The following is a 72089-nucleotide window of genomic DNA, read 5'->3' as shown; positions in this document are numbered from 1 at the left end:
ACCTCAGCATTAGGTAATAATCAAAGATGGGGTGGCTTAAAACATAAGGAACCAATGTGCCTCAATCGTCAAATAGACATGACTGCAACTAAAAACAACGGCTTAATAACAACTTTAGCCGCATGATAAAAAAAAGTGGTGTAAATCAAATTACTAATACTTTTTTTGGCGGTAATGGAAATGCTGATACTTTACCGCACCACACAATTCACAGCTTGTAGTTAACCTGCAGTGCTGAATCCTATGCTTTAACTCAACAAATCAATAGATTCACCACGCAGATTTATCACTCATGATTAATCTGCCAAAAATCCCCGACTGCCAAAACTGTTGATTTACATATGCCACGCCATAGTTACACAGTAAGATCAGTATGAGGGTTGTAATGTGAACGAATTTTGTGGATTCATAGTTACCACGTCTGATGGAAGCACGTGACCTGTGAGAGGTACAGCTCATGTAATGGGGCCCTCACTTTGAGGTACACTCCTAGCAGATTAACACACTGGAATTTCACAGTGACTTTTTCGGAGAATGTAGTTTTGTACATACAAGATATAGCGATGTGCAAATGGGGTTCAGAGGAATTGTGGGGACACATAATGTGGCTGGTTTGTTACAGATATTTGGTTTGTTTATGTTTACATCTATATTACAGGGAGGGATTCAAGAATATGCTCAAACAAGTACCAAGTACACTACGGATCACAACGGGCATCCGTTTGACAGAAAACATTGGAGGTTCGTTTTTAAGGATATGCATTGGAATGTTTGGAAATCATTTTGTTTAATAATACTATTACAAAGTATCATTGCATATTGTTGGTACACAGAAGAAAATGTGTTGTTATCTCATGAATGACAGTGTAAATAATAAGCCCTGATGATAGATGGTGAATTCAAAACACATTGGCTACTTTTTTAAAATTGAATTCGAATTAAGATTGTTATCAATGAAAATATAATTGCACAGTTGATTTGACATACCTGATTTGAGATTTTTTATATGTAAACACACATTTACCGGTGCCCACACATTCAACATCACATTGTTAGTATATGATTTTAGCTCACAACTCTTGAATGAGATATAAAGTGTAAATTAACACTGATTATGTGGTAAATTGGTCACAATTGGGAGTGGTACTCTACTTTTGGAAATCTCTCTGTGTATGCAATTTACACTTACAAACAATAATGAATGTTTTGTATTTACACAAGCAAATGTATGTATGAGGTGTATTTGGCCCGAAAAGAGTGCACGGGTGTTACCTGTCGGTGACAACAGGGTAGGTTGGTTTACATTGCCCTATGACCACTTGTAACCCTGTACTAATGCAACAGAAGAGATCAGCAGTAACAGTAAATGAGTGGGACAGTATGTAAGAAGATGTTCTGATGATTTACACCCAAATTCATAATGAGATCCAATGTCTTGTAAGACAGCCAATCAAATCCAACCTGCTCCAGGGGTTTGACTTGAGGATATCCTAGTGAACCCAATACCAGATTTAAATCCCAAGGAGGAACAAACCTCCTTGGGATTAATGAGCAGGATTCATGAGCAGGATTGCTTGCATTAATCAAAGGTCCTACTCCTCATAATCTCCACACTGCCTCAGAGATGCCTACAATCTAAACACCAACCAATGTATCATAAGATTGGGGAAGTCTAGATTCCTATGGAAACCATCCTAGAGAAAATAAGGAAGATTTGAAGGGTTTTAATATAAAGGGCCATACACCACTACCGAAAGCTACACTTGTCGGCGTGCGCTTGTGTGTGTGTCGTCGTGCGCTTGTGTGTGTGTGTGTGTGTGTGTTTGAAATGTTTATGAGCATCTAGAGCCCCTCACCACTGTAGCAGCTAACCTGAGAGTCTTAGGTTTTGCAATACGTGTTGCTCAAATGTCATGCCAAGATCCTCAGGTGGACATTAACTGTGGAGGCCAAATGAGAGATGATGCCACTTTTAGAGTCCTGCTCATTGATGGCTGTGTAACATTCAGAAACCATTATCATCACTGCCAAAATGGCACACCAGGCACTGCTTCTGTTTTCTCTCTCTCAATTGTCTGCAACACATATGGAATAAATGAAAGGGAGGGAAAGTTTAGAGAAGATGAATGGGTCAAGGAATTGGCAGGGTGACTGCACCCCATGTCTGTAGATCTGAATGCCTGCTCTAAACTAAAGAGATCACTTGAATTTCACAGCTAGAAAATAATTTCTTCAGAGGGCCTCCAAACGGATTGCAAATCTGAAGAAATGTTGTCTTCAGGAGGCACATTTCTATTGAAGATTGGAACACCTGGCTCAGCCAAAATACAAGTATGTTAAAGTAGACTTTCTATAAAGAACTTCTATTGGTTTAGGCTAATTTTTAGGTTCACTTCTCCCCCAATAGACAATTATCTAAACCAGATCCGAACGTTGATGCACCCTGGCTCCACCCGGGTGGTTTAAAGTGCCCTTTGCCACAGTGTTGTTAGTGAGGAACATAATTGAATGCTTATGTAGTGGGTAGGAGAAAACTGTCAAAGCTTGATGGATAGTCGACAGCACTATCATTCAGAAGATCGTTGCTTGCCCCCAAAGACAATTTTTCTTTTGCAGAATTACCACAAATCATTGCTCCCCAGCTCTTCTGACTGACATCCTTTATTACAATCAGAGGTGATGGTGGGTCCATCGGTCTCCCCACATTCAGATGTGCAGTATTCAAGGAACATCTGAGTTTTCAAGGGATCTGAGCCGAGGCATAAATGAACATGTCCTACTTCTTCAGAAATGGGTCCCAATGTTTCAATATTTGTCGCACAAGGTACATCAGGTAAAAGTGATCCCAGAGTGCAATAACCCCATGACCCCTAACATGCAACCATTCTCTCTCAGTAGCGTGTTGATGTACCCGAAGATTGGCTTTATCGTAAGATTGGAGAAGTCTAGGTTCCTATGGAAACCATCGTAGAGAAAATAATGAAGATTTGAAGGGTTCCAATATAAAGGGCGATACACCACTATCGAAAGCTACACTTGTCAGCGTGTGCTTCTGCGTATGTGTGTGTTTTTGAAATGATGAGCATCCAGAGCCTCTCACCACTGTAGCAGCCAACCTGAGAGTCTTAGGTGTTGCAATATGAGTTGCTCAAATGTCATGCCAAGATCCTCAGCTGGACATTAACTGTGGAGGCCAAATGAGAGATGACGCCACTTTTACAGTCCTGCTCACTGATGGCTGTGTACCATTCAGAAACCATTATCATCACTGCCAAAATGGCACAACAGGCACTGCTTCTGTTTTCTCTCAACAGAAGAACGCTGTCAAACTTGATGGATAGTCGACAGCACTATCATTCAGAAGATCGGTTGCTTTCCCCCAAAGACAATTTTTCTTTTGCAAAATTACCACAAATCATTGCTCCCCAGCTCTTCTGACAGACATTCTGTTTTACAATCAGAGGTGATGGTGGGTCGATCTGTCTCCCACATTCAGATGTAATTCTTTATTTAAAATTTTAATAATTAGAACAAGAACAGGCAATAAATCACAAAGTCTCATAACACAGCATAAAGGATACAAACATGTAGGAACAGAAAAAGAAAGAAAAACAAAAGGAAGACATCAATATACAATTTTGAAGGTGAACTAGTACCTACTCATAAAAGCTCCCCAGACCTTCGCATTTAAACTCAATTTTCTCTGTTTTCTGTAAATAAATTTCTCAATATTCGCTAAGCAGCTCATTTCTGTAATCCAGTCCTCTGAAAATTGGTGAGTCACGAGATTTCCAGCTCCTCAAAATCATTTTTTTGCAAATAGAAGCACCTCTGAACAAAGATTTCTTTTACGATAGCAAAAGGTCTTCAAGCAAATCATCGCAGCCTAGCACAATTGTTTTAAAATCCAAGTCAATATTTTGGTTCAAAACCCTGAGACAAAGCATACAAACCTCATGCCAAAACCCACAAACCCTCACACAGTCCCACAGAAGATGTTCCATACTGCCTTTCTCACTCCAGCAACACCAACAAACATCAGAATCACACAAACCTCTATTTTTAAGCCTTTCCGGGCTCCAAAAAACTTGATTGAAAATTTTAATTTGTCTGGAACGGTCAGTCAAACTTATCAAGCAAAGCCTCATGTTCACACACATCACAAGCCATAGGTCAGAAGTGATTTCACAACCCAGTCTTCTGCTCCATTCATTAAGTAATTCGGTATTCTCTTTATAATTCGATACAATTCGATGATAAACCCTACTTGCCAGTGACTGACCAGTAGTGAAAAGTTCAACATTCGCATCCCCATCACAATGCACTTCACCAATACATCTCTTCAATTTCCTGAAGTCCGAGATAGAAACATTTTCAACAGTAAAAGTAGCACTTAGTTCAGTAAAGTCAATCCATTTCTCATTTTTAAAAACATCACTAATCCATTAAATTCCTCCGGGAAAGCACTCCGGCCAAAACAACACTTTGCCATTGTCCGTTATAGCTTTATTCAGCCAAATAGATGCCTCAGGCGACTTCAAAGCAACCAAGCCACACATCTCATAGATATTCTTCCAAACATCTCTAAGAAACTCAGTCAAGGGACATCTCCTACCGTGTTTTCCAACAGTCGTGAATATCGCTCTTGGGGCGATTGGGCCCATCACACTTCCCTCAGCCACAGCCCACTCACTAGGAGATTGCTTCAAAAAGGGAAGAAAAAATTGGCAAGAGAAGGCCAAATGATATGCCTTAAAATTCGGTACACCTAGCTCCCGCTTCTCGACCAGAAGCTGGAGTTTCCAAAGCTTCAGTCTTGGCGGTTTCACATCCCAAAGAAAGGACTGTAGAGTGCTATCAATCAACTTCCAATAATATTGACCAATTTTCATGGGAAGCATATAGAGAATATAATTAATTTTTGGCGTACAATTCATCTTAAGCACATTTACCTTACCCCAGAGAGATAGATGCAAAACCGATCATCTTTGGACGCTCAATTTCAGCTCCCTACAAACCATACCCATGTTCCCTTCAACCATACAACTTACACCCGGAGTCAACCAAACTCCCAACTACTTCAGTGAGGTATTCAATGAACATCTGAGTCTTCAAGGGATCCGAGCTGAGACATGAATCAACATGTCCTACTTCTTCAGAAATGAGTTCCAATGTCTCAATATTTGTTGCACAATGTACATCAGGTAAAAGTGATCCAAGTGTGCAATAACCCCATGACCCCTGGACATGCAACCATTCCCTCTCAATAAAATGTTGATGTACCCGAAGATTGGCTTTCTCTCACAATGTCATTGCCCTCTTTGGGGTTGCTAATAAGAGGGGCTTTTAAATGGATGTACCTACCAACTTTAGCTGCATGATAAATGGATGTACCTAAACAGTGCATATTCCTCAGTGATGTAGGAATTCTTTATGGTGATCATGAAACCAAGTGACCTGACCACCATGCCAACTATGTTTGTTCTAAATAAGGGTGTAATGGAAACATTATAAGTCAATTGTCCACTTTGGGGTACATTTATATGACCTCCAGGCATGGAACCCTGTCTACTGGAGCTGTGGCCATATACAAGGTTTTGGTAGCTGTCGGGATACCCAATGGTAGTTCATGTCCTGATATATATGTCTCAGAACAGAAAACTGGAGAAACCTCTGGTGATGAATCACCATTCATTGTGGTAATAGTGAAGGTCCAGTGAAGAAATAAATTCCCCTTGGTGAATAAGGGGCAGGCCTTTTTGTAAGGTCTCAATTGTGAACTTAAACAGGTGTAGCCATATAATCCATTTCTACAGGTTGAGTATCAGCCTGTAGTTACTGACATCTTGTTGAGCATGAAGACTCCAGACCAGTGGACTTTTTAGGACTGGGACCCCCTGAGCAAATGTGGGCAGGTCAGACCCCCCTCAACAAAATGCCACATGGACAGTAAGTCCAAATGGCTATGAACTATTGCGCACCATCACTGCACCCAACTCCCAGTATTGTCCCTGGGCTCCCCCACTTGCTCCCAGCTCAGATTCTGGGCTCCGTCATCCCACTCTTACCCAGTTCCTGGGTTCTCCCCACCCCATCACAGACACTGGGCTATCCCCACTCTAATCCCACCACTATCCCATGGCACTTGCCCATCCTGCTCCCACCACAGTCCCTGGGCTCCCCCACCCTGCCCCAAGCACAGTCCCAGGGCCAATCAAAAGGGGTTCGGGGGGATATACACCACTGAATATTTTTTTAAATAATTGATTGAAATGTTGAAATTTAGAGCATACTTTAAAATAAATTAGGTAAAAAGCCAAACAGTTTGCAACTGGCGCTGGGAGGACCAGGAGGAGGGCATGGTATTTTTGACTGGACATCTATGATAGATGTCCAGTAAAGAAATACCATCCCTTTCCCCTGGGCTCCACAGCACCTCAGAAGGAGAGCTGATTTTGGCAGGTGGGTAGGCATTTTTAAAGTGCCTTTGTTCTTCAACCCCACACCTCGCCAAAATCAGCTCCACAGACCAACACAAGCACACACACAACAATCACACTTCATTCACATGAGCACCCATCACCATAAACTCACTCATAACACAAGCATACACGCATCCTTGAACAGGAATCTGGAAGCAAGAGCTTTTTGGTTCCTGCACATGCGTGCGCAGGGGCCTGCTTATGCGCAGCAGCCTGCGTGGGCCTCCTTGTGGGTGCTGAAATGCTTGGGTGCTGAAAACCCCACTACAGGCTGCTCTGTCCGTATGTGCTAGGAGACACAGCAGGTGTCCAAAAGTGCAGGTAGGGGGAATGTAGTGTTACAGATACAGACCCAAGTGCCAAGTTTGCCAGGATGCAGTGCGGTTGTGCAACTGGGCGGGCAGGGACCGGGGCCCAAAATCAAAGGGTAGCCAGGTGACCAGTAGGTACTATTCAAACAGTTTTTCACTAAAGGAATGAATTACCATTTGCATCTGTGGGCTATTTTTTCATTGGTGCCCAAGACAGTTTTATGCTCAACTCTGACCCTGGGAGCTGCCCCAGCCAATTTCCTCGATTAAAAATAAAAAAAAATATATGTATATATATATTTTCTTTCAGGCTGGAAGAACTCTGTCCTAGAGTAACATCTCAATCCTCTCTCCAGAGGATACCAGTACAATCGGTTTCTCAAGACCTTTACTAATGCCACCTGGAGATGCAGATTCTTCAGATTATTTGTTAAAATGAGCTCTGATCTTGTGGTAGTCAAGTAGTATTCAATTGTGTAGCCACTTTCTAAAATCTGGCTGGCCAGGGAATCCTTTAACATGTTCTTCCATTTCTGAGAATAGTCCCAGAAACAACGTCTTACTGGAAGCTCTTATTTCTTGGTGTTGTGATGGTCAGAACTGCTGATAATTTAGTGGTTAGTTAGGGGCCCCTCAAGTGTTATCTTACCTGGTCTCATTTGAGCTCTCATTCTTGTCCATATCATCAAACTTCTGCCCAAAAATCTTGTTTCCGAGAAAAGGTATTTGACAAGATTGCCATCCATTTTCCAGTCATGAGAGTAAATATTTCTTCTGGCTCAAGTTTTGTCACATCTAATTAATGCAGCAGAAGAGATAGTGTCCATAGCCATGACTGAGACCAACTGGGTGTGGTCCTCAATATGCAGTAGAAAGTCAATGAAGTAGTCCTCTCTCCTAACTGTAAGTCTTTAAGCATAGAATGAGCTGTGTATGTCTGTTACACATATGTACAAAGTGGTACATTTTATCTAGCTTAGAACTTCTAGGAACCAGGTCCCCATTGTGATGAACCTGATCTCCTGAATCTATATCCTCAGCGGTTATCAAAGTCTTACCTAAGTGGTTAGAGAACAAGCAGTCTACATTACGTGGTCGGAGTGATCCACCTCCTTCCCTTGAACTGGATACTTCTTATGCAGAACCCTTTGCATGGTAAATTTCTCTTGGTCTTGCCATTTTTTTCAGGTTTTTCTGTGCTGTTTTGAAAAAGGAGACCAGAGTGATATTCTTCTTAATATAAATAGTACACAATCTTCCTCCTTCTCCTCCTCAATCAGAACCAGGAAGTCCAGGTTACTCAATACATGAGTCATTGATTTTTGGATGCTGCTCTTAGGCAGGTAATCAAACTTTTGCATTTGGATCTTTCAATATTATCATCCTCAGTTCAGGTGTGCTTGTTCTTTCAGCAGCTAGGGCATCAGAGATTGTCCTGACCATCATCTGCTAAAGTTCATTCTTAGATTCGAGTAAATCATCGGGATGGGTTCTGTACCTTTTGTCTCTTCTGTCAGTGAGCTTGTCTCTTGTGTGCCTTGATCTCTACCTTTTTTCATAATTTTAAGAGTGAGACATGACCTTTCTCCATTTTGGAAATGGGGCAAGGAGGAGAAATGGCATAGGTTGCCCCTGTTGGGGTTGCAAACAATTTTTATATTTTCACTGGAGCAGGACAGGGTTCTGTAGGGAAACTGGCAACACCACTCGGGCTTGCATATTAAATTACAAAGGATATCTCATTTAAGTGCAATACATCCAAGCTACTTACTTGTTGCCATGTTATGTTTTGTACTGTGGTCAGCGTCAGGGAAGAAGTGCCAGCATGATGTAATCTGACAATCACTGAGACCACTACACTGCACATCCGATTCCCCTGCAAGCCTCGCCCTCAAGTTCATCTTCAGTGCCTTCTCCCCTTAGTTCTAAAATGGGCCCATACTGTGCTCTGTCTCCTGTGTTTGGAGCTCATGCAACAGGAGCACACGGCGGGGCCTGCTTCAACCAGGGACCAAGGCCCTTCTACAGCACATGGTAGTCATTACATAGCTGTAAAAAAGTGATGCATGTGATACAGCTTCAATCTTTAAGGGCATACCAATTGTGATAAGCCTGTTTTCCCAGGACCATATCCTCAGCTGTTATTACAATCTTACCCAAGAGATTAGGGAAAATGGAATTTATGGTTGAAGAGGAAGTGCCAAGTATCAGTCGCACCCCAGCCACCCCCTTCGAATTGCCAGGAACTTTCACGCCAAAATATGTGACGTATGAAGAACAGATGAATCAGCAGAGAGCCGCAGTAGGGCTCTGCCCAGTGCCTATCAGAAGAACAGCACCTATTGAAGTACCGGCACCTAAGAAAACCTGGACAGCAAGGTACCCACTGAGAAATCCATACCTACAGACATGACAAAGGGACGTCAGAATGGAATACCTGAAGAAGCCAAGAAGATACTAAAAGAAGATGACTGGACTGATGATGTCACAAAAGATCGGTCTGACACACAGATGACACAAAAATGCTTATAAAGAGACGAAAAGCCGTGGATAAGTGACATCTTGGGCCTAAGGCGAAACAGGTGATTTCAAGATAAAGAAACATATGCCATTTCTACGATGAAGCCATTACGCCAGTTTAAATGTGTACATACGCAGGGTACCGCAAGAAGCAAAGAAATTGTTAAAGCTTGCTTATGATTAATAGAAAAATAGATTGTGGCAAGCACCAACTATACATACCTACCTCAAAAGCACTTTTCAGATGAGGGAAAATCCACTACGCACATGAGCAGAAACGAGGTTGCTAGAGGTCACAAGAGTAGAGGGCCTCAGCAAACAATTCAAGAATTAAAGACAGAGAGAAATCCTGCCGAAGGTAACTATGCAAGGAAGCCAAGGTCGTGTGAGACTGGAATGGACTAGCAATGCCTACGATTTAAGAGAAGAATAACAAGAGTCTCCTGTTCAGCAAGGTCGAGATAAGCCACAGAGGGGAAATGACTGACAGAGTAAATCAAATACATTAAATTGCACGAAGAAGAGGCCTATTTCACGGTGTCCTAGTCACGTGGCAAGGCAGGCCGAAAGGGATGAGACTTTCACACCTACGCATGGAGCCTTATCGTACCAATCCTCCTTAAGTTTCTGAGAGCAAGAGGCAGACTAAAGGCCAAACTACAAGGCAGTAATTGAGGTGACCATTAAGGTGATGAATGGGTGTAACATAAATTGGAGGGAAGCTGGGGTACACACTTACTCTCTGCACCTGGCCTCATTATTCTGCATGATGCTAAGCGCAAGGGGAAAAGTATGTGTGGGCTCAATGCCAACCCAATCATAGTGGACCATGTAATCTAGGGTACTATAGAGAGGAGAGCCAATAGAACATCGTACTTTTTGTTACGTTTACAGTGGGCAGTTTGAAGGAAGGCTTAGTTGCCCCACCTGACATTATTATCCAATCCCCTCTCCCCGTTACCATATACAGATATAGTACCTATATTAAAGTTACCTTCCTATAGCCAATTAAGTTGCATGTTAGGTTTTAAAGATGATACGTCAATGATGATGAGTTTTTGGTATATATGATGTTGTTTTCTGAAATTAGTTGGAGTTTAAGCGAGAAGGAAGATCGAGCGGTTGCTGATGTTCATTGAACTCCCTGTTTTCAGTACTTGTCATTAAACGAACTCCCTTTGCCAAACCATTGAGTTGTCATTATTATTTGATGTGAGAGTACGAGTCTGCATCCCCATCTTGAGGGGGCTGCTACTCATTTTAAGGGGCTGTTCGGAGACCCCCAGACTTATGAGCCGACTGGGGTCCATCCAGTTTACTTGGTAGCAGCAATGAGATGGTTAGATTAGATAAGACACCCATTGGCCGTCAACATAAGTAACTTCGGGTCATCAGCAATATCACAAGTCCTTTGCCATCCAGCTAATAGAACGAGAAGCTCCCCGTAAATAGTGGTTAGGGTAATCGTAAACCCTGCAGGTTAGGACTGAGTGAACCTTTGCTTTCCCCCAAGAATCTCTTTCCACTTCTATGAGCAGCTGATCGGACGAGCAGCAAGGAAAGGCAGTAACAAAGGCGGGATCCGAGCGTCCAGAGAGGAAGAAAATGCGAATGGTGAGTGAAAAAGACTGAATGCTTTGGCAAAAAGTAAAGGCAAGGTAACGGAGGGATTTGAGACAAAATAACGACAGAGTAAGAGTATAATGTATATATAAGGGAAAAATATTGACTCGAGGGTGGACGAGCAATAGAGAGAGATACCGGGAGTGATCGAGGTAGAAAAGAGTATATGCCCAGTTTCCTAGGTTTTAAAGAGCTTTCATTTAAAGTCCTGAATTGAAAGGATGACATAGATGACCAGAATTGATTAAAGATGATGTGAAAGAAATGAGGTTAAATTCCATGTTGGAATACAGTTAGGGGCAGAATGCATCTGAAGGAGCAGATGGCATGAGATTTGTGTAGCTGGCCGGAGTCTGTCTTGTCTCTTTCATGTTTTTGTCTGTAACGTTACAAGGTAAAAACTTTTAAAAGTAGCATGAGAATTGCATGATTATGGTAATATGATGTTGCATGGCATGTATTGATGGCTGTAGTTGACAAAATTAAAAGTGAAATTTGTTGTTGAAAAATCGAGATTGGAGCTTGCAACGATTGGTGCTCGCTCATATTGTTGATCTTGATTATGAAACATAAAGCATAATAAAGTGTTGAATTAAGGAGAAACTAAGCAGGTTAAGCATGGAAGACATTACCCCACTGGCGCACATGTGCAAACAGCTGCCGAAGCATGCACCTAAGCTTAAACAGTACAGTGCAGAATGGGTTAAAAGAACCGCAAACAATTAAGCCATGACCCCCAAGTGATACGCTATCTAAAACGGTCCTACAGCACATGACAACATATCTGCACGCCACATACACAGGCAAAAATTTAGACAAACGCCTAGCTAGCATGGAACATGTACCAACAAGAAAAGGAGGAAGAGCCACCGTTAGATTGGATACTGAATACATGATCAGAGGGCGGTATAGAGCCTTCTGTGCCACCCGCCCTGGCTGAAACAAAAAGCGAAGCTAGTAAAGACAAAGGATTACACCCGCTGAGGGAACTTAAAGCAGCCACAGGATATAGAAACCTGTCATATGAGTCACCTATGCAAAATAGTGGTGAAAGCCCACAGAAGGACAGAGACAGAGATATTACCTCCAAAGTCGTGAAAGACAAGGAGGGGCGCAAAAAGGGAAAAGGAGACCAGCACAAGCAAGTACATCTCTAGATATGGGAAGAGAGGAAAAGAGATGGAAGGGAGATGAGGATAGGACTGATGAGATGGCATTCGCACAGAACGAATGGATGGGAGTTCAGATTTTATTGAAACTCGATGGTACAGGCATTGAGGATATGAGACAAAACGGAGAACGGGATGAGTTTGAGAAAACGTAAAAGGAATACCGATCAAGAGACGGAGGGGCTAAGAAAAAGGATAGACAGAAACGAAAGCAGCTGTATCATGATGAACGGGTCAGAAAACAGGATTTTGGGAAAACCTAAAAAATAAGCTCCCAATGTTGACATTGGGAGCGGGAAAATGGATACATGAGTTCGAAAAATTGACAGGAAGGAACACTTTAGCTAAAGAGGATATTAAGAGTCCTTTAATTGCCATACTTGGTGATAGAGCTGACGATGTGTGGGCACAAGCAGGTTACCCAGGAGTGACTACAGTTAATACCTTGCATGACGGAGTGCTGTTTAACAATTGAAGAACCGGGGTACGGAAAGCGCTTCGAGTGCTATACCTGGATACTTCTGATATGGGAGCTTTAATGTCACGCAAGATGAAGGAGTCTGATGAACCTTTGATTTACATTCAGAATTTCCAAGACGCCTGGGTGCTGGAAACTCATGAATCTTGGGGGAAATCTATACCCGTATTTTACCCTATATTGTGCCATGGGCTGCCAGAACAGGTACAGAAGCAACTCAAGAAACTGGTAGGGATTGAGGCAAAGCCATGGTCTGAAATACAGTTGGCCATTGCGCACTATTACAGGCTGCTGCAAGAAAAGATTTGCAAAAAGGATGTTGCACGAAAAGGTGAAGAGGCTAAATTGGTTCAGAAATAATTATCAAAGAATGCATTGAGGGGGCAATGATAACTAATACAGATGGATCAAACATTCAGCGGGCCAATAGCCATAGACAGTTTGATCAAAGCAATAACGGGTTTTACCAAAGGGGAAGAGGCCTTGGCGGAAGAGGTAGGCAGAGTAATCAGGGAGGTTTTCAAAATATGCAAAATGGAAACCAGGGTATGCAAAATGGGCAAATGATCAGACCATCGCCAATATTTTGGACGTATGGATTGACAGGGCATCTAGCACGCACATGCACAAGTCAAGGCATGGTGCAAAACGAACAGCTCTCAAGAGGAGGGATGGTGAATCCATCTGCGTTCTCGCAGCTGGGTGTAACTGGAGTTGCACAGAATAAAACGGTGCAGCAGCAAGCGCCGGGAGTACAGCAAAGTTTGCCACCCTAGAATGTGACAAATATTCCATAGGGACAGTCTCAGCAGTCGCTGATGCAACTGTCGCAAACAACAGGTACAGGACAGATACTGAATTCAGGGATGAGAAATGCCACAAGTGACGGGGCAATCCGTTCACTCATGATGGGGCAAGATTATATATAGACTAGGACAGCTCATTGGGAGACCTGATGTGTTCTAGCCTATCAGTAGCACAGAACCCTCACCAGGAACCAAGGGTAGATGTCTGTATAAGGGATAAAGAATATTCTATCTTAGTTGACACAGGGGCGACACGCTTGTATATACATGAAGGCAAGTTTTCTTTGTCCCGCAATGCCATAAATACTCAGGGCTTCACAGGAGCAACAAGTCTTGTTCCTTTTACAAAATAACTTCCAGTCTTCATAAGAGAATGTGACAAGAATGTGCCACTGCTATATTCAAGGCAAGCCCCAGTGAATATATTGGGACGAGATCTAATGAGAAAGATAAACATAATTTCATTCAAGGAGAAGGGCATAGTATGTTCAACTCCAGGAATGCATTATTTGAACGTATGCAAACTGATTAGAACATACGGAGGACAAACGGCTATGAGAGCTATTCCAGTGGCCCCATAAATATTCACCTATGGAGAGTGCATACTAATGGCATGGTTACCTGGCCTTGCAGACAAAACTATGAGAACCCCATATGAGTTTTTATTCAGACCAAGAATACCTACACATGAGGAAAAGGGACGAGTGTTTCCCTTGACAGTACAAGCAGCCATAGTGTGAAGAGAAATGGCTCTGCTTGACGGTTATGATGATGAAGGCAGACAATAGTGTGCTGTAATCGCCATTGGGGAAGGTTACAGATTGACTGACGTCACTGATGATGATATGTATGAAGAACAAACAAGTGAAGATGAGATAACATTTGAGGTTAATCTCATTTATTTGGTAAAAATGATCAAACGAGAAGTGCCTCAAAGAATGATGCTGGCACAGAAACATCCTGAATATTTTGATGAAGACATGGCAAAGGTGCCTGTCTCATTATGGACTTCAGGCTCCTATGACGTAGGCTTATTGAAAGGAGTCGGAGAAGTGAAGATTAAATTGAAACCAGGAGTAATTTTGCCAAAAGCACACAGTATCCCATGTTTAGGGAAGCAGATGAAGGGATTTTTAAGACAATTTCTGCCATGATGGAGGAGGGTATCTTAGTGACCTCAGAGTCACCCTGAAGTCCATCAGTGTACCCTGTCAAGACATCAAAGTGAGGGTCTTGGCATTTAATCCAAGATTTACGACCATTGAACTAGATTGTCGAGGCCGCATTCCCTCTAGTCCCTAACCCATCCATGATCCTATGCAATATACCAGTTGAAGCAAGGTATTTCACGGTGATTGACTTGAAAAATGCAATTTTCTCAATCCCTTTGCACAAATACTCACAAGATTTAACATTGTTTACATTCAGGCAAGTTCGTCTGAAAAGCACAAGGCTGCCTCAAGGGTACTGTGAGTCCCCGTTGAGTTTAAACAGAGTCCTGCAGATGGACTTGAGCAATATCGCATTAGAGAGTGTTGTCTCACAATACATGGATGGCATCCTAATTTGCAGCACGACAGATGAAAAGTGCAGGCATGATTCTATTCAGCTATTGACTATACTGGCTGAGAAAGGATATAAAGTTGACAAGGAAAAGTTACAATATTGTCAACAAGAAGTGCTGTATATAGGCCAGCTAATCTCACATGAGGGTAAAAGGGTTACCCCTGAAAGAGCTGAAGCCATTTCAAAGACAGCCAAACCACACACGATAAAACAAATGCATAGTTTTCTCAGATTATGCAACTATGTCAGGGCATGGGTCTTTGACTGCAGTTCCTATACCAGCCCCTTGTTACAAGCCTTGAAGAAAGCACAGGCAACGAAAGAAAAAATTGTGTGGACCAAGAGTATGGAAGAAGGGTTTGTTGAACTAAAAAAGGCAATTCGTACGGCACCAGTTTTAGGGATTTCGGATTATGCAGAGGAATTCTACCTGCTTTCACACACGAATGGCAGTGTTATGACAGCAGTATTCACACAGAGAACCATGCTGGGGTACAAGCCCCTTGCATACTACAGTGGGAATATAGATCCAGTGATGAGGGGTCACTTCCCGTGCTAACAAAGTTTGGCGGCCTCAGCGTTCGCCATAGAGAAGGCGGATAATGCTATATGAGCCAAGGGAGACCACTTTTTTGTTAGGGGCTTGTGGGATGTGGTCTGCAATACAAGAGCAACACAGAGATGTCCCAGAAACAAGCTACCTATTGATGTCACAAGTATAGGCTGGAAATTTAGACTAACATGAGGCAACTGTGAATCAAAATCTTGTGTGGGAACATATATCACAAGATATGTGCGACGGCAGGTATTGCAAAAATATATTCAATTTTATTATTTGCTAAAAAGCAAGGACTACAGAGTCCAATTATTTAAAAAGACAATATATAACAACATACAACAACAATAAGTCGAGCACTGTATTCAAAGACATTCAAATATTAGCAATTGTCAAAGTTCAATCAAGCCCATTGCTAATTTCAAGTGGTGTTAGTGAAACAAAGTGACTCCCAGTAGCATGCATTTGTTTATAATTTCGCAGAGAGGCCCCTTTGGGGGAAGTGTCGACAGAAGTGACTCTGTTTCCAGCCTAAGATACGTAAACCGCAAGGTGATACGTGTTGACTTGTTGTAACATGGACGTCTAGTCGTTCAGTTAAGGCTTTCGTCAGGACACCCAGAAGACAAATGGTGTTAGATGTCGTGTTTTTCACAAGGAATGCTTTGTATTAGCCAGTGTATCTAAACAAAAGCCCAAACAAAATCTCTTAAAAAACTAGCTTCATCACGGATGATAATTTAAAATGCTGCCTCATTTTTCTTAATGTTTCCAACCCTTTAACACAATATTTAATGTGCATCATAGATATATCAATATTTAATAGTATATATACCACTTTATGTTGTTTGGACACAACTCGTTTGTCCTTGTACACTTTTCTTCTTTGGTTAGACTGATAGTGTTTCAATTATGTTCAAAAAATAATTTATTACATGCTCGAAATGTGGAGTATAGGAAAGTTTATCGAATCAACAGGAGACAATAAGTTATATATGTGTCTAATTATTAATAGTCTCTAGCAATAGTCGTACTTTCATGTTTTCTCTAGACAGACGCTCCGAAAGGTTTGGGGGCGATGTCTATTTTCAATGCATAGGATGTGCCCATATTGACAGAGGGATACATCATAGTTCAGCTGGATTGTTCGGAACCATATTGAGCTGCATTTAGAACAACATATAAAGGGACTAGTGACCATATGTATCAGTTAGAGCAGTTGCTATATAGAAATTCGAGTAGAGTGTAAATTTTCTCCTACCTTCATCTTTCTTCTAAGCCCGTATGACTGTGTTTCCCAGGTATATTTTTTCAGGTTGGCACATGAGAAATGCTTCCTATTGCGAGGTTAGTTTAAGAAGCTCTCTAGTCGGATGCTCTTGTAGTTCGAGTGTTCTGTGGGGATTAATTAAAATAAACACCATGTGTTAGAGCCGGAAATATTGTCCTATGTATGTTAAAAACTCACTACGTTGAGCAGTAATTGCCTATCAAGGATGAACTTACTTGTATTCCAACGGTGTTTCACAGTCCGTATGCAGATGCAAGGGATTCCTATTCGGTCACATGACCTGTCTCATATATCTAACAATTAGCGTGTTGATGTCATCGCGGCAGAGTATCTGCGGCGGACGCTTGTGGAATAACGTGGCGGCCATTATTGAGTGTCAGGAAAGTTAGTTGACGAGTATAGGTGTTTGAATATATTAGTGTATACATGTTATTGAACGGGGAGGAGGGCACACGTGATGTGTGTCAGTTACCGCCGAGGCATTATATACCCCTATGGTCTAGTTAGTCGGCCGTTCCTAGATATTTATTGTGTGCCATAAGTGTGAAAAATATGTGCACGTCGTATTACGGCCTGGTATGGCTGTCACATATCGCTGTTCGATAATAGATGTAAAACAGTATGTTTCATCTATATACGCCAAACCCACAGTGTATGGGCCAACACAGACAGCAGACAACCTCGATCATGATTATCTTCAAGGACAAATATTTTTAGAAACAGTGTTAAACTTCTAGTAGTACCCATAGCCCTCAAATGTAGCTGTGTATGTTCTGTATCCGGTATAGATGAGGTGAAGTGTGGGTGTTCCAAAGCGGACTGAATTAGGAGATGGAACAAGTTGCCTTACTGATGCCCTACAAGTATAGTGAATGGGGCTTATTTGTGGACAAAGAGATTCCACTCGATATATAAATTTAAACCGCATTTGACAGAATCCAATTTGTGGATCTATTTCTCTTCGAGCTTTTGCAGTTTTAGGTCCCTATCTCCCCCACGGGGGTGTGCATCCACATTTTGTAACACATACCATAATATATCATTGTAGGAATGTTTGATTTTTTGGTAGTGTTCCACTAGTGGTTTGTCTTTAAAGCCATTTTTTATACAAGAACGATGTTCTCCTATTCTGGTCTGAACGGTTCTTTTAGTTGTACCAATATATACAAGACCTTGGCAGGAGGAGAAATCGTCTTTGTTGATGGTTCATCGAGGATCGATCAAAATGATGGACAAAAATATACAGGCGCCACATTGATGAAACACACAGCAATTGGAGAATTTCAAATACTCATTAGTACACGATTACCCTCACACTATTCAGCACAAGCTGCAGAATAATTGGCATTGATACTCATGCTCAAGAATCACGCAGACCAAATTCTTGGTGAGGGAGGTGCTTCCCAGATGGGGAGTGTGTGAAGTCATGAGATCAGACAATGGACCTCATTTTGTTAATACAGTATTTGAGCAGATTAGCTTGTTGCTTCGTATAAAGCACTAGTTTTCCTCGCCGTATCATCCTCAAGGGAGCCGCATATGCGAGATGCTCAACGGCTTGTTAAAGGAAAAGATAGCCAAGTTGAAGCTTGCTCTGAAGAAGGGATGGCTACACTGTCTTCCACTGGCACTGTATGCACTCAGAAACCAGCCTGATTCTGACCATCATCTCACGCCACACGAAATCGTGAAGGGCAGGAGGATGCGCACGCCATTGACACCTCAAAATAGAGCTAGATGTGATGCCCAGCCAACAGAAGAAGTGTTAGGAATGGAAATGCAAAACTACTTGAACTGTATGATATCTTGTCTTACTGTAATTTCAGGACAGCTGCAGTGACGACAAGCAGGGTGCAGGGCAGCAAAGAACACAGACGGAGATACTACAACAGACCCATTTCCGAAATTTCATATACCTCCCATATTCCATGAGGACAGAGTCCTGGTGAGAAACCACACAAGAAAAAAGTGGGATGAGCCAAGACTCAACGGCCCCTTTCGAGTGAAGGACGTCACTCCCTCTGCAGTCAAACTGCAGGGAAGAAGATCTTGGATCTTTTTGGGCGACATCAAGCCATACATGGGAGAAGACCCTCTGCCCGCACCCCACCACGTAGAGACTATAGACGACGGGGAAGAACCACAGCATATGCAGATGAGATCCATGACGAGGAAGAAGGACGCTTGATCAGCAAAGCAAAGACAAGGAAAATTTTGTGACGTAGTTTTGGACACTTCCTTTGAGCAAAATAAAGGAAAAAAAGGACATAAAACCACGGACACTCTGTGCATCCTAGTTGCATGGTGAAGAAGAAGAATTGCACATATAAGCCACAAAAATAGCCTGTTGATTTTAGACTTTGGACTGAGGCACACTGAATCCTTGAAAAGAAAGGATATGCCAGATTCTGCCCGAGGACATGTAAATTGGAAAAGAATACAGTATCATGACTCTTTCAATAAAGAAGCCTTATTTGGACTTACTCATGGTGTCACGCAATAGTGACCTCACTAAAGACAGTCTGATCTATTTCAAGTTAGTATTGAGGTCATACCCATCGTTGGTGGGAAGAATCCCAAGCATAACAGAGTTTCTTCAAAATCCTGAAAACGAAAAGACAATAAGGAGGCTGCTCACAGTGATTGCAGAGCAGTTTCTTTTGCTTTCGGAATACAGCGAGAACAAGACAAATGTCTCTGTCGCGAGAAGATAGCAGTCTAGCGAGCAACATATTTTTTTTTCTTGATGAATTGAAGAATTTCCAAAACTGGTGGGGAGACATGCCAGTGTTGATGTCCTAACGTTCATTAGAGACCCAGCGAACACTGAGCAGATGAGCATGCTCCTGCATGGTATTATAATGCAGGTTGAACTTTATAATCAACAGCAGAATCACCTGAGAAGTTCGCAAAACGTTCCGTCGAGGGACAGATTTTGAAGGTGTTGCCAAGAACTTTGTTTTGTTTATGCTGACAAGGAACGACATGTCATCTGGAGCGAAACAGATAATAGACATTGATTGGGAACTGGTTTATTTTGAACACGCAAATTAAAAGACTTGCTGAACCTATTGCCTCATTTGGACCTTTCGTTTTAAGAAAAGAACTGTTTCCAGAGACAAGTGACAGTCTATTATTCAGACAAAAAGGATAAGCAGTTTAACATCTGTAATTTGCAAACAGAGAGAGTAGAATCCAGATAAAAAAGGCAAATGTTAGTATGTATTCAAAGTTAGTTTTGCTTCCTTAAATGACCGAGATGGGAAACCAGAACAGTAAAGTTGTCCTCCTTCATGAGGAAAGACGTCCATATTGGCCAAGGAAGAAATGCTGCAATCTTACTTATACATCCATTATTTACATGTGCATAGTATTCATTATCATATTACTGTCAATGACGATTAGGACTGCATTTTTCATTGGTGCACAGAGCACCCAGGTTCCCGTGCACCCACCTAATGATGTACACATGCAACCTCCAAAGGTACCCAGACCTTACATAGTCATTCCAGTTCCTAGAAAAGATGATCGAATGACTGAACTTGAGATGGATGTGATAAAAAATGAGACATGCACAAAACTTTTGTTAACAAATGAATTGCAGCGCCGGAGACAGGGTCAGCAAAGAAACCAGAGAAGGGGGTGAGGGAAGGTACACATACACAAATAACAAGCACATACATACCTGGTCTAGTGTCAAGAAGTTCATAATCACATTTCAGACAATGGGGAAAGCTCAGACAAACAACAGTGAGAAGTTCCACACCAAGAGAAGTTGAGAGACAGATGGAGAATGCTGAACTTTTAAAGAGACAAAAGACTTTAGAGAATGAACAAACAGAGACAGCACCGACAAGCACGCCTGACCCAATGATGAAGAGGTCAAGCTTAAATCCTGCAAGATGACCAAGTGATGAGATACTGGCAAAATCAATATGGACAATCATAAACAGAGCCAGAAAGAACCAGAGGGATAAAGACTTACCAGACTTTCTCCTACTCAAGTAATGCCGATGAACATTTCTGGATTCTTTGATGAAGATACCTGAGAATCATCAGACAAGAAGAAGATATACAGATGTGTTTAAGGATGTGGTTATAGCTAACTACAGGAAGACCTTAAGAATTATAAGAAGCACACAAGAAGACAATAATGAATTGAACGATTACTTGGACAGCACAGCACACTTGGGAAACAACATATGGTACCAACACATGAAGGAAGTTGGAAGACAAACTTCAGAGGGAGAATGCTTTGTGTGTGCACTCCTACCTTACAGCATGGGGAAGTCAAACCTCTTCGTAGCTGTTGAAGTAGATGTGCAGACAGCACACTGTCTGTCGCACATAGCAATGTGCAAGACCAGAGGTCAGTTCATGGGAAGGGATGCTTCACTCAAATGGGCAACTGAAGCGACCGATCCAGATGAAGATGATTATGTCCAGGACATAAAGACAAGGAACAACGGCAAAACAAAGAACATTGTGATAAGATATGAAAAGCCTGGAGTTAAAGGAGGGAAGATCAGAAGGGAAACAAACAAGAAACTGAACGTCCAAGGGAAATCTCAGGAAGAAACGCAAAGATGGAAGAACAGAGGCCAAATGCAAATCTGGGGAAGAGTGCTTTCACCAGACGGATGCGAGAAAGGAGTAGTGATCTGCAGAGCATGGATGATCATTGGACACTATAAGGAAACCATTGAAAATGCACAGAGGTTATGCAAACCATTTTGGCCGAGACTGGCCAGACTGCTAACATGGGTCGAAGATAGAGGAGGACCCCTTCAGATAGTGCCATTGGAGAATGCCAAACTGTGCTTCAGAAACAATGGTACAAGACAAATGGGAGAAAATCAGAACTGTGGACAAATCTTGATGCCACAGGAATGGCACATGGTACTGCAGTGATCATGGATCAGTATTGGGCATGTGGATCCAAAGCATACATTAGGTTGCCGAAGCATTGGGGAAGTATATAAACATTGGTGAATGTCCATGTTTCAGCATTGGTGATTCCAAAAGGTGACCTGAATATTGACAGTTTCCCGAAAGCAGATGCTCACATGAGGAAGAAGAGAGCTGTGGATCTGAGGAGCCGAAAACAGCGAGAGAATTACTTCTCTGCCAAATCAGAAGAAGCCTTTCATGCAATCCCATACAAACACAGGCTGTTCAGCTTGCCCTCATCAGTGTTCAAGACAATCCTGATGCCAGGAGTTCAGATTGGAGCAAATACTAAATGGTTTCAGATATCCAGATGGGAATTACTGCAGGCCATCAACACAACGATAAATTGATTCAACGCAATCAATGAAGAGTTAAGAGCAATTCGACTAATGACTCTCCAGAACAGATATGTCCTAGATATGATCACAGCTGTGGATGGCAGTGTTTGTGCAAAAATCGGAGAATCATGTTGCACATTGCACATTTTCACCATCTCACGATGACGAAAATGGAACCTTAACAGAAGCCATAGGTATGCTGACGAAACTACAGAATCAAATGATTGATGAAGCTGACGAAGTTGATGATGACAGTTGGTTTGGATCACTGTTTTCATGGGTTCCGCAATGGATGTCAGACGCATTCGAGATCCTAGGAGCCCTGTTAGTGATGATATTACTTGGATTCTGTGTTATCAAGATAATAATCTCTCAGTGCCAGAAAACAGCGAAAAAGGCCATAGGGATGAAAAAAAGATTCTTGTTGAGTCATGAGGGAAGCCCAAAGACCTGACTGATGAAGAAATAAGAGACTTTGTGAAGGCCAGCATTTATGCACCAGAAGGAACAAAGTTTTGGCATCTGAAGAAACATAGAATATATGCGGGAAAATGGATCTAGTGAAATCCAAGTGGAGAATGTCAACTTATGACATTGAACAAAGACGATCACGTAAGAACAGCTGGATGTTTAAAGGGACCTCATTACGAGGAATGCAGTAGGGGTTTAAAGGTAGAGACGCCGGCCCCGTTTAACCCCTACCGCCCCATTACAAGGTCTACCAGGATGCTTACAATGGGTCCGTCATTAACGGGCCCGTTGTTAGCATCATCCCCATTCCCATTGGTCCCTATGGGGGCTCACACGGGAATGGGGATGTACTGGGGTCGTCTTCCCTGAATGGGGAAATACCGGGCCCTCCAAGGTTGGAATGGCCCGTTAAGTCCCCATTCAGGGAACCCGGACCCGGTATCCGGAATGGGGGTAGCCCTGACGCAAATAGCAGCATGGCTACCTCCATTCTCGTAATGAGGCCCATGGACTCCAAAGGAACATTTCTGCATTTCTAGATGTCCAGATCCAGAGGATGACAGAGAAGTGAATCCAAGGAAAGAAGTAAGAGTGGTAGATGAATCGCCGAGAGGGGGGAGTGAAGAGGAAGTGCCAAGTATCAGTGCCAACCCCTTCGAAGTGCCAGGAACTTTCGCGCCAAAATATGTGACGTATGAAGAACAGATAAACCAGCAGAGAGCCGCAGTTGGGCTCCGCCCAGTGCATATTGGAAGAACAGCGCCTATTGAAGTACCGGCACCTAAGCAAACCTGGACAGCAAGGTACCCACTGAGAAATCTATACCTACAGACACGACAAAGGGACGTTTGTCTGAATGGAATACCCAAAGAAGCCAAGAAGATACTAAAAGAAGATGACTGGTGACACCATGAGAGATCGGACTTACACACAGAGAGGGTATATGATGACCCGAAAATGCTGATAAAAAAGACGAAAAGCCATGGATAAGTGACATCTTGGGCCTAAGGCGAAACAGGTGATTTCAAGATAAAGAAACTTATGCCATATGCACGATGAAGACATTAAGCCAGTTTAAATGTGTACATACGCAGGGTACCACAAAAAGCAAAGAAATAATGAAAGCTTGCTTATGCTTAATAATTAAATAGATTGCGGCAAGCGCCAACGATACATACCTACCTCAAAAGCACTTTTCAGATGAGCGAAAATTCACTACACACATGAGCAGTATCAAATCGAGGTTACTAGAGGTCTTACGAGGAGGGGGCCTCTGCTAACAATTCAAGAAGACAGAGAGAAATCCTGCTGAAGGTAACCATGCAAGGAAGCCAAGGGCATGTCAGACTGGAATGGACTAGCAATGCCTTGATTTAAGAGAAGAAGAACAAGAGTCCCCTGTTCAGTGAGGTCGAGTTAAGCCGCAGCTAGTAAATGACTGACAGAAGTAAATAAAGTACACAAAACTGCACAGAGAAGCGGCCTATTTCACGGTGTCCTAGTCACGTGGCAAGGCAGGCCGAAAGGGATGAGACTTACACACGTATGCATGGATTCTTATCGTACCCATCCTCCTTAACATTCTCAGACCAAGAGGCAGATTCAAGGCAAAACTACAAGGCAGTAATTGACACACGGCCACTAAGGTGATGAATGGCTGTAACATAAGTTGGAGGGAAGCTGGGGTACAGACTTACTCCATGCAACTGGCCTCATTATTCTGCATGCTGCTAAGCACAAGTGGAAAAGTATGTGTGGGCTCAATGCCAACCCAGTCATAGTGGACCATGTAATCTAGGGTCCTATAGAGAGTAGAGTCAATAGGACATTGTACATTTTGTGACATTTACAGTGGCGAGTTTGAAAGAAGGGCTTAGTTGCCCCACCTGACATTATTATCCAAACCCCTCACCCCGTTACCATATACAGATATAGTACCTATATTAAAGTTACCTTCCTATAACCAATCGAGTTGAATGTTAGGTTTTTAAGATTACACATCAATGATGATGAGTTTTTGGTATAAATGATGTTATTTTCTTAAATTAGTTGGAGTTTAAGTGAGAAGGAAGATTGAGCAGTTGCTGATGTTCATTGAATCCCCCATTGTCTATACTTGTCATTAAATGGACTCCCTTTGCCAAACTATTGAGTTGTCATTATTCTTTGATGCGAGAGTACAAATCTGCATCCCATTCTACCTCGAGGGTGCTGCTACTCATCTTAAAGGCCTGTTTGGAGACCCCCAGTCTTATGGGCCGGCTGGGGTCCATCCAGCTCATGGTGACATGGTCAGCAGTACCCACCTCCCCTCCTGAACCAGATGTTTCTTTGACAGAAACGTTGCCATGGTCATTTTCTCTGTGTCTTGCCATTCTATTTTTAAGATGATCTGGACTGTTTTTCAAAAGGAGAGCACAGTGTCATCTTCCTCCCTCTTCCCTTCCATCAGAACAGGGAAGTCCTTGTTACTCAATATATGCATCCAAGCCTGTCGACCTTTGAGTTCTGTAAATGGTTAGACTGATCAAAGGCCGACTGTTTAGACTAGGTAATGAGGCCTTGTACTGAGCATGAACTGTTGCCCCAGAATTGTTTGCGCTCACAAGTCTAATCCACAAATACACATTTAAGACAATCGAGTGCAAATGCCAAGCATGGACACAGGCCAAACTCAATTGTAACAGTTGTAAAAGACGCTTGTTGTAGGATTTGTGAACATACACTGTCATTGTATCACCGCGGAAATGCAAACTTATGTAATCCTTCTGCATATTATTGTATAAGCTGTATGTGAACTAGGCACGAACTCTAGACCGCAGATTATTAACATGTCGAGGGGCTGGACAATATTGCTGAAAATGTATAAAAGCACAAATATTTAGATATCCAGCACTCTCTCTCCTCTCTTTGACGGGCTGGTACTCATTGCGGGGTGTTGAGAGCCAGATAGCTATCTGTATCTATTTTTCTTTGTAAACTGCGCAGAATGAAAGATCTGTGAATCTTTATAGCCCGTGTTTGGTGTAGTTCCTTTTTGTGGTACTCAGCCTCAATATTTCCTTGTTTTCACTATATAATTGGTCATGTTTCTATGCGTAAAAAGCATTGCCCTTTCTTATTGGACACAAATGCTTCCTGAAATGCATCATTATTTCCTCCCCCAATTACCTCATATTTCTTCTGATCAGCATTTAACTTGTTGTTCCCATTTTTAAATTAATCATGAAACTTGTGTTACAACTTAGAGCTGGTTAGAAGCAGTTTTTAGAAGACGGAGGCTGTAGTAAAACTCTGCCAAGAAAATAAAGCTGCTGTCATTTCCTCATTGGCTAATTTCTCTACCCTTTCTATTTCTTACTTTACTGTCAAGTCCATTTATAAAAAGGCTCTTTCAAAGCACTGTCATGATCATGTTTTACTCTCCTATTTGATTCTGTTTCATACATGACATTTTGCCGAAATCTGTCTGCAACTCATTTTGTAATGCATACAATGGCATCCATTTAGGGTGGAATGGATACATAGCATTTCTATGTCACAGGGTATATTCTACATGAATTTCAGCATTACATTTTGCTGATACATTATTTATTATATTTTTTCTAGTGTCTATTGAGTGTGGGTAACATTCTTCACATCTAAATGCAGTTGGACCTAATGTCTGTGTAACTTTGTGGCAAATACATATTTGCCTTATGTTTTCTGCAGCTACATGTGCCATATGTGGGGTGACATCACTTGCTTTTGTCATCCTTTGCTCACACTGTGCCTATCATCACTGTCTCTGCTTAGGGTATGAATGATACAGTTGATTAAGTGCATAACTTCTGATATTTGCCATATTGGATCGGGAAGTGCTGAGTGACATGTTCATCTGTCCATCAAAGTGCGGGAGAGAAAGTCACTTTTGTTCTATACCTCTTCACCATCATCTTCTGAAGGCCCTTCTCGGATTTGAGTACATCTGTGCCTTGTGTCTCTTCTGTGATGGAACACGTCCCCTGTGTAGCTTAATTCTTTACTTTTGTTTCTCTCATAAGAGTTAGTCAAGACCTTCCTCCTCCTTGGAAATGAGGACCCGTAGGAAAAATTGCATCTATTTCACATGTTGAAGTTGCAATCCCATGTGAACATGTTTGCTGGAGCAGAACAGGGTTCTCTAGGTAAGCTGGCAATAGTACTGGGAATAGCAGATTCCAATCACAAAGGCAACCATATTTCTCGACAGCTCTCTGGAAGAGGTGCCAGAGTCATATAATCTGACAAGCACTAGGATCACTAAACTGCACATCAGTCTGCTCAACCTTTGCCCTCTAGTTCATCTTCAGTGCCCATCCCCCATTCTCCTAAAACAGGCCTGGATTCTGTCCTGTATAGTGTGTTTGGAGCTCATGCAACAGAAGCACAGGGTGGGGTGTGCTTCAACAAGGGTCAGAAGCCCTTCCATAGCCTACTGTAGTCATTGAGGATCTACGTGAACAGATCAAAATGAAAAAGAACAAGTCTCAAAACAGCAAAGGTTTCGCAATGTGAACATGTGAATTCCTTTCTTTCAGATCAGATGATCATTGCACATGTATTCAGCTAAACATTTATTAAATAAACCCTTTAATTGTATGCCAAACCCAGGGTGCCTTCAGTGAGACTCCTTCGACCCCCTCCTCCTCTATGCCTTACCTCGCATCCTCTTTGTTGACTTGCTTCACCAGCTCCGTTTGTGTTTCCTCATCCATTCTGACATTTGGTTCAAGTCCCACGCAAGTCTTTTTTTAAAACTGTATTCTCCACATTGACACCCCTAACAACACCCAAACCTGTTCTCCATGCATACACAGCATTTACGACAGCACGGGCACCCCTGCAACCTCCAGACCCACTGTGCTCAGTTTCTTTTCTGCTGGTGGTGAATCTCTTTCCTCTGCTGGGGCCTCCCTCTGGAACAGCCTCCCTGCCTCTCTGAAACTTGAGAAGAACCATCTCTTGTTCCGGAAGCAGCTCAAGACCTTCCTCTTTGCTTCTGCCTTCTCTCCTCTGCTCCCCTGCTGATCTCCTTGTTGAAACTGAAACTGCAATGGTTTACCTGGCTACCCTCTGATCTCGGGCCCAGGTCCCTTTCCCGCCAGTTGCACACCTGCACTGCGCCCCTGTCAACCTTTGCACTCAGGGACTGTTCTGTGCCCCTACAGCCCCTTACCAGCCCCTTACCCCATGTTTTCTGCCCCCACCCTTGCACTTGCCAACATCTGTTCCGCACTTCTCATTTATATCTTCATTTATTTTATTTAATATTTATCTTGATTTATTTTATGGTTATCTTATGTACTGCACTACCCCCTACTCCTTTCCCCCCGCACATCTCCCCTTCCCCCCTCCCCTGCAGTTGCGCGTTCTCAATGTCATCTGGCCTAGTAAGGTCGCTGTCTCTGTCTTCCCTCTGTTCCCCTTCCGTGGCCTCGCTGCGCCTCGCAACTTTTGTGTAGAGGCGCGTTATAAATGCCATACCATATGATATCATATGAACATTTTCGTTACTGCCTTTTTTGCAGTAAATAACCATTAACCATTTTGTATTCAGTATTTTTGTACAATATCGTCATTGAACTGAAAATGAGACCTTACCATGGTGCCACCCTCATCTGATTCCTGCTGAGGGTATTGCACTATTTCCTAAATGGGCAGAAAAAAAGGAGGGCATAATGGCACCAGGTCCTCTTATTGGTGTTCAGGTTCAGGTAGAGGGTAAGGGGAAGGGGTAGATGAGGGCAGATATTCTTTAAAACTATATATTGAATGAGCTGAGGAATACCTCACATGATGAAAAAGGTGACACAGGAGGTGAGTGGTGTTAATGAATAATGTGCATGAGGCACACATCCATGCAAATCAAGCAGAACCTTTCTTGGAATGCGTGGACATTTCAAAGCACCCACACTTCTGGTATCACAGAAGAAGTTAAACCAGGCAATATATGATGTTAATGGTGCAATGTGCTAACAGAGCTGGCAGCAGTATTCTTTTTGTTATGGCCTCAATCTCTTCAATATTGGCAGTAGCAGAAATACAATTTAACACTCTTTTCTGAGTGTATGCATCTCTCAGAAGAGGATATTGTTGTATTTATAAAGAACTGCTATATCCTCACACTTTTCTGAGTGGGAGGCGTACAGGCTGATGTATCCCCCTATTTATCTGAATTGGGATGTGTAGAGAACAAAGAGGATTCCAGGATGTTTTTTTTAGTTGGGCTATTAGATGGCAGAGACACTGATAACCGAAACTATTGCATTAGAGTACAGATACTGAGACATGTATATGAAGAGGGACACAAAGCTTCTAGGTGTGTTTGATTATTTACCCACCTATTGACTGCCCATGGCCCTACTAATCCCCATGACCATTCCCACCAGGTTCCTGCCACTCCCCGCCCAAAACACCTCCTCATGGGAACTCTCGCAGCTCGCTTTAATCAAGACCTACCTTAAAACGTTGCACTGAGAGTGCATGTCAGTGTTTTATCAAAGCAGTCTTCTGAGAGTTAATGACTTCATTGGAGCTGTAAACATGCTGCTGGCATAATCAAAATGTCTAAACCAGGCCTGCCTTCAGCCACTCGATGTATAACCACTATGCGTGTCCTTCACTGAATTCTTGTTAAAACAAGCATTGGCATAGCCAACAGTTCTGGCTTATTTAGCAGTATTAGGCATTTGCCAGGCACTGCTATTAGTTGCCCAGGTATTCACACCATGTTTAACCTTCTACCATCAATGGCCAGTTGAGACCACTATGGCAGTATCTGGCAAGTGCCTTTCCCATGCCTATACAAAAACCCAAACTGTTGGCATTGCCAATGCTTATTTCTAGTGCTTTCACCCTGAAATGAAAGGAATCAGATCCCTTGCTAATTAGCATCCACTTAGCTGTAAACTCACAAAGTAGCTTTTGTCTGCTTCAAAAACAAATGCCTGTGATGTATTCAGAGCTATCAATATGACTACAGTCAACCAAGTGCTGGTCATTTTCTCCATGGATGAGAATTGTGTTACGATAATAAAGCTTGTTTTTTTGTAACTAAATGTAACAATATACATCTTTTTGGGGGGCTGCGGCAGAGGCACTCCGGAGCAACACAGATTCGATCCCCGGGTCCGCGCCTAGAAACCTCTGTGTATTAAGCACGTTATAAATAACCAATTATAATTATAAATTATAACTATCCTTTGCCTACAACCAAAGGGGATAGAGTGGGCTGGGCAGTGCCCGCAACAATGGCCCTGGTGATTCTCTTGTTCCACCTTTATTGTTAGTATATGTGGCCTCACTTTTACCAACAGAGTGCTTATATTATAGCAGGAACTTCTCGGTGGCATGCTGTAAAAATAAAATGATGATGTGTGTGGGCCAGTGTAGGCTGGATTACAGAAAAGAAGCCAGGAATGGGTAATTGCGTGGGTACAACATATACAATGGGGTAAAACTAGGAAGTACACTATGCCATTGTATGTCTACTCATCTTTACAATTTGAATAATAAGGACATTATGTGACATTCTCATGCCTACATGATTTCTTTAACAAATGTCGAAGCTAGGGCTGGAAACACATATCAACATGTTTTCATTTAAATGAACTGAGATTGCATTAGATTTCTTTTTTTTTTTAACTATGGTAATAAAAGCGAAAGAAACATATGCAATGTCAATTAAATGGTAAAATGATACATACCAATACACATGTTCACGATCTACTACAATTCTCATTATAAATGACCATTTACGTTTTCTTATTATTTGCATTCTCCCCATAACGTTTATTACACAATATTTACATTGTTGAGACTTACAATGAAAAAATCCCACGTCAGGATAGCATATGTGCGAACTATTCCTGACCATAAAAGACACCAATTCATCCTTTTGTTTTTTGTAGAATGGCCCTATTTTAACGCAAAACCTTTTTCACAAATAGCTCATGTCGCTCCCTTCACTATTTGACAAGACTGCACTCCACGGCTCCCTAATGATAGGCTAACTTGGACTCAAAAGCTCCCATTTAACCTTGAATCCATCAGACCTACAACACTCAATCGATACAAGCACCCAGAGGGCTGCACATTTTATGCCTTAACATGGAAGGCAAACCTTGGGTGGTTAAGCAAACTTAACCTTCATTTGCGAGGCTTGTCTTACAAAGGCTAAAATGTGACTTGTGGCAGTAATTACTGGACGGAGTTAAGGAGCAAAAGTTATCACTTAAAGCAGCGCTGCATACCTAATGAGTGTGCCAAGAATTGATCCCCCTGTAATTCTCCTATTTATATGCAGCCTATCTTTTTTATGCTGAGCTGTAGGTCAAGCCCACGCTGAACTGCTCGGAGACCTTGGGTTTGTCAAGCAAGGCCCCGAATCCATGGCAAAATGATAGTTTAGGGAAGTAAACATTGTCCTGTGGGGCTTTAGGCGGAGGCAAGCTGTTTGTCTTCAGGCTTGCTCTTCAAACCAGAAACATGTTTGCTGAAACTGAGGAGTTCCAGCGCTGACGCACACTCACCTCTTGGAAAAAAGAGTGCAACGAAGGCAGAAGGATGTAGACGTGGGTAGATTAATCTATAGGGTGGTACAAGGTTAGAATAGAGCATTACTGTTGCGCACCCTGCAATGTAGGGTCTTCCTACACTTCCGGCCTGGTAGTTTTATGAAAATTAAGTATGCAACATTGATCGCATTATATGGCCGTGTGTGTGGCTTTGTAATTTTGGAATGTCTTGAATGCACACAATAGGATTTTGTTAATTAATGATAGCTGTGACTGATTCGGCCATTGCTAGTTTCTCAGCCGACAGCACTTCACCACACATTTTTTAGTTAGGGTGATCAGATTTAACGCAACAAAACCCTTGAAATTTAGCGGAAGTGGGAAGTGATGACTGTCTTAACTCGGGGTCCCTCCTTTGAAGACCCCTAGGATTTGACAATGTGGTATTTATATAGTGCTTATGCCTAAGTGCTTTACATAGAACACATATACATACAATGGGCCTCATTAAAAGTTTGGCAGTAGCCTTGCTGGTAAAAATGGCAGGCTGCCGCCAAACTTGCACATTTTTCCAGCCCTTGGCAATGGGGAAATACAGGGCCATTACAACCATGGCGGACCCTGTATTTCCCCACTGCCGGGGGGCGGAAACCTTTACTCCCCATTCCCATTGAGCCCCATAGGGTGCATAGGGCTCAATGGCAATGGGGAGGTTAGATGCACCGGCACCATTCAGAATGTTGCCGGTGCATCCGACATGCTCTGCTCGTGGGTGCGTTCCACCCGCCAGGTCCGACCTGCATGCAAAGGCACCTGTGAGCAGAACTCGTAGTTTGCCGGTCCAGTAACTACAGTACCGGTAAGATTACCGATATCGTAGTTACCGGACCGGCAAACTTGTAATGAGGCTCAATATCACCCAACCAGAGTTGGTACTAATTTATCGACCTCGGAAGGATGAAAGGCTGGATTAACCTTGACGGGATTCAACTTGCAACCTGCATATCACACACGTATTGCAGCAGTAATCGCTCAACCCACTGAGCTATCTTGCTGCCCTCTAAATGTGTATGTCTTTGTAAATCCCATCTGTTATGTATGTGCTCATGGGCTTCGAACAGGGAAGGACGCTGAGTTTAGATGATCATCAATTGCCACACCCGCTGAATTTCAAGGGATTTGTTGCATTAAATCTGATCACCTTAACTATTCTTTAGCAAATGCTTTCAAGGGTGTTGTTATACCATAATGTATCCAAGCGCCTCTGGCCTTAGCCTTTGGCCCTGGCCACTGTACATGTTATTAATTTTAATATTGATATTTTATTCATAAAATTCATAACACGCTCGTACACAAGTGTTTCAGAGTTCGACATGGCAAGGGAGGGGAACAAGGGAGAACAAAAACAACAATTTTACTAGGATCATTGACATTGAGAACGCCTTTAGCCCTTGCTAGTGAACACGGTCTTCTGCTGTGCTCACCGTATATTTGAAAAACCTAGGTTTCTTTCAAGCCCACTAGTCATGTCCTTCGGCTGGGCCCACAGCACATGGCCACCTCCAGGTTTCCTTGGTGCCGACTGGCCAGGGCCGAAGCACAGCCTTCGGCCATGCAAGTGAATATTTTAAAACACTAGGTTTCTTTCAAGTCAACCAGTCATGGCCTTCTGCAGTGGTCGAAGTGTACAAAAAGAAGTAGTGGAGCTATGTTTCCTGCTAGTCTGCCCCACTCTCCACAAACCCCATCGCTGAGCCCCCTCCCACACACAGTCCAAACCCCCAAACAAACACACCTATTATTTAAGGGAATGTTAAGTGCACTGCACTGAAGTGCAAGCTTCAACTTCTTCCTACACTTTTATTTTAAAACTAAACCGTTCCGGAACGGTTTCTTTTTAAAATAAAAGTATAGGAACAGTGAAGCTTCAAAATAAAAAGTATAGGAGCACCGCTCCCGACCGCTCCCGCCCACTTCGACCTCTGGCCTTCTGCACATGTTGCACCACTAGACACTCCCCAAGTCCCTCTTCCTTTTCCATGGGTTCCACCACCCACTTCACTTGATTTTGACCTGACTGACTCCTTCCCTTTCCTCCCTTTCTCTCGTTGCTTCGCGTGACACATTTTCATTTTCATTCTCACAAGATTCCACTGATCCCCTTTAGCCTGATGCAATTTCATCCTTTTATTCCCCTGCCTTTTGGGCACTTTTCATTTTTAGCTTCCCCCGAGCAAAAAAATAAATAAACAGCGTTTTTTATTTCTGAAAAGCCTCTGCTGCAAAGCACAATGTGAGTTATAGCTGTAAATTTGTGAGAAGGGGGCACCCCTCACCCGTTCCCGGTTGCCACACTATAGTTAAGGTGAGTGTCAAGTTCAATAGGAAACACGAACATTGAATTGCTAATAACTTGCATGATGGATTTGGCAAACAAAATGTTTGTCACGCAACACCCCTCTCCCCTCTCCCTCTCCCATACCCTCTCTGCTTCCCCCAAACTGGACATTTTGGGAAAGATGTGTTAACAAAATAAAGTTATTTAGAAAGAATAAACATGTTTTTTTTTACCTACTTCCATTTATATCCTCATAGAGAAAAAGTCACAATATCTGCGCAGCTCACAGCAAAAATCCCACGGATGGAATTGGACTTGAGCACACATTGTTGACTCGATTTCTTAGAGGAGTCTCGGATTATTCCATACAATAGTTTTTAAAATATTTGAGGGCGAAGGTGGTCCCCCTCACCCAAAATTATAACCCTCCCATGGTGCATTGCAGCAAAGAGTTTTAGAGTCTTTTCAGAAATGAGCAAGCGGCCATTTCGTCCCAAAATTCTATTGATAATAACATTTGATTTGCTGGGTGGATTTGGACGAAATTTTAAAAACACCACAGTTTTTGTAAAGGGCCCCACCTAAACTGCAAATTTCGAGAACAATATGCTATAAAATGAAAAAAAAGTTGCACAAAATATGGATTTGGACTAAAAAGAAACAACTGAAGCACAAACCATTGACTTACATTTTTTGACTGGTTTGGGGGTAAATCCATTCAATAGTTTTACAAATATTTGGCAGATTAAAAGGGGTGCCCCCTGCTCCTTAATACCTTGATATGGGCCTTGGTGGTTTTTACAGGTGAGAGGATGAGCAAGGCTAATAACTTTTAACTTGCTGGATGGATTTGGATGAAATCTTTCAGAGAAACAGCTTGTCAAGAGCACCACTGAACTGGAAAACTGGGAACAATTTGTTAGAAAATAAAAACATAAACAAGAAAACCTATAAAATGCTGTTTTCAGCCTACTCACATTTATTTTCCCATAAAGAAAAAGTGCAGTTTTTGTAACAGGAAAAGCGTGAACACTGTTTGGGAGATTTGGACCAAATAAGGAACAATTTTTAGCAGTGACTTAATTTCCTTGACTGGTTCTCATTCTGATTTCTCAGCACAATTCGATGGCAGTCGAGGACTCATTCATTACCAGTTCTGGCTCTGCAAATTCTGGTTTGGATTTCAAATGACTTGTTGGGTGGGCTATCAGAGGTCGCAATTAAGACTTTGGTACTTGTCTTAAATGTCACTGGGCCTAGTAAAATCGCTGTTTTCTGTTTGTTTTATTTTTATCTTCCTTGTTCCCCTCCCTTTCTTCCTGGTCGCGCTCTGAAACACTTGTGTAAGAGCGCGATATAAATAAAATATCATTTCATTTACTGGATTTTGGTGGAACGTGTAGTAAATAACTGTGGCAGTTTCCTCTTCGTGGCATGGTCTTGAGCCGTGTCTTAACATCCTTGAGCCAGGGGAAATCGCGTGACTCGATGCTCCAAGGCAGGAATAAGATGCATTCTATTTGCTGTGTGTATGTCGCAGGCTTTGTAGAGTGGTAATGCTCACCATGTCCTGTGAGCCCACGCCACCCACAGCAGGGCAGTGCATGAACTGTGCAGGCAAAAGGGGAACAAAATGGTGAGAACGAAGCCACCACCCTTTGTTGAAATTGCAATGCTGTTCATGGCAAGGTTATATATGGCGCTGGGAGGAGGGTTTGTGTTTTAGCTGGTAAGATGACTCAGCGGGTTAAACGTTTGTCACTGTGATCTGTGTTTGATCTGCAGCCGCCAGCTTTGAGTCCCAGTAAGACCAGCTCAATCTCTCATCTTTCCCAGGTCGGTAAACGAGTATCAATTTTGTTTGGATAATAATAGAAATGTATGTAAATATGTCCTAAGTAAAGCATTATATAAAAAACAAATTGTTATTTTTGTAAACAAAGGGGGGTCTGGGAATCTCTCTACCAGCACGAACACAGCCCAATGACCTGTTCTTGGGTGAATAACCCCTGGGAGAGACTCTACCAAGTCTTTAGCTCACTGTCCTTTTCACAGAGAAGAAATTTCCCCACATATCAGCCTTTGTCCTGCCCAGGAGCAGTCCAGCGCCGAAATGCTAGGCAATTCTCCTCTGAACAAGAGTACCATCAGTAACCCGATACACGTGTTTCAGCCTTGTTGGGCATCATCAGTGAGGTGAAACTGGTGCCTCTCTAAGAACAGTGAACAAGGGGTCCACGTCTGGATTGCACTGTTAACTTAGGGTGAAACCCAAAGTTAATTTATGCAAACAAAGGGGGGTCTGGGAATCTCTCTACCAGCACGAACACAGCCCAATGACCTGTTCTTGGGTGAATAACCCCTGGGAGAGACTCTACCAAGTCTTTAGCTCACTGTCCCTTTCACAGAGAAGAAATTTCCCCACATATCAGCCTTTGTCCTGCCCAGGAGCAGTCCAGCGCCGAAATGCTAGGCAATTCTCCTCTGAACAAGAGTACCATCAGTAACCCCATACATGTGTTTCAGCCTTGTTGGGCATCATCAGTGAGGTGAAACTGGTGCCTCTCTAAGAACCGTGAGCAAGGGGTCCACGTCTGGATCGCCCTGTTAACTTAGGGTGAAACCCAAAGTTAATTTATGCAAACAAAGGGGGGTCTGGGAATTGTTGATGCCCAACAAGGCTGAAAGTGGACAAACTAGAAACTCCACCATGTGCTTGGGGGAAACCACACCCCTTTGGGCCAGAGCATAATTTAAAAAAAAAGATGGATAATTCATAGTACGGACTTGTCAGAATTATATAAGTAATATCATTATTCTTGTGATTTTTCTGTGCACGTTTTAAGAGGTGTTAGGACCCTGTGGTGTATTCTGGGGGGTTGCTAGTGGAAAATAGGGTCTTACTCCAAATGTCTGCATGTTAAAAATCGGACACTTCATCAATTAATGTCCATACTCCTTGCGCACATTTTTGTAATTTTTGGTAAACTGACCAAAAAGCGCAAAATGTTGTCATTTCTGAATCCCAGCTCGCAGGAACATGGGGCTTGAACAGAGACCTGTCTTAATTCATCTGTAATATGTAAATGTAATGTCAACCACTTGTGTATCTGAGAAATATGTATTTGAGCCAAATATAGATTTGTGGGCAAATTGACCAGGGGAGGTTCCTCTGACCCATAAATAGACCTCATCATGATGACAATCCATTTCCTTCCCCCAATCATGGGAGAGGGGAGAATTGGGCCAATGACAAGTAGAGAGGGGCAGGCTCAGTTATGCCATGCACACACCCACTTTCTAAACACATAAAAGCAGACAGTGCAGGAAAGGTGGGGACATTCACTTTCCACTTTCTTGCAGGATGCTTTGCCGGGAGACTTCAGACTTCACATCCAGAGATCCAGACTTCAAACCCATCAATCTCCAGAGACCGGAAATTAACTCCAGGATTTGTAGCAGAGAGGCCTGAATCCACAAGCTGAATCCTCTTCAGCAGGCCTCAAAACCAACCAAACTATTCAAAAGCCGGGCGAGCTGTTTGAATTCTTTGCCAAGAACTTTTGCAAGAACCTGTAGCAGTATCCAGAAAGCAGTACTGTATCCGGAACCAGAGAGAACCAGAGACCAGACGCTGTGAGCAGAACCGCCAGAAGTCCCGTTCAACCTGTTGACCAGATCCGTGACGAGGCCGCATTTCTGTCTAAATTATAGTGTGAGTACCCAGCTAGCACTGTGCCAAAACCAATTTCTTAGTTTAAAATAATCTAATCCAAACTATTTTAGCCTATTAGAACTGCCTCCTAAAAATCGTGTCATTCTGTCATTTTTAAAGCTGAAAACTGTCATCTGCCATTTTGAACTTTTAAAATTTAAAATCCGAAAAACGACCTTCACAAAATCGTCCGTATCTCCGGAACCGTTTGTGCTAGGAGCGAAATTTAGGGCCTCCGTAATTATGCTCGACGCATGCTATTACATTTGCCGCGATTTGACATTTTGCACAATTTCAGCCACGTGTAAAAATCAGCAGCTCCTTCCTTTCCTTTTCTAAAATTCGTTTTAACCTGCTAGTTACTCAAAGAGCATTGCTAAAGTGAGCCTGAACTAATATAAACTAGATATCACCCACCCTGAACTCTATATCACCCACCCTGAACTCTAGAGGGAATTAAAAGCATTTTTAGCATATTTTTCACTTCATTGTCATCATATTCAAAGCATTTTGGGCCTGTGTTTCAAACTTCTACCTGTTTTCCTCTAAGCTTGCTGGGGGGGGTGAATTTAGTATTGTATTTGATTGAATTCCAGAGAACTGAGTGCTCTTCTTTCCATCTCCTTATATTGCATAAAGGGGGGGGGAGTGAATTGTCAAGGAAAAGTGATTACATTGTCTTTTGTTGAAGCATTTCATTCATCATTGCGTTTCCTTGAACCATATAAAGCATTCTTTCCCATCTTATTCTTCTGTTCCTATTCATAAGTAACCAAGAACTGTGATACTGTAGGATTACCTCTTGCTGATTACTGCTCATATTCACAAGTGTACTATCCATTATCAATTTATTTATAGAAGTGTGATATATATATATATATATATATATATATATATATATATATATATATATATATATATATATATATATTGTTTAATTTTTCAAATAAACCTTTTAAATTTGCAAAACAAATCTACTTCTTGGCTCAGTGGGGTCAAGGGGGATTCTAAGAGAGGGGTGTTATACAAGGGTTCATCATCCAGATTATAACTTGCCATAAAAATACATAAATAAGGGCTTCGCTTGGGCATCCCAGACAAGGCACTGATTTAGTGGGATTGCTTGATCGGAGTCACTTACAATGCTAGCTATCTCTGATGGCTACACGATAGTTAGACACGACCGAGAAGGTGCTAGAGGTGGCGGCATCGCTATAATCTCTAAAACAAGTCTTTCACTCAGATTAGTACCCACCCAATCGATTCAATCTTGTGAGACCCTATCTGCCAAACTTCAACTAAATAATAATCAAAAACTTATCATTCACCTTCTATATAGACCCCCTGGCCCTCTAGGCACCTTTGAAGAGGATCTCCATAACTTACTCACAAATAACCTCAAACCTCATTCTCAATCAATCCTTCTTGGGGACTTTAATTTAGATCTCCATGACACCACAGATACCAATGCTACATTGGTAGCCAAGACTATTCACGCACTTGGCCTAACTCAAAGAGTTGACAAGCCTATACACCTGAAGGGAAGAACATTAGACTGGATAGCTGACTGCAACTGTACAGCTACTATCTCATCTATAATGCGCTTACCCTGGACAGACCATTCACTGGTGTCCTTTAACCTAGCTACTGCCAGACCTAGCCCTACGGCCCTCCCACTAGCGCCACCTTGCTTAATCAGAAATAAAAAATGTATCACTGTAGAGAAAGTGGTCCCAGCTATAATACCGACCCTTAACGCTCTATCAGATAATCTAAACCCTAGCATCCTAGTGCAAGAATTTAATACTATCATGCTCACTACCCTAGATAAAGTGGCTCCTCTCAAACTTAGACCAAGCAAACCGAAAGCTCATCTAAACAAATGGTTTACTCCACAGCTAAGAGATTTACACATCTTGAAAAGAAAGAGCGAAACCACCTGGAGGCTCTGCCCATCAGTCGATAACAAAGCTAAACTATCCACTCTCTCCTCACTTTACAAAAAAGAAGTTTGCCAGGCAAAACGTAACTCATGTGATGACCGTATAGTTAAATCTAATTCCAGCATGAAAGAGCTTTTTCCATTCTAAAGGAACTCGAGTCTCCCATCGCCATTCAGGACACCTGTACCAAGAGCAAACCTTGGTGCACGGATATCCAGCAAGCTTTAGCAAATAAAATTATCACACTCCAAAATAAAATCCAGCAAAAAAAAGAAGTACTCAAAATTCAGGATTTGCCTAAAATGCCTCACACCAATAACCCACTGGCGCACAGCAATACCTTCCACTTCTCCAAAATGACCACCTTGGAAGTAGAAAAAGTTATCCTGACGCTTAAACCATCAAATTGTAAAGGTGACCTTTGCCCGGCACAGTTAATAAAAGACACTGCCAGAGAATTATCTCACTTTATCACTAAATTAATTAACGCCTCCTTCGCCTCAGGCACCATCCCTGCCAACCTTAAACAGTCCTGGGTACTCCCCCTCCTTAAAAAACAGACATTAGATCCCCTCATCCCTACTAATTACCGCCCTATTACTAGGGTACTGTTTCTTCTTAAGATTCTGGACAAAGCCGCACACAACCAAATTCAAAAGCACCTAGAATTACATAACCTATTAGGAGAAAGACAATCGGGCTTCCGTCCACTACACGGAACAGAAACGGCCCTCATTGACTTGAAATCTCAAATTGATGAGTTGAGAGACAAAGGGAGAACAGTACTCCTACTAATCCTGGACCTCTTAGCTGCCTTTGTTTTGGTGGATCACAAAGTCCTCTGCAGTCACCTGGACTCCGTCGCCCATTTCTCCTCGGAAGCCATTGGATGGATCAAGTCATTCTTGAGCGAGAGAACAATGAGAGTCTTCTCCCCCTCAGCAGCGGCAGATCCCACCCCTATCTCATGTGGTGTTCCCCAGGGCTCTTGTGTATCCCCAAGTCTATGCAATATCTTCACTAAGCCCCTGTTTGATGATCTGGACCATCTTGGTATCACCTACACTAATTATTCAGATGATACACAGATCCTCCTCCCGCTTTCTGGAGATCATGCTAAAGACACGGAATTGGTGAACAAGGTATACCTTATCATCCAGGCATGGATGGCCACTCATGGCCTTTGTCTAAACGATGATAAGACAGAGTTGATTATCCTGGGTACCCAAGCCAATATCAAAAAACTAGGACAGGAATTCTCCTCATTCAACATAGATGGGAACATCACCCAAGTATCCAAGGATGTAAAAACCCTGGGATTCTATCTTGATTCTACCCTATCACTTGATAAACAGCTAAAATCCCTTGCCTCCTCCACAGCCTACATGTGCAAACTGAAAAGAGCCGGTAAACTGTTCCTTTCCAATAAGAGTTGCCTAATCCTGGCCAGAGCCTTAATTCTCTCCAGAATTGATTATTGTAATGCTCTATACTCTGGAGATAATAAAAAAATAACCCAAAGACTACAAACATTACAAAATAATGCCCTGAGAGCAGCACTAGGCATTAATAAAAGATCCCATATCTCTTCCGCCAGACACCATCACAACTGGCTGACCACGGAGAACAAAATAAAACTCAAGATGCTATCCCTGACCCACAAAGCCCTTAATAACTCTGCCCCTGGTTACCTGACTGACAAATTCCACAGGAGAACATCTCTTAGACCAACCAGCGTTGTCAATTCTAATTGCTTGACAATACCGAACTTTAGACTCACTACTATTGGAGGAAATAGCTTCCCGGTAAAGGCTGCTAAAACTTGGAACTCACTACCACAAGACCTTAGAGCGGACCTGCCCTACCTTTGTTTCAGGAAAAAAGTCATTCAATTCCTTACCTCGAATGACCTCAGTTGACCGGTGTTACCTACCTCCTACTGGTATTAATCACTAGACCTTCGCTCTATACAGCTGTAATTCTGATTGACCTACTTGAGCCTGTATATTTTGTAATTATTTGTATGACCTTATTGTATTTTCTAATGTACATTTTGCTATGATGTAACCTGTAAGTTTCGCATTTTCTTGCTACTGCGCCCTGCTACCCCTGGGTCTGGCGCGCACAAAAAGTGAATAAAACAAACAAACAAACAAACAAACAAACAAACAAACAAACAAACAAACAAGTGCTTTGAGCCCCTCAGCAAAAGATGGCAATACCTCCTGTTTTGTGTGAATACCTCAATGTTATGGCAATCCCCAATATCTGTTTTGAGTTTCTAGCCAAATAATTGGCCATACCTCACAAATCTGACAAGTATGTAAGAAGCTAATTTGCATTATTATTATTTTCATTGTTATTATGGTATTTATTGAGCGTGGATCTAGCTTCGGGAAGCAACAGAGCGCTTTACAATCATAGGGGGAAGAAGAACACAGAGAGGGAAGCAGAGAAGATAACAACAGGGGAGGGCGGGCAATTGGCAGCAAGGGATCTACACGCTACGAGGGGAAGAAACAGCGAGGAGAAGATCACCAAGTTTCTGCTAGCGGGGGCTGGAGGGTGTGTGGAAACGTTGATGGCAAATCCTAGCATATCATATGAGTAGATGGGTATGCAGTGGCAAACACTGTCCTATAATTGCATGGCCATATAATGCCAACACATAAACCAACGTTTCACTATACAAAAGTCCCAGCTATGGACTGTGCCAATGCTGTTATCTCCGTGTCTGGCACAGTCCCTAAATCACCTTCTGAAATCAGTGATAGGCATCTCAAGGAGCTTCGATAATGCAGCCTGCGATGCCTGTAGAAAAGCCTGCAAATCATGTTCTTCCAGATGTGGCATCACTCCTGATCTGTAATTAATTCAATTATATCACTACCAGTCTGCAATCAGTTATTAGGCTTCCGTCGTGGTGTGACAATGACTATTGCTTGTGCCAGCAAAGAGTGGAATTCCAGATTTTTTAAATTTTTATATTTCATTGTAGATTTCCAGAATTATTTATTTATTTTTGATTTAAACATATTCTTTAGTGACTATATGTATCAGAAACAGAAAGATCACCTGCATTAAGTCAATCAGGAGGCAGCTATTACATTGGATGGCCGTGCGTCGGCCATGTTTTTTAAGAAATAAAATCCCTTCTGCCATACACATTGCAAGTCACCTCTGATTTGCCTGGCCTAATAAATGAAGCCGACTTTCGGCCTGAGTACTCTGTTTGCTTTATTTGCTCACAGCACTCCTCAGTGACTTACACCATCCTTCTAACATACAATATGGGGTACTTTATCCCATATATAAAGCACTCTCTTGAAAATATCTGGAACAACATACTTAATGCTGGTCGCTTATCATGAAAAACATTAAATCCATTTTCAGGTAGCACGTAAATGCCCAGTTTTTAAAAGGTTCATTGACGCTGTATTACTTCAGACCAGTTTTACACCTGTAGAGACCTTGTAAATGGATCCATGGTAAGCGTTCCCACAAACACATGAAGCAACGTGATGCTTGCACAGTTTTATTGAGGCATTTTAAGAGCTAGTTTGGCATTGACCCCTTGCCTCAGAATCACCCAAAGCGTAAAGTGTCTTTACTCGTTTAAGTGCAAACCATTAAAACTGACAAAGGTAATATCTAAGCCATTTCTCAATACATTCAACTTGCTGTACAAATGTTTAAAATCCATTATCTTGCAATGCGTGCCTACAAAGGGAGATAAACAACGTTTGGTTTTCGGTAGAGGACAGTCCTGTAACGGCGGCTTTGTCAAGTCAGTATCTGCACTGGAAGCAAAGAGCCCACGTGCTGCCGTACACACCGAATGCATTGCAGGCGTTGCACAGCTGTATTCTATAATCCAAATATGCACCACTGCATGTAAAATGATTTCTCTATTGATATTGATATTGCTAATGTATTCTATCACGTTCCTACACAAGGGTTTCAGAGCGTGACAGGGCAAGGGAGGGGAACAGGGGACAACAAAACAGCGATCGTACTAGGCCCAGTGACAATGAGAACGTGCAAGTGCATGGGAGAGGGGGAGGGGAAAAGTGCATGGAAGGGGGGTGTAGTGGAAAGTGCGAAGCAGAGGAGAAACAGATAAATAACAATAAATAACTAAGAAAGGCAACAAAAAATAAACCCTCTGGGCACGATCAGGTCACGAAATCCTTATAATTCATTGAACACTGACCATGTTGTGTTTGTTGCCTTTTTTAAACATAGTACCTGAATAAACCAACAACAAAAAAAACAGAAAACACACACACACAACAAACACAAACACACACACAGGCACTGATTGGCCTGGAGGGCGATGCCAGAAGTGTAGGTCCAAAATGATAGTGTGGACCTGCTTTTCAAATCAAAGTGTGAACGTTTTTTGGGCAAAGTGGGCCAATTTTTGCTAGTTACTTCACTGTGCAGCTGGGCGTTTTGACCAGTGTACCTTAACACATAGGGCCTCATTACGACCCTGGCGGAGTGGGTTTACGCCAGCGTTATTCGCGGCGGACCCGTCCGCCCTACTACGAGTTCCCGTAGCGCCATGGAGCCGTTTTCCGCCTGGTTTTTCCGGGCGGAGAAATCCATGGCGCTACGGGACCTTGATGTTAATTACGCCACCGTATTTTACGGTGGCGTAATTAACGCCTTCCCCACTCCCATTATACCCTATGGGGCAAAAATGGGAATGGGGAAGGGTAAAATGGGGGATGGGGATTTACCGCCCCGCCAAGGTCGGAATGGGGCGGAAAATCCGCCAACCCCCATGGCGCTATCGGCAGCTTTCCGCCGTGCTCCATGGTGCATTTTGCACCGCGATTTCCGCCAGGGTCGTAATGAGGGCCATATTCTTTAAAAACTTCAATTTGCTAATATTGTTTCAAAATTCTCTTCCTTGTGAACTACACAAACAGACGGAGTCGCAAAAGCAATGAATTACGAATTATGGTCGTGTAGCAGTTTTTCCTTGGTGCCCGAACCAGTTGCATTCCCAGTCCATCACACACACACACGCGCACGCGTGTTCACACACAGACACACACGCACGCAACGACGGTCACGTTTACCGTGCAATTAAAGCAGCAAGTTATTATCAAGCAGTATTGTGGGATAGCAAAAACAGGCTCCTGCTCTGTCAGAGAGTGCCGGTGGTTACGCGGAAACCTAAAATAAATGATACATGAGCAAATACATAGCCTAGTAAGACTGACTCCTGCGTACTCAAACTTGCCCTTAACGCCAGCAGAGAGCAGATTATTGATGGAGAAAGATATCGTAAATCACAGCATGAAATTATTCAAAAGGTTTCACAATCTATATTTCCTCAATTGGACAGACTGGATTAATCCCCTTCCGTCTTTCGTGTTAACTGGATGCTTTTATGACATGAGAGATAGGGCTCTGAGCCGTGACAGGCGTGCTTTACGTCCACGGTGTGTTGCTTAGCCACACGTCTGCGATGGTGAAAACAGGCCCGAGTCTAGCAGTCTCACACCCACCGCACATGCATCATCACGATGGTAGTTTAACGCCGACCTCATGCAGCAGCGGGGCGAGTCTGAATCCGGAGCAGACCGCTTCCCGGGGTTTACTGATAGTGTGCCTTCCCAAGTCCTCATCGCAGGTGATCCGACCTTCACACATTAACCACTCATCAGATAACAAACAGCTTTTCATATGGGGCGCATCTGACAACATGCCTAAATGATACACATTCGATCCGGCAAAATGTTATAACAAATTCTAATTAAAACGAATGGGGCGCCGGCTTTCTGCTGTTTCCCCTGAACGCAATGCTCAACATTTGCAAGGTGGAATGCAAACCTGAAGATTACAACAAGTCAACACTGCCTTTATCCTTCAGTTTCCTGCTGTTTTGCAAAACAAAAACAACAAATGCTGCCTTCAAATTGTGATCTGCAGGCCCCATTTTCACATGGATTCCCCTGGAATCTGCCTGCCTTTAGCAAGGGCTATTTGTTTGGAGAAATGTTGGGAATCCATTTGTTTTACACCTGCATGTAAACATCCGACAGTGGAAGGAGCGGAGAGGTTACATTTGTGCCACGCTCCTCCTTCTTGTACAACAAAAATTGTCTGATGGGGAAAATGGAGGTGTAAGTAGCCCTTGCTTTCTTGCCTCCATTTAACACACCATACATTTGAAAATTACTTAATGCATTAATTCTCACATTAGCAAACATGCCTGGCAGTTAACAGCCTGCACGCTGGACACATGCTAGGCCCAACGGGAAAAAAAGTCCTTGACGAGGCTTAGGGATTTTAACTGCCTAGCCTGCCGCTAATGTAGGAACTAACTCTATTATCTACCCAATATGCTGCATAGTCTGCCAATAATGTTTCTGAGATGTTTATGTTTATTTTTTAAGTTCCCTTTTGTTGGCTTAGGTATGCCAGAGGCACTGGGGGGTCACACTACCAGCTCACCGTTCCAGCTCCCGGGGCCCAACAATCTACCCACAGTGCACAGATGGAGGACTCAGCCATGGGCAAGTTAGAACTGTCATTTATTATACAAACAGACAAGGATCATACAGGACATTCAAAATCTCCTGGACTCAATGGTCCTAAGCGCGTGCTGGACAATTTTTTTCATTTCTGCGTCATAACATGGGGCTCTTCCCCCAAAACATAAGAGCCCGCCTGATTGGGTGATTCGTGTGGTATCAGCTATGGCCGGCACATATAGATGTTACTTCGTTGGTCCTCACATGTCAGGTGGCTTGCCTGCCCCTTGCCCAAGAAACTATCTATTATATTTCTGCAGGGTTGCAGGATTACCATTGGCCCTTGCCCTCTGCCATCCACCCCTGGATTAATGTTCCCTGATTGGCTGGAGCGGATCTCCCCAGGCTTGGGACCCAGCTCTGTTCTCAGCGCTCAGTGCACCTTCTCAAGAGTATGAGAAAGACCATGTGTTCCCAATGTTACTGTTAGTGTTACCACTTTTGCCTGTGAGAGTGCCCTCAGCATTGCAACGTTGTTAACGATTCCATGTTTCATTTCATGTCTGTGTTGCTGAGAACCGTTCGTCTTCCCACCGCGGGTGAATGACCATTGTTTAGCTCGGCTGCATCACATGATTGAGGACCGCAAAATCGAGCTCTCTGGTTTTCATTTATGAAGATTTATTCTGCTCTTCTGCAGATGGCTCTGTATCTCTTAGCTACGGAAATGTACTATTTATCTCTGACCTTGGCTGTGAGACTTGGCCTGCTGTTCTGTGCAGCCTAGTACTGCTTTTCCTCATCTCTTGTCCTGTGGCCTCATGTAACCCCATTATAGTTATACTATGATTTCTACATATCTATACTGTGCTATATTTCTTATAGGTTAGTCGTCTTTGGTCCTTCCAGGCTACTTACAAAGTCATGTAGTTCCATAGGGTTAGTTGCGATAAGTGTCTGCAAGCTTGCTCTGCATCTCTTTGTTTGCCTTGCGTTCAGCGTTTCAGCCCTTGGCTAATGAGAAAAATAATAAAAGCTTTTGACAATGTGTATATGTATCTGCCCTCTATCTACAGAAATGTGTAAGCATGTTCTTTGTGTGAGCACGTATGTGTTCATGTAACTTCGTTCATGCTGCAAGTTTACCTCGTAACTAACATTGCTATGTTGTGGTGTCACTAATGACATCAGCACAACTGAATTCTTGTTATTCATCAATCTGATCCATCAAAGCATTTGGATCCATTATCAGGATAGAGTCACCTCTATCCATAAAGACGTTGATTGGATAACGTTTGAATTGCTGTCTAAGCGAATATCTGTTCACATATTTGGCTGTCACTGGCCCTCCTGGGGGCTGCCCAAACAGTGATTTTCTTCGTGCATCCTTGATTCTGCGGGCTGTCATGTTGATAGGTGTGCATTCCAGGGACTCTCTCTTTACTTTGATGAAGTGCTCACGCAACAGTGCACTCCTTCATCAAAGACAAGGTTTAACTTGTGAATATATTCATGTACATGTTAATGGGGCCCTGGAAAGAGAGTCATGTTGCCACTCCCTGTCCTTTGTGGCATTTAGGAGAAAAGTGGATGTGACCTAACAGTTTGGGCTGGATTGTACCTTTTGGGGTGAACCAAGCCTGATTTGCATATGGTCTTTCCCCTTTTGTAATGGCCTGGCAGGTGAAGAACGGTGGTCTGGAGGGTTGCCCAGAGCAAGGTCTGAGGTCAAGATTAATTCTAAACCTTCCAGCCATTGCCTCTTTTGTTTCACTGAGGAGAAAAGTGGCAGGTAAATATGGGTGGGTGGAGGAATGGTGAGCATGACAAAGGGCTTGTGGGGGCAAATAGGAGTAGAGTAATGATGATCTGAGCTATGGAAGACAACATCAACCGAAGCCTTAGGATGCAATATCAGCTTCCACTATGGATTCACGCTTTGCAAAAAGAAGATAACCCATGCATTGGGGCACCAAATAATATTGTAGTTGGCTCAGAAATAAAACAGTTTTAAGTTTTAGAATAGAATCCTTTTTAAGAGGCATGGCCAAAATCTGTGAATTCACAAGATTGATAGGATATAGATTGGTAGCCATGCATTTAAGGTTGATGTGAGAGCAAGAGTACAAAAGATGCATCAGTAATTCTGCCTTTACAGAGCAGTGGCATGCCCAGGAAGTGGCCTGGGTTGGTAGGTGCTACCCCTGGAACCTGATTTCCCACCTCAGATCTCACCACATGTGGGGTTTCATCAAAAGCCCCAAACCAGCAGAACTGAAGGGCCCACTGGAAAAATGACCTGCCAGCATTCAAAAACCTTCACGCTGAAAATGGCCTATTTAGGCAGACCATGTGGGTGTTATTCTGCAGTTGAAATCCAGAGTAAACTAAAGAAAAAAATGTAAAACAAATGCAGATTGTAAGAGCACATCACAATGCTGGCTGAGAAATAAATACAACATTTTCACTGAAGCTCTCACCCATCAAAAGGTGTTCTATTATTACAACTCAGACCCTCTTATCTGGATAATAGTGAACCGCAGATAATTAAAAATATATTTTTATTAATGCCTGAAATAAATCACCCTGTACTTTCAGCTGTCCTATTAAAAAAGCAATGTTTTGTGAAATGAAAGGAGAAACCCACTGATGCAAAAGCAAAGTGAACCCCGATCCATAAAATACACTGAGGGTCATTCCAAGATTGGAGGCAGCCACGGTGCTACTAGCACCATGGCTGCCTCCAATACTGGTTCCAGGTCCGGTTTGGCTGAATGGGGACTTACCAGGTCATTCCGACCCTGGAGGACCCGGTAAGTCCCCATTCAGTAAAACATTCCCCATTCCCATTGAGCCCCAATAGGGTTTCAATGGGAATGGGGAAGGCGCTAATTACGGGCCCGCAAATAGCGGGCCTGTAATTAGCGCCGCAGGACCCACTAACGAAGTGTGGTCTGACCACACGTCCTTTGCGGTTTCCGCTAAGGGACCTCTGAATTGGGTGGTAAGGGTTTACCGGCACTGGCATCCTTACCGGTGCCTGTTAACCCTTACCACCTGACTCAGAATGACCCCCAGAGTCTTTAAAGAATAAAGGCTGATGTTAGGAAATGCAATATGTGAGCTAATTCAGCCAAGGACAATCTGTGGGTCTCTGTGCAGAATTCACAAATAGCCTCCCCCACTGCAGGCCTGGTTCTTGCATGCCAGCTATTTACAACTGCAATAAAAGTGTGACCTGCTCTTAATGGCTTTCAAAGCAAACTTCCCCTGTGGCCAGACCTGTTGTCTCTGAAGGCTCATCTCTTTGCAGGACACATGGCCTAGTCAGTGTGTGACTGGAAAGTAGTGGGGAACTTTGTAAAAAGAGGCTGCAATCAAGGGAAGCTGAACTCTGAAATAAATACAAGAAAAAAGAAGGTTTTCAGATCAAAATAGTGGTCAACTTCAGCTAACATGACCAAATGCCAGATGTCAGCATGGCCTTTTGACAGCCTGGCAAATTATCTACAGAGGGAGATCTCTATGTAGCTGATAAATCCCAACTATTTAGGACCGGCAGCTCACCAACTTCAAACAACAGAATAGCAATTGGCCGGAATAAAGGACAGAAGATTTACCAACATATGAAGATTTCCCATTAGTTTATGTGGACATTCATTACTGAAGCATTTTCTCAGCAACCACAAGTGGCACTGCATCCATTTATGTATCATTTTTAAGATAATTTCAAGGTGATTATGTTGAAATAAAAATGTGTCTACATGCTTAAGGAATTCTAGTGGCAAGCTAAAATGTGGTTCTGGCTGCTCTGAACATGTCCCACATTTAAGAATTGGTCTGCTGGTGGAGGGTAAAATTAGGTATTTGGAGAGTAAATTGCATGTTCATAACTATTATGCTTTTGTATAAACAGCAGAAAATGTCCACAGGCTCGTGCAACATAGTGCAGACCCGGCTGCCATTTTATTGAATTCCCCATGATTAGCGGAATCGGAATATATATTACGTGGCCATGAAAGTGGCGGTGTAGTTATGGTTAAGTTGCTAATCCCATAGGAAGAGCACTTTTTGGGCAACTTATAACTTCGCTCCCGCGGACGAATCCTCACCAAACTTTGCAAAAAAAAGTATATGGCCCACCCTGAATTTTTTTTGCAACGTTTAGTGAGGTTTGGTCTAGGGGGGGCAAAGTTATAGGGGGGGACCCAAAATGTTTTTTTTTCCCATAGACATAATGGGAAAATCTTTGCTCACACCTACAGCCCAAACCGCTGGACGGATTTTCACCAAATTTGCGGCAGGAGCAGCGACTTGGTCCCGAAAGCGTGCTTTTGTTAATTTGGTGTAAATCTGTCCAGTAGTTTTTTTTAAAAAAAATTACCAAAACGTAAGGCAAAGAAATTAGTGATATCTATGTCCGCTCTGCGGACACACTTCCCTGTTTGCTCCGTGGACAGGACACAGATTGTCCAAGCGGCTTGCATCATGTCTGCTGACATGTGACGTGCTCTCTGATTGGCTGGGGTGAAGCGTGAAGTGCGTCCGATTTTTGGAGACAGCCGCCAACTTGGATTCACGTCCAGTGTCTGTGGACATCGCGGTAAAAAATATTAAAAAAACACAACATTGCACTCATCAAACTTATCAAATAATCTTTGGGGAGGTGATGGGTGATGAGGATGGGATGGATTATGGCTGCAAGAAGCAAAAAACATGTTAACTAAAAAACATCAGAACACGAAGAAAGCAGGAAGCGGTGTAGACCACGCTCACGCATAGAAGAGTTCACGTGGTAAAGCGCACGCGCACAACTACTTCACCCGTTCTTGACATATACCGCGCCAGTCAAAACGCGCAGACACTTTCTTTTTCAAACTCGCATGCGCGCCTCATCCGAACACTGACACGCGTTGAAGAAAACATGCAGAAATGATGACCGCACACAGGAGTTAATGGAAAACACTTGGCAGTGAAGAGCGCGCACACGCGCTGTAGAAAACACGTAGGTGCGAAGACCGCACACACGCAATGTAGATAACACGTAGCTGCAAAGACCACGCACACGCGTTGTAGAAAACATGTAGCTGAGAAGACCGCGCACACGCGTTGAAGGAAACACGTAGCAGTGTATCTTTTTCAAACTCGCACTCGCGCACTTAACAGATGAATCTGAGCTCACATGCGCCTTATACAAACACGCACATGTGTTGAATAATAACACGCAGAAATGAGATGAATCTGAGCTCACACGCGCCTCATCCAAACACGCACACACGCTGTAGAAAACATGTAGCTGCGAAGACCGCTCACACGCAGTGTAGATAACACGTAGCTGCGAAGAGCATGCGTACGTGCTGCAGAAAACACATAGCTGCGAAGACTACGCACACGCATTGTAGAAAACACCTTGCTGCAAAGACCGCACACACGTGCTGTAGATAACACGTAGCTGCGAAGACCACGCACACGCATTGTAGAAAACACGTAGCAGAGAAGACTGCGCACACGCATTGAATGAAGCACGTATCGGTGTATCTTTTTCAAACACATACACACGCTCTTAACAGATGAATCCGAGCTCACACGTGCCTCATCTGAACAAGCACACGCGTTGAATAAAAACACGCAGAAATTAGGACCGCGCACAGGCATTAACAGAAAACACGTAGCTGCGAAAACTGCACACACGCGCTGTAGAAAACAAGTAGCTGTGAAGACTGCATCACGCACTGTGGAAAACACGTAGCTGTGAAGACCGCGTGCACGTTCTGTAGATAACACGTAGCTGCGAAGACCACGCACACCCGTTGTGGAAAACACATAGCTGCGAAGACCGGGCAAAGGTGTTGAAGGAAGCACGTAGTGGTGTAGACCACGCTCACGCATAGAAGAGTCTACATTGCAAAGCACACGCGCATAGGAGTTTACACACAGCAGAGAAGTCTGTGCACACGCATTGGAAGAAACATGTATCAGTGAAGACCGCATCACATTTGTGATGTCATCTTTGATGTCCTGGGTGTTAGTCTTAGCAGTGCACGGTGATGGCGCGAGTTATGGTTGCTTAGCTTGCTTAGCTTGCCATAACTGGCAAATTTCAGGGGGGTTTCGGTTTTACTTGGAACCATAACATCCCTTTAACAAAGTTTTTTTACTGAATTTCATAGGTTTTTAGTAGCACAACTGAACCATAACATCCCTTTAACAAAGGATTCTTTACTGTATATATATATATTCAGTAAAAAAACTTTGTTAAAGGGACGTTATGGTTACGTTTCGCTACTAAAAACCTATGAAATTCAGTAAAAAAACTTTGTTAAAGGGACGTTATGGTTCAAAGTAAAACCAAAAAACCCCTGAAATTCAGCAGTTATGGTAAGATAAGCAACCATAACTCGCGCCACCGTGCACTGCTAACACTAACACCCAGGACATCAAAGCTGACATCACAAATGTCATTGATGACATCACTGATGAAATCACATGTCTGGCTCTCCCTTTTTTCCCTTTGCTGACATATCTAGGCCACATAGTTTTCTTCAGTAACAGTCAGGAAGTAAAAATTGAAAAGGTACTATATTTGTAGAGTTAGGGTCAAGTCATATCATATGAAACATATACATAGCGGAAGACACAGGCTTGAAAGAGAGCAATCCTTTCTGTGCATGAAGATAATCATTAGGGTTATCAGCACTTTCTCATAGTTTTATTTTTATTACTCTACCTTCCCTGTATATGCTCATATTTGTATACATTATACACACTCTCCTTTCCTTTGGGTGCAGTCACATCATGTGATACACATACATATGGTAAGTAGCAGCTTTGAAACAGAGCAATAGTTTGTCTGCATAAAGACAATCAGTTAGGTTATGAACTCTTTCTGCTACTACTTCTGCTTTTTTGTTTACTTCACTGTCCCTGTATATACTCATATGTGTATGTGTTGTTGTCTCTTTGTGTTTTGTCTGTAATAATTATGTATTAAGTGGGTTCTATTATCTACTTATTACATGTTTCACAGTACGCAAAACTCTAATAAGAAAGCACTTATCATTTCACTATTCAACATGGCAAGATTATGAATATGGCACCTTCATCATGTATGCTGCACACACTGCCTATGTTTCTGCATGAGTAGCTTAGTATACTGGATAGAACTTCATAATAGAATGTTATTTATATCAATGCATTTCTTAATGCACTAATTAGGTCATGATATTTATCCCAATGATCCTTGACAGTTTTTGGTCAGCATTATAAGAATCCCTTGTACAGAGTTTCCATGAAAAGTAAATGCACATGTGATGTCATCAGTGATGTCATCAATGACATTTGTGATGTCATCTTTGATGTTCTGGGTGTTAGTGTTAGCAGTGCACGGTGGCGCGAGTTATGGTTGCTTATCTTACCATAACTGCCGAATTTCAGGGGTTTTTCGGTTTTACTTTGAACCATAACGTCCCTTTAACAAAGTTTTTTCACTGAATTTCATAGGTTTTTAGTAGCGCAACTTAACCATAACGTCCCTTTAACAATGTTTTTTTACTGAATTTCATAGGTTTTTAGTAGCGAAACTTAACCATAACATCCCTTTAACAAAGTTTTTTTACTGAATTTCATAGGTTTTTCGTAGCGCAACTTAACCATAATGTCCCTTTAACAAAGTTTTGTTCACTGAATTTCATAGGTTTTTAGTAGCACAACTTAACCATAATATCCCTGACTTCATATACATGTAACATGGAACATACTAACCCCCTGGTAGTGATTTTCATGTCCGCGGACTACCGCCATGTCCGCGGACTTATCTAAAATCTGAGCGTGATGAATGTAAATTTAAATAGTGTGCCCCATTTCCCCTTTGAAGTTGGCTCTGAAAAGAGCCGTTTTTTTTACAGATGCTTGACAGACACCTGTTATTTTGTATTTTTTTTCTTACTTTACTCCTAAAATCTTCATATAACCTTCTCCAAAGCAACCCTTACATTCCAAAATAGAAAGGCATTTCCTGTAAAAGATAAAGAGATGCCATCTTCTTTAAAATTAACAGCATTACTGGCATCAATATTCTCATTATTACAGAAGAACATACCAGATCTAAGCATGAAGGCACACATGCCTCGGTTGATGACACATCTAGCAATGTTTTGCTGAGGACAAAAAACTGAACTATTGTCCCATATTGCCCTAGGTAGTAATCCAGAAAAAATTACTTTCGCATTTGGAAGGATCTTCATTACGGCTTGAACCAAGCGTTCCAAATCAGCCAACAAAGTAGGGGCACTGACGTTGCCCAAATGGAAAGCACCATAGTGCAAAACTACCACATGCGGACTATTCATCGTGGCCATATCCTCACAAACTTGTACAATTCCCTGTACATTGCAATCAGGCGCAGTGCTCCACACCACCTCCACTCCTTTCACATCAAAGTTCTTTGCAACATGCCTGCATTGAGCGTACTGTTGTAAACCATGCACAAACATATCTCCAAGCACCAACACCCTGACTTTCCCTACTTCTGCCATCTTCACCAAACACAGTCTCTTTCAACACAAATCCACAACCTCGACATCTGATTGGCTGATCCGTACAGTCTTCTTTCCATGTTGGATTTCCTGGAAAAACCCGGATGTAGCACGCCCTGTACACGAACAGCCGCGGTGTCCGCGGACGGCGTCCACTTTACTCTCTGTGCCATTCCCTCATTGCATACAGCTAAGCAATCACACAATACGAATAACGTCCTCAGAACACCCCCATTTTGTGAATTTTCGAACATTTCAGGACAATTATCATTTCATTATTCAACATATTAACATTACAAATATTATACTTTCATCTTGTACTCTGCACACAATGCTATGTTTCTGCATTAGTAGCTCAGTATACTAGATAGAATCCCATAATACAATGCTATTTATTTCAATGCATCGTTCAAAGCACTAATAACGGTATGATATTTTTTGCAATATCCTTGACACTTTTTTCGCAACATTATAAATATCCCTAGTACACAAATTCCATGAAAAGTACATACACATGTGATGTCATCAGTGAATTCATCAATGACATTTACGATGTCATCTTTGATGTCCTGCGTGTTAGTCTTAGCAGTGCACGGTGGTGTTATTTTTCATAGCTTACCATAACTTGCGATTTTCAGGGGTCTTTCGGCTGTACTTAGAACCATAACGTCCCTTAAACAAACTTTTTTTAATATCACGCAAACAATATACAAACATGGTGTGCAAAAACCAACTTCTCACAGATGGCTTTACACAGAATGTTGCAAAGTAAGAATTTATGCTCGTTCACAGTGAAGGTCAGCTGCTTCCATTTTTTTCTCGGGTCCCGAAAGATCGTTCGCACATGCGGAGTCGTATTTTGGGACTGCACTACTCGTAGACAATGGAAATTGCAATTGTACTGTAAGTAACCCTTTAGATTATTTTAAACCAAATATAATTACAATAGCGTAGCATTAAAGACCGCTCAAGTTGAACTTGTTCGTTCAAAGTGGCATAATGTTTTCTACCGCGCACTATCACCGCTGAATTGATCCCCTGTCGTTTAGAGGGCTCTGAAAAAGGCAGACAACACGGGGTGGGTTAATAGAAATAATTTAACCGGTCTATAGGCGGTCAAGCGCTCTACTCGCTGTGCCACTTCACTGTAGCCTGTCAAGTGGCACAGCAAGTACAACACTCGCTTTGACATCCGTGCACAGCTTGCTAACGCAAGTTCGAATCCCGGCAAGGCCAAACTCAGCCTTTCATCCTTCCGTGGTCGATAAATGAGCACCACACACCGTGGTTAATAATAAGCACCGCTTAGATACCTCATGGTTCTTAGCGCTATATGAATGGGAAAATATTATTATTTTATTATTAACATACTCCGTTGCACTATCTTCGATAGCAAATAGTTTCACGCCCTAATAAATAAAATGATGATTTTTAATGAAGATCGGCTGGTGAGACTAATTTATGTTTTTTAAAACAGGTATGTGGCCCCATTTTGCCTATGTCACGATTTACAGACTCCAGCGGATGGGGTCTTCAACTGCCAGGTGCCGGTCCAAATATGCAACTTCATGACCCTCACCATTTTATGAGACAATCGCCAAGGACCAATATGCCCTTACGCAGTACTAGCGGCTACAAACAACATACCAACCAATAGGGTGGTCTAATGGCTCGTTGTTGGAGCAACCTTCCGATTATCAGAGCGACCATTTACTGCTTTTATTATAAATCAACAGCCTATCAACCACTAAGGAACAACGCGTGGCTCAAAATAAACTTTTGCTGATCGACAGCAGAGACAATAGCAAATTGCTGAATATTCACTAAACATTTCATGTGAAATAAATGTACTTTACCAAATGTACAATCCTGCTGTTTACTTTTAAACCACAGTGTTATATTTTCCGAATTGTGGCGCACTGAGTTGTAAGCTGATCTAACACCCTCTGTACCGCAAAGGAACATCGCGTGCCTCAACATGAACTTTTGCGGATCGACAACAAAGACAAATGCAAATTGCTGAATATTCTCTAAACATTTGATGTCAAATAAATGTACTTTACAAAATTTACAATCCTGCTGTTTACTTTTAAATCACTGTTTCATATTCCGAATTGCGGCGCGCTGTGTTGTGACATAATATGTGTTGTCTTCCGGGTTCTGTGTAAAGTCACTTAGGACTGGAGAGGACTGGGCGCGTTTGATGACACACCCTGTAACGTCACGGAGAGAGGCGGGGAATATGAATGCTTTGATAATATCAGGCTTAGGGGCAGGGAGATATGATTTAGTGTCGCAAAAGCAAGTCAGCCAGGTCAATAGCGCCAATCATAGGATTATCACATAATGTCGGCGCACACCAGCTGGATTTATCGTTTCTTTAGTGGACAAAAAGTCGGTTGACGCCCATAGGAAATTGTACTATTAGCGGACAAAAGGAGTGGTCTTAAAACACTTTCACCCTGACAATGAACAATACAAACAACGTTCTCCGAACACCCCCATTTTGTGTAATTGCAACCATTTCGGGACACCGCGAGTGTTCTTAGAACACATTCAACTAGACAGATTACAATACGGACAGCGTCCTGAGGACACCCCCAGTTTGTGTATTTACGAACAATTAAGTACACCGCAAGTGTTGATAGCTCATTTTTACCTTCCTTGCGAACAAAAATGACACATACTCCGTCCTCTAAACACCCCACCATTTAGTTTATTTACAAAATGTCAGAACAGCCGTGTTCTCCGTGGACAAATCGAACACAACAAAAATGTCTAGCACATAAAAAAAAAACATTGAACCTATCTCATACTCCCCCACCCTCCCCAAACACTCTTACATACCAACACACGGCACTAAATACAATTTTTTATCCACGTTTCACGTTCTGCGCTGTACGCGGTCGATGGCGAATACAAGATGGCGGGCGCCACAGAAAATCTGATGCGCTCCACGCCCCTCGCCGTCCAATCAGCGAACACAGCGCATGTCCGCGGACATGACGCAAGGCCATGGGCCAATCGGGGTGTTGTTCGCGGAGGAAACAGGGAAGTCCGTCCGCGAAACGAACACAGATATCACTAATTTTTTTGCCTTACATTTTGGTCATTTTATAAAAAACTACTGGACGGATTTACACCAAATTTGCAAAAGCACACTTTCGGGACCAAGCCCCCTCTCCTGCCGGTAATTTGGTGTAAATCCGTCCAGCGGTTTGGCCTGTGGCCCTGCGCAAAGTTTTTTCCCATTATGTCTATAGGGAAAAACACAAGTTTTGGGACCCCCCCTATAACTTTTCCCCCCTGGACGAATCCTCACCAAACTTTGCAAAATAATTCAGAGTGGGCCATATACTTTTTTTGCAAAGTTTGGTGAGGATTCGTCCAGAGGGAGCGATGTTATAAGCCACCCAAAAAATGCTCTTCCTATGGAAACACCAACTTAACCATAACTACATGGACGCTACCGCGTCCATGTAAAATATATATATATATATTATGGAAGTTACTAGTAAATCACAAAGTTTTGCCATATAGCTACTTTCTGGCTAAAGTTGACATAAGAAAAAAAGGGGAATTTCAAATGAGGGTTGCCTTATTTCTGTTCTAGACTCCTGAATCAATCCTTAGACAGTGGTTGGGCTTGGGGGGTTGGAGAGAAATGGGAAGGACCAATCAAAGGTGCAATAATTCTTGCAGGGCAGAACCCATATTTAAATCTTGATGGTGTCATTACTGGTATATAAAATGGATGCACTATGAGAGGAGAGAGCTGCTAAAAATGTGCAATCGGAAAGCTGCTAAGAATTACCAACAGGGAGATCTGCAAAAAGATTACCAGGAGACTACTGAAGAAAATCACCAAAGGAAATCTACTGAAAATGTAATCTGGGGGAAACATTGGAAGGGCTGAAGATTTCTATTGCTGGAGAGACTATGATATAATATGATATGAAAAGGCATTCATAACGTGCCTGTACACAAGCGTTTCTAGAAAGCAGAGGCTCTGATTTTTCACTGGAGCCAGAGAGAGAGGAGTGCTGTGGGATCCAATTGACTGAAGAGCTGTCTAGAAAACTGTCTTTCCTCTGCAAGTGAAGCTGCTCAGTCCCTGAATGCCAAGCCCAGGGATTTCCAAAAGTAAGAAGATTGTCCAACAAAAGGTCAGCAATGGATCTATTTAATTAACCCATTACCTTTCATTGGTGGGTTCTTTTCCATTAGTGGGTGGGGGCAAACTGTGTAGATCCTTAGCCTATTTGATTGAATATCATTTAATTAATTCCCATTTAGCTAAAACATTCTGAGGTGATTTTTTGTTAACATTCAAAATTAACAAAACTAATTCCCAGTGTACGCTGAAAACTATAGTATGGAATTTAATTGGGTAATCATATTTGTCCTGTTGACCCCGACTTCTTTAAGGACGAGGGGTGTCTTCTTCCCTAAACTAGAACAATCCCTTAACTGCCAAATTCCGCAACACAGGCCTTTAAGTGGAGGCGGTTCTTAAAATCCAAAATTCCTAAATCATCCAATTTGTTACTGTCCAACTTCCCCAACAGAGGCCTTTAAGTGAAGGGGGACTGAAAATCCAACATTCATAAATCATCTCAATCTTTACTGCCATCTTCCCCATTCGAGGCCTTTAGTTGGAAGCAGGGCTGAAAATCCAAAATTACTAATCAAACTCCTTTTTTGCAACTTCCCCAAGACAGGCCTTTAAGTGAGGGGGTCTGCAAAACAAATTTCTTAAACTGTCCCCACAACCTAAACGGGGCCTTTGAATAGCAGGGTGCTGCATGCAATTGATGCTTGGGTTTTTAGGGCTGGGGGGAGAAGTGCTTGCAAAAGTGAGATCTCATGTATCTAAAATAGTAAACCAAACTGCTAGCCTTTTTAAGTGTGCAGGAAAATCGAAATTGCACAGTACTGAAGATGTTAATTGATGTTGTTCATTGACCAGTCTATATTATTCCTTGAATTGAAATCTGTATAAAGTAAAGTATTGTGATTTGAGTTTTCCCACAGAGAAGGTGGCGTGTGCAGTTTAAGTGTGATCTCCACTACCTGTGATTCAAATAAATATACATATATTTTATGTACACTTCCCTGGTTCTTGGCTCACTGTTGGCACAGGGGGAGGGATCCAAGATGCATGATATGAATATGAAATAGGGCTGAACATAGAATCCATTAAACAGTTTGTTGTGTGACACCTTGATTGGGGACGGAAGGAACTCCCTATGTTTTGACGTTGAACACAGCATCTTACAATGCAGTGCAGTGGGGATACATTTGTATCACTCTAGTGTTTTATAATTGGGAACTTTGTTTACTTTTATGTGTGCCTGAAGACAAGCTGGAGGCAGCAGGTACCTTTTTGTTTGTTTGTTTGTTTGTTTGTTTATTTATTTATAATTGTCTCCTCACCCGGAGGTATCTGGGCACATAACAAGAGTATGCAGAAACTTAGATACAATACAGAGGATAGCACGTTGTGTTACTGTAAAAAATACAAATAATACATAGTAGGAAGGTGTGTATATACAAACATTAACAGAATCGGAAATACAGTGAATGTACAGCAGGTAATACACAAAAATGCAGGAGGGGCTAGATATTAGCAAGGTCTGTGGATGTGAGCCACCATTTGGTGTTTTTCCTGAATATGTGAAAGGATTGGTCAGTTCTTAGAGTTGGGCCGCCCTGACTGCCACTTTTGCATTGTTTGTAGTGTGCACATTTGCATTTACTGCATCTGGCTACTAAACGTAGCTAGCGCCCTAAATTGGACCTGCCACATGATTGGTCATATTGTTGTGGGGCTTTCTTCCTACCTTCTCAGGTCAGGAAATCCCTTATATGGTCATGCGTTTGCCGGGGGAAAGCTGCTGCTTATGCAAGTTACTGCTGACCTGGTGTGTGTGGACCCAGGATGTGGGTGGGTCTGTCTTTACTCACTCCACATCTAGGAAGTCTGAAAGTCTAGGTGTGGGGCATGAGAGAAAACCACTGTACCACTGCTGGCTGTTTGAATGGTGCAGATCCTTACCATTGGTGGACTTGGACTGGCTTCCAGCCAGGATTTAGTATAAGAAGAGGACTTCTCCAGCCATTTCATCAGAGCAGCATTGGAGCCACGAATTCTGTGAAGAGGAACAACTGACTAATGATCGAAACACATTATGTATAGGCGCTATATAAATAATCTATCATATCATATCATATCATGGACAACTCACTCAAAGGACCGGCATCCCCTTCCTGTGTTTGGTCTTTTGAAGCACTGATGGACTACCTGATCTTTGAAGATCCTGAGTGGTTCTTCAACCCTAGGACTGGTGAGACCAATGATTCTCAACACTTTCTCGAGGATCCAGCCATCCTGAGCCTTCAGAAGCGTGACTAGATCAACCGGTGAACTGACTAGCTCTCCAGGTGGTTACCTCGGTAGAATCATCGCTATTCTATGTTTGTATCTGGAACTACAGTGGTCGTCAGCTTGTATCACATGTTGCTTTCCTGCCAAGTTTCAGCTTCCCAGCTTCAAGGGATCCTCTTCAATCCCAACTGGAGGAGGCATCTGCCATCATCGCTAAGCCATGATGGTCAGTGGAAGGTGCTTGTAAAGTTAGTTATCCAGAAGACTCCCGCATCAGAGAATCTGGCCTGCCTTCCTCACCAGGGTTCGCATTCTGCACCAGCAGTCGACCAGATAAATCCTCAGACCCACAACTTTTAGACATCCTGCATCCAGAATGGTGGGAAAACCTACCTCAAGCAAACCCTAGATGACTCATCTAGACACCTGGGAAAATCATTGTAGGTGGGGTAAGTAATTGCAATACATTCACCTCCCACTTTTCCTCTCAGAATAAACTTTTAGTCGATCACTTTTTGATCATTGGAATATAATTTTACTCACTTGTAACATTGTTGAATACCTTCTCGAACATTTAACTACCACGAGAACTCTTCCAACATAAGTCCCCTCTCCTAAGAAGAAGCGTTGTGACTTTTGGACACAAGGCCCCATACATTATAGTGATTGCATTTATAACGTTAGGGCATAATTCTTGTGAACTGGTATAATTATACTGCATCCCTACGTATGTTCTTTTAGTTGTCTAAGTTATTTATCCATTCCTACAAACCTAAAGGTGACTATTTATGTTATATTTGGGGAGGGAAGAACCAGGGTCACATGGACGATGGATGACTAATAATATGCATAGTTGGTATGGTGATGGGGCTCTTTCTTGTGTGCAGCGCTCAGAGGCCCTGGGGGGGGCTCAATGGCCAGACGGTGATTGCATGTCGCAGGGTGATATTAGCCTGGGGTTGACGTGGGCAGGGTGTAATGTCTCAGGCTTGTCAGTGCTGGTCCATACTACTGCACCTGATTGTTGCTAAGCCATCAGGGTTGTGACTCAGTAAGTGGTCTGAACCGATCAGAGGCGGGATCGCTGAGAGTAGCTAGCTAGGTGTGAGAGGATGCATGCTACTTAGGGGCATGTCATGGTGGAAACAATAAGGTGTGCTTAAGATCAGCAAAAAACATTATTTATGACCACTTGGACAAGGAAGCTTGTGAGCACGCTGGTGGCATCCATACTGTTAGTGTAAGTGGCAGTGTGGCAGCAGTTAGATAAGGTGTTGGACAGCCGTGCTGCTCATGTCTATGGCTGGAATTACGAAAGGAAACAAACACAAGTTAGTGTCCGGCATTGGGTTCTTACCTGTTTGGCCTGTATGGCCTCTGGACAAATATGGGCAGTCCCAGTGATCTTTTTTATCCCGGCCGCCTTCTTTGTTTGTGGTATATGAACAGTGAGTCATCCCTGGATTGGTCCATCAGAACATAGCTCTGATTGGTTCAGAGTGTGGAAAGTGTTTACGGGAGTAGCGGGAACTGATAAGCACTGCTCTAGTTAGCGGCAAGATGAATACTTAATCTTGAGATGAGAAGTGTATCTGGGAGGCTTGTAATATATATACAATGAATTATTCTGTGATGTATGGTATAATGTGTGTATGATACTCTCGATGTGTGTACTGGACTCTAAATGGGTGAATTCCAGGCAAAATAATAATATATACAAGGACCAAATTAGAATAAGATGCATGTGTGAGGTTTGGAATGATTTGTACAAGGATCAAAGTAAACCATTTTGTAATATAGGGCATAATGTGCTAGTGATGATTGACTAAGCTCATAGCTTGGAGCGAGAAGGCATGTGATTTTAATTGGAAGTGAGTTAGTTATGTGGCCATGTAAAGGCGGTCCATTTAGATATTAAGTGGGTACACATGTCATCAATTACTATGTTATACATGGAAGAGGTTCCAATATTACGGTCGATAGTTTGATTAAATGCAAGCAAAATCCTAATGAGTGGTGACGTATGTTCTAGCATATTTGTCCTGGGAGAGTTACGGATGGATTGTGAAGGATGGGGTGCCAGAGGTGTGCTCCCTGCGGTGCTGGTCCCATTGGCAGGTGGAGTGGCACTGATGTTTGCGTGGTTAGGGACAGACTGCTTAAATGAGGTCCACTGTAGTGCATCAGTCAAAGTAGGGCATTGGATTAGCCACTGTTGGGAGTACAGGTGTTGGGTAAGAAATGGGGCATATATTACTGAATATTGTGTGGTAGTCTCTCCAGTTTGGGATGTCCAAGGTGCGAGTCCCAGACCTGTGGTTTGCCAGTTGACACATCTATATTTACATACTAGTTTTGCTTCCCGTTGTCAAAGTCTGAGCTTGCGGTCAAAGTCTGAGCAAAGTCTGAGCTTGCGGTCCCCTCATCTTGTGTTGCATTTGATCATTTCTACCGCGATGAATTGGATGTCATTATTTTTGTCCAGCTGATGTCTCTCTTGCCAGTGTGCAGCCAGAGGGTATCTAGCGTCTTGGGAGTTTAGGAGGCTGAGATGCTCTCGGATTCTTGTTCTGTGTTCCCAAATTGTACTTCCAATATACATGAGCTAACAAACACAAATTATGACATAAACCACAAATTTAGATTTACAGTTAATGAATTGCTTGATCTGGTGACAGTGGCTATCATTGAAGTTGACCGACTTGGCGTGTCAGCACATGGAGTAAGTTCTGCATTTATGGAAGCCAGATATCTTAGAGAAAGTGAGTCAGTTTCGGCTTGTGGGTTGCATTGGTGGCATGTATGGGCTGAGAATCGTTCTTAGTGTGGGTGCCTTTGCGAAGAGTTGAGGTCTTGGCGAGATACATTTGTTGATGTCTTGATTTATGGCTAGCAAGTGCCAGTGTTTGTTCAGAGTTTTATGTAGTTTGTAACTGTCCTGGTGGAACTGGGTCACATGTCTTATGGTTGCATCTGTTGGTGTGACCTTCACTTTCGGGGTAAGAAGTCTATCCCTGATGGTTGATGTGGTGGTTTCTATTCCCATTTCAATTGTTTGTTGTTGGTACCCTCTATTGATGAATCTGTCTTTCAGAAGTTTGCATTCTGCCTGGTATGCAAGGTCATTGCTGCAATTTCGTTTTTGCACAAATTAATTCTCCTTTGCCATTTTCTGTATGTGAGTCTTTCTGTGGCAGCTGGTGGCGTACAGAACACAGTTGACCTCTGTTGGTTTCCTGTAAGTCGTGGTGTGTAGACCCATAATGTGTAGACCGATGGCGTCAATTGTTATTCTGATGTCAGAACAAAAGTCTATAGTATCATAGCTTTCACTCCCTGTTAGTTGGATTCCAAAGCTGTTGGTGTTGAGATATTCTTTAAAGGAAGTGAGCTGATCTAATGTGCTGGGCCAGATCATTAGTATAATGTCAATGTACTTGTACCATTTGTGTATGTGGCAGTTGAAGTCAGGGTTGGCAAATGCAAAGACCTCTTTGTAATGATTCATGAACAGATTGGCCACTGCCGGGGCATATGTCTCACCCATAGCCATGCCTTTGGTTTGTCGGTAGTATTTGCCATTGAAAAGGAAGACGTTGTTCGTCAGTGAGAACTCCAAAAGTTCCTTAGTCATTTTGAGATGTGAAAAGAGTGAAGATGAGGCTTTGGCATAGGTATGATCAATGACTTTCAGAGCTAGCACGTGGTTGATGCAGGTGTATAGGGCCTTCACAACTCGTGTCACAAGCAGGTATCCCAATATCCAAGTGATGCTCTGCCAGATTACTAGGGTATGCACAGTGTCCCTGAGGAATGAAGGGATTTTTGGTACCTTTTTGTCAATGGCATTGTTAATGTATTTAGTGATGGGTTCCGTTACCCATCCTATGCCACTTAGATGGGGTTTGCCGGCACTCATGGATAAGCATGAATTCTTTGTGTACTTTAGGCAAGAAATAAATGCTCAGCATCCGTGGGTGATCGGTTCTTAGAAATCTGTATTCATCATCTGTTAGGAGACCTCTTTTGTGTCATTTGCTGATTAGGTCTTAGACTAGGGTTACAATCATGGCAGTTGGGTTGGGTGTAAGGGTTTTGTAGCAACCTGTTTTTTCCAATTGCGTCATTGCTATTGTGATATAGTCCATCCTGTCTAGTATAACAATATTGCCACCTTTGTCGACTTCCTTGATGATGATAGTGTTGTTCTTTTTCATCAGGTTCAGTGCTTGTAGTTCATTTATGCTGAGATTATTCTGGCCTCTGATCTTTTTTAGTCTTGTGGAATCTTCCAATTTGTGCAGGGCACCTGTGACTACTTTGTGAAATGTATGTATTGGATTGTCTCCCTGCAGGTTTGGCCTAAATTTAGATTTCCTTTTCAGTTCCAGTATGTTCAGGTTCTGCTCCTCAATGTCCAGGTCCTGGAGAATGTCTTTTTTAGACTGTAGTTTCATCTCCATTCTCCAACTTCATGAGGAGGTGTGTATCTTCAAGGTTTTCTAGGCTCACATCGCTGATTGTGGGTTTCTCCATTCTAGTGGGTGTCCAAACCGTTTTTTTTAGCAAATAATATTTTCAGTTTCAATTTTCTGGTATATTTAAAAAGATTGATGTGTTCTACATTGAAGTTGGCTGAGCTTGTGGGTGTGAAGGACAGTCCTTTGTTGAGCATTGCTTCCTTAAATGGTGAGAGTTAATATTTTGATAGGTTAAGTATGCCGTTGCTCCTCTGTTTTAGCTGTGATTGCGATTTTGTTAGTCTTGAGGCTCCTTGGCTTCTGAGTTTCTTCTTCCTGCACTCTCCTCTCTTGCCTCTGCTTTTCTTCTCATTTACGTATCTTCTATTAGATGTCCTAGAACCGTACATGTTTGGTATTCTGGCTTTTGTGCAAGCTGTGGCATTGTGTGTTTCTATTTCTTGTCTGATGTTGTCGATTGATATTATTATTCTATTGTGTTCACGGTCTGCATGTTCAATTAGAAGCCTAGGCTGAAGTCTGGGAAGATAATCATTCTAAGGGATCTTATTTACTTTATCTTGATCAGGGTATGTTTGGAGAGTAAAACTCTACCAAAATGTATTGATTTCCTTGGTACAAAATCTCTCCATTTTGACATATTTGTGTTGTAGGGTCTCAGGTGCATTTGGCCTGGGTAGGAATGCATGTACCATTGATCCTCTTGGTGTGAAGAGTGATTTGATATGATCATTCATAGTTAGCGGATATTATGCCATGTTTGTTGGTGAGATATGATCTTTAGCTGTGGTGGTCTTATACTAAAGGTTAGTATGTGAGTAAGCGGTAGAGTATTAGAATGTACAGATCACTGCACTGATCATGGCTTTTACGGGTGTATCCTGCTTCCAGTGAAAGATTCTTAAGAGATGGTGCTCTTCTGTCTCTGCAATTATACAGTGTGTTTGGGGAAGAACCAGGTTCACCTGGGCGCTGGATGACTGATAATATATCTAGTTTGTTTCAAGCTTCAACACAATAAATGAGAAGTCTTGTCACTTGTTTGTTTGTAAGAAAACAGTGATTTAATTACACACTTAGAGCCGACACATGTTTTGACCCACCATTATGTGCAGTGCATTAAAGGTTGTGAATAAATAACTGATTAGTGAGCATCAAAGTGCGTTGGTTGTGAGGAGACCAGTGTTTGAAGTGTTAGGTTTATTCACCCATGCAATTCTTTGATTCACCTTTTGACTATCAATGCCTCAAGGATTAATCATTTTGGACCTCTATTAGGAGAGTTGATCGCTGTCTCTGCTGCATACTGCAAGGCTCACAGCATCCTGAGAGCCAGAACAGTGAGAATCCCTTTTTTTCAAAATTAAACTGTTTCAAGCCACCTTTGAACCCCATCAGTTATGCTTTGAACCGAAGAGAACGGCTGGTGCTCTAATTCACACTCACCTGATCTTCTAACCACTGGGATCCCCACCTCAGGCGGGCTCAACTCTGCATCCAGATCACCTGTCTGCATCAAGCACTAGCACCAAGTGCAGACCAATTTGAACCACTGCATTGCTCTAAACATTAAACCACCAGGACTTAGAACGGCATGAGGCACCCAGTCGAACCTGACTCAATATCACCTGGGATCAACAAGACTCACCGCCTCCAAACCCAGTTAAACAAGCAAGCAGAAAACATAAACCCTGGTTCAATACTGTTGGACCTCCAACAACTTAATGAGGTAGTTGTAAGCCCATAGCCCTTTGATGCACCTTTTGTGACTCTAGAGAGTGGTTATGCCTTTTTTCACCCACTTCCACCAAGAACCTATCCATTTGGAACTGCTCGTTGCATTTCCTGATTGTTTTCCACCATGATAAGTATCCAGCGTGCTTGCATCACTGCATTCTGCATTTCTCTGACTTTCTTTACAGTTGGTTTTTACATTTTTTTTATATTTAAGTGTACACTTGATGTGTGCAACTAAAGTGTATACTTTTATAACACCTTGATGGGACATGCTTTTATTTTGGAATTGCTGTGTACTATTGCTGATGTGGTTGCTATGGTGTCACGGTCACATCCCTTCTATCGGCCCACGTTACCAAAACAGTTCAAGGAGATTTATTTCTTAGCTGTGCCTACTCATCCTTGTTCCCCTGCAGAGCAGAACCCATTTGCTCACAGCTCTATAGGCAACATACATATAATGGAAATCAGGTGTATTCATGATTCATGGAGACAAATCATGGGCCTGTCCATTCATTTAAAGCATGTGTCGTGATAGTAAACTGTTCATGAGTCTAAAACTCTGCCACATTTTTTAAATGTGTTTTCTTTTATGATCACTGCAGTAAACAGGTGGCAAAAATAATTTAAAAACAGCTTATCAGAAGCCTTCATCCTGAGACAGTAAACAGTGCACTGCTCATGGGATTACAATTTGACCATTTTTTACATATCCAAATGTTCTTAATTTCCATAGCTTTTGGGGCAAAATAAGTACTTTAACTCTTTTTGCAACCTGTATTTGTCTTTACTTTGTAAACACCATTAACAGATAGCATGATGTATTTTTGTTAGGTAAGCCTTACAACTATAACTATGTTGGTAACACAATGAGTTGATCATGATGCCATGTGTGTCATAGTACATACAAACCGTCTGTGCTGCCAATCATATTTCTTTGGTCAGGATAAGTAGACCCATAAAGAGTAGCATCTTTTGCAGGGATATTTAAGATATATAACCTGAAAAGTTTGATGCAGTGATTTAGCTTGTTTCTAGGTTAGTCTACTGCCATTAGAAGTCATGAACGTTTAACAGAATTCTGAACTCTTTCCATTTCCTGGGTTATTCAGGGGTTGGAGTGTATAATCTCACCTGTCTCCATGTTTGCCAATCCTGAGCGCATCCTCATTCTAAGTATGATTTCAAATTTCCCTGTGCCACATTTGCTGCACAAACATTGCTGATTGGTCGAATGCTGCTTTAACATTTTAGAAGCAAATAGTATGAGAGTAGGATGCTATAACCCTTTTCCACTACAATATTGCGGATAACTGTAATTATTTTACTGTACCATTATGAATGCCCATATTTTATCTCTACAGGAGAATACATATATATACATTATACACAAGACAGTTGGGGCATTCTTAACGTTTTTATATAAAGTGTAGAATTTTAAAATCTACAAAAATGGGAATGTGAACTGTGAGGCTTTACATATTATTGATGAATCACTAAACTTAGCATCAAATAAAACTAGTGTTGCTTAACTCGCCTTCACAATCTTTCAAACATACACCACCAATAAATGAACACTGCAAAAATATAATGTATTCTAGAAATACACAGCTTTACCACTGAAGTAGTTAACAATAACAAACTCCTTAAATTAATACTGAAATCATGCACCCACATTGGAGTTAAAGTTTGAGCAATACTGGTTTTGTTTGTGCTATTTTAAAAATACTTTACACTACGGTTGTCCAACTCCAGGCCTCGAGGGCTGGAAGCATGTCAGTTTTTCCATACACCCATCGGTAATATTCTTGAGATAAATTTGCATAGAATGATTTTAAATGTATGCAAATATATCTCCTGCATGTTATCTAGGGATATACTGAAAAGCAGTCAGGTTTTCAGCCCTCGGTGCCTGGAGTTGCCCCCCCCTGCTTTACACAATACAACTTAATTCCAAATGTATGTCGATTTTCAGTATGTACTGGTAGTGACCTTATTTTAAAAAATATGCTCCCGACATATTGTTGCTGCCTTGCATTTGAATGAACTAGAATAAACAGCAAATTCAGATCATAAATCTGGACACATTTTTGTAGTTTGAGGTTGCACTATTTAATCCAATACTAACTCAAGTAGGTAACCCTGTTGTGTGCTTAACACCAAAGTGCCGATTTTGATGTAGTCTGTGAGGGACAGAATATTTTGCAGCAACAATGCAAAAGAAAGCACAGTTTTTCGCACAGACCCGTTTGTATTAGTATCATCTAATTTTGAGGCATTTGTTATCTAGTCGATATTTTGGTATTACCCAAATTGTTCGTTTGCAATTGTTCAAACGAACACTTGACCGTATTTAAAGGGTCACAATTGACCTTTTCACAATTGACCGTATATATATATATATATATATATATATATATATATATATATATATATGGGTTTTGGGGGGTTTGGCGTTGGGTGGGGGGTTGTGGGGGGTTTCCCCCCACATATATGTTACAATTGACCTTCACAATTCGGTCAATTGTGAAAAGGTCAATTGTAATTCGAACCTTTGTAAAACAAACAATTAGTATACAACCAATATTTTGTTGGTAAATAACAGATGGTTTGGTAGGGTGGTCATTTTAGCTCTACAAAGCACAATTAAGAACAGGAATAGCAAGGGAAATATTCACTGTGACAGACCAAGCTGCCGTCTTCTGCTATAGCTACACCTGCATTCTTTGCACTCTATGGCATTGGAGCATTGCAGTGTTTGCTGATATTCAATTGGACACTTACCTGAGAATACATTGGATCCTTAACTGATAAATGTAGACATGGTGGTATCAGTTCTGTGGTATTAGGTGCCTTAATGTACAACCCACTGTATGTTTGTGTGGTTGCATTGCAAGGTTGCAAAATTGGGAAAATGTCCATGCCTTCACAGGATATAAACTGTCACCAAGACACTGTAAAAGTACTCAAATCAAGACGATCTTCAGACATACTTTTCATTAGCATCGTGCTTTACACAACTAGTGCATGTCAAAGGCAAGTTTCAGTTGGTACAATATAAAGTAATTAGACTAAATCATAACAAGAAATATAAAAAAAGCTGTGATGATGTCAAACTGGATCACAACAATTGATCAGATGAGGGACTCGACAATTGCTGCCTCATTTTCTAAGCATGATCAAAAACAGGGCTATCTTCCAAGGTACCTGACGAAGTTCCCAGATGCAAATGCCAGACAGAACTTCCTTAGAGTACGCCTTAACTTAGTTATGACAGGCTCAGTTCTTTGTTGGCGGGGTCAAGGGGAGGTGTCACAAACTCTATGCCCTGAATGTATAGATCCAAAAGCTCAGACATTTGAACATGTACTAAGGTTTTTCTGTGGGACATGGGAAGTTAGGCAAAAGTACTTTGGGAGTTTTGTTGTGTCAAGGGACCGTCTTTCATCTATCATGCTTTGAGAAAGAATGATTGCAGGGCACGAGACTAAACTAACATTGAATGTAATAAAAGTATGACAGCAGACATGGTTTATTCCACAGACGTTCTGTTAACTCTTTCTCCATATACTATTGCCCTTTTTTGCACTTCTTCTCAATAACTTTTCCTTCCTCTAGTAGTATACTAGATGCTCATGAGTGTCTAAGTAAGTTGGCTAAGTTTTAATGTACTTTGGATAAATGTAACAACACATGTTATGTCATGTCATGGTATGTATGCTATGTTAGGTTAGGTGTGATTTATACTGGGTACCAAGGACATGGTCACTAAGGGTTCTTGTGGATCTAAAAATAAACATGCAGTGGTTTTAAAGAGTGGGAGCAGAGGGGTAGCATTTACTGAAGTGTTGGTCATTGCAGTTCAGAAAACTGGTGACTGTGTGTGGGTTTGCTTCTAGACGGTATGAGTTGTTGGGCATGCAGGCACTTAAGTCCATATGGCAAGCATCATGTGCCAATGTTGGAAGAATGCACTGGATGAGTTGGTATTGTGTGTATCATTGGAAGAGGTGTGGAATTCTGCAGCGTGGTGTTGGAGGGTTGCTATCAATGCCATATGTGCATGGCATAGGGGATATACATGTGGAGTGTGTCTGGGAGTATGAAGAGTTTTAGTTTGGGTTACTGCAGAAGAGAGAAGGATAATTCTCATGGGGTAGGGTTTAATTATAATTGCATTGGTGGCTTTTTGAGTATCCAAGTCCATTGTGCTGTGATCAACAATGTGTGCCCTCTCTTGGACAACAGCCCATGGCTTTGCGATTTAGAGGCTGATTCACAGAGCATTTTCCAATGGGATTGCACCATTATAAAACACTTCTGTGAATCAGGCCTTTTGTATCTAACATTAAAGATCTATGTTTTACTGCTTTCCTGAAGGTCATATATTCCTCTATTGTTCCAGAGTTCTGTTGAGCTGTAGGAATTCAGGTCCTATGTATTTCTTTGTTGCATTATGTATGGTTTAAAGGAGCCTATCGTTGACCAACCTCAAGGTTCCATTTGGTCTGTGGATGGGGAAATGCCCGTGAATTGCTATGTGAACAATGTAGAGCATTTTGAAATATGTCCTTTTCCTGGCTGGTAGCCAGTGTAGAGATCCTAGTGCTGGTGTGATGTGTTCCCTCTTGCTGAGCCTTGCTGCTGTGTTCTTGTAGTTGTTGTAGTTTTTGGTGGGGTAATGAGGCATGCCACAATATTTTGGCATAGTGGATTCTTGACATGACAAGTGAGATGATGGCAAGGGTTCTGTAGGGAAAAGTGATAGGATGCAAAGTCCATCTAAAAAATTGTAGGTTTAAAAAACATTTCTTTACTACAGCTTCAACTTAAGATACCATTGTTAGCTCATTGTCCATGTGAAATATGAGATTCCTATCACTTTAGATAGTTCTGGTCTCATTCCCATTGCCATCGGCCATGATGTAGGTGGTCTCATAGAGTGGTGATGAGGTGTGATCCTAATTTCAGTTTACACATGTTGAGTTCAAGGGGTTGCTGCTCATCCACGTGTTGATTACCAAGAGGCAATTGATGATGGTCTGTCTCTGTTCTTGCTCGTGCTAGTTCTGTAGATGATTTGAGTATGATCTATATAGTTATATCATGCAATTCTGTGTTGCTTGAAGAGTTTCATAAGGAGAACCATTTAAATGTTGACAGGTGGTGGTGAGAGGGGTGAGCCTTGTGGAGCAACACATTTGTGTAAGCGTGAAGTTGAGCTGAAAGGTGGTAGCCTGGTGGTTTCTGTTCTTTGCATCAGGAAGGATTTCATCTATTGTAGCACAATGCTGCATAACCCTGTTTCCTCTATTCTTCCAATGAGGGTTGCATGATTGACCATTTAGAATGCCACCGAAAGGT

The sequence above is a fragment of the Ambystoma mexicanum genome, chromosome 1q (assembly GCF_040938575.1).
Source record: "Ambystoma mexicanum isolate Mex_15411 chromosome 1q, UKY_AmexF1_1, whole genome shotgun sequence".
In the NCBI taxonomy this organism is placed as follows: domain Eukaryota; kingdom Metazoa; phylum Chordata; class Amphibia; order Caudata; family Ambystomatidae; genus Ambystoma; species Ambystoma mexicanum.
Note: the sequence above shows the minus strand (reverse complement) of the source record.